General features: G+C 46.9%; 2 protein-coding genes across 2 annotated transcripts; both read right to left on the bottom strand.

The window, feature by feature from the left end:
* Window positions 1-26,051: 26,051 nt before the first annotated feature.
* Window positions 26,052-27,908, bottom strand: LOC147986830 (uncharacterized). The gene is made up of 2 exons (XM_087540165.1): window positions 26,670-27,908; window positions 26,052-26,588 (listed from the first exon to the last, which is right to left on the bottom strand). The coding sequence occupies exons 1-2, from the start codon at window positions 26,827-26,829 to the stop codon at window positions 26,059-26,061; spliced, it is 690 nt and encodes a 229-aa protein (XP_087396291.1). The 5' UTR covers window positions 26,830-27,908; the 3' UTR covers window positions 26,052-26,058.
* Window positions 27,909-39,486: 11,578 nt separating this feature from the next.
* LOC125534151 (uncharacterized) lies at window positions 39,487-40,632 on the bottom strand. The gene is made up of 2 exons (XM_048697440.2): window positions 40,176-40,632; window positions 39,487-39,798 (listed from the first exon to the last, which is right to left on the bottom strand). Exons 1-2 carry the CDS (start codon window positions 40,466-40,468, stop codon window positions 39,645-39,647), a joined length of 447 nt encoding a protein of 148 aa, XP_048553397.1. The 5' UTR covers window positions 40,469-40,632; the 3' UTR covers window positions 39,487-39,644.
* Window positions 40,633-72,089: the final 31,457 nt, after the last annotated feature.

The following is a 72,089-nucleotide window of genomic DNA, read 5'->3' on the forward strand; positions in this document are numbered from 1 at the left end:
CAACTATGAGCGCATTATTGCAAAGACATGGGCCGAAGCGGAGCGGTCGGGAAGTACAGTCAGTGATCAAAGGCTGAAAGAACGACGAGCAGCTGGGAAAAAAATTGCCCAGCTCGGCGAATAAGCGAAGCAATCGTGCCCCCCGCTCAAGGTGCCTAGCGACATCGTCGATCCGAGGATGGTGCCCGGTTATAGCAATCTTGACGATTACCTGCCCGACAATGTACATTATGATCCCATGGAGGTGCAGATACACAGATACGAGTACGGGAAGCCTCTCGTCAAAGATGAAAAATCTCTATCAACGATGATGCGAAGATTGCATGATTGGTACTTGAAAATCTGCAGAGAGTCTGGGGGGAGGAGTACTTTGTATGTGAGAGTTAAACCGGAGTATGACCTCGTTGGAATTGAACTGTTGCCTATTCCATTTGAGGAGTTCTATCAGTTTTTCAATCAATTGGCCCTCGATAAAACAACGGTCACCTGCTACTCTCTATAAGTACTACTACTTCTGTCATTAAGTCTCTCTATATAGCCCAGCTCTTTCATTTCATGTATTTATAATTATCCTCACTATATTAAGCAGATTGAAGATCGCCGAATTGAAGAAAAGACAAATCGGTGATATTGGGTTCGTTAACACATATCTCATAGATGCAACTGAGGTTGAAAAAAGGCCCGAAGATACCGAGGCCAACTTGCTACGATCATTCAAAAGAAATGAAAACAAAGATATAATACTCTTTCCTTACACAACTTCAAGTGAGTGTTACCTGTCTTGTGCATATTCGGTTTCCCTTATATATTAGTCCAGGTTATAGTGATGTAATTGATGAGTTATGCATGCCTGCGCAGGTACCACTATATTCTCCTAGAGATTAGGCTTGAGCAGGGAGTAGTAACTGTCTTGGACTCTAGACGAAAAGATCCCCAGGAGTATGCGGACATGACTGAAATCCTCCAGAAGTAAGTTAAATCGATCATTATCCACCATATCAGCAACTTTGTTCATTTCCTGATATCAAGTAATTGTTTTCTTTGTCCGACAGGGTTTGGAGAAAATTCACCAAAAAAGCTCCGGGACTGCCGAAGGAGCTGCAATTTAGACACCCGAAAGTAAGTACTATAGTAGCATGTTCCGCGCATCTCGTGATTCAAGCGCTAGTTTCATCAATACCATTTGGCATTCTTGCTTATCAGTTTGATTGACCTCTATTTCTTGTAAAGTGGTTGTGGCAGGAACAAGGGAATGATTTCTGTGGATACTACGTCTGCGAGTCCATCCACCACACGACCTGTGAGCGGGGCGGGTACTCTGCCGAACAATATGAAGTGCGTAAATAACAATATTCACAATTTTATTTTATTACCATCATTTGTGTTGAGTTTCCATTCATTCATATATATATATGTATTGACCACCTTCTTCAAATTAGATGTTTCGGATGCGGAATGAACTCCTAGCACCAGATCGCATGCGAGCAATTCAAGAGGAATTGGCGGCATTCTTTCTTGACCACATGATCGCTGAAGATGGAGAATACTATGTGGACCATGCGTCCATAATTTAGGAGATTATATTTGTAAGAGATAATTATTGTATATATGTAGCCGGTAGTGTCGGACGATAGATATACGAGAACTTGTTGTTCGACCAATCTCTCGGAGAAGGAGAGGTGGTCGATATCACTTCTCTCTGTATGCATATATGTTCATGACGATCTTCTGTTTCCTTCGTTTGCTTACTAGCTAGCTAGCGTGTCTAGTCCTCTCTATACGTATGTATAGTACGTAGCGTCGACCAAGCACAGACACTTCTCTCTATTAATTAGCTATCTAACACAATATATGAAATACCTAAATTAACCCCCCAAAACCCCCAACCCCCCCCTTTCAAAAAACAAAAACCCCAGCCACAGAAATGCTGACGCGTGGATGCCTATTGGTCCCGGTTGGTGCCACCAATCGGGACCAAAGGCCCTCCTGCCTGGGCTCAGCGCGCAGGCCACGTGGAGGCCCATCTGTCCCGGTTCTGGTTAGAACCGGGACTAAAGGGTCAGGGCATTAGTAACGACCCTTTAGTCCCGGTTCTGGAACCGGGACAAAAGGCCCTTACGAACCGGGACAAAAGGCCCGTTTTCTACTAGTGGCTGCTTGGTACGCGGCACATCGAAGCCTTGGTTTGTGGTGGGTCGATTCCAGAGGGCGCAGCGGTGGCGGGTCATCCGTGCTTTGTCGAGCTGTCGTTGTTGGCATTTCTTTCTTCTTCTTTGTTCTTTCTCTTTTCTTTTGGGCGTGTTGTGCTTCTCGCCTGAGCATTGCTATGTGATCGATGTTGGTTGCTTTGTAATACAAAGCGGGGGAAACCCTTTTTCGGTAATTCTAGCCACTTCATTTCATTTGCACCCTACATAGTATCTGGCTGTGTCTTTTACTTGTTACATGGAAAGTTAATAGTGCTCAAAGTCAATTTCCTCGAGAGACTAAAAGGTCTCTATGTTATGTGTGCTCTGCAGAATGATGAGGGGACAAACAAAGGGATAGGGAAACAGATTTTGCACTTGGCTGTAGCTCCAGTTGGAGAAAATGACAGTGCTGAGTTTACTTCAATTTGACTTGAGCAAAGAATCGGTGAAGTGTAGAAGGACATGCTTTCAGCAAAAGCTTTTTTGAAGTGTTATTAAAGACACATGTGAAGGGTTTCAGCTGCACTGCCACCATTATGCTGTAACTAAAATCTCACCCTGAAGATCATTCAGTGGTAATCAGCTGGAGGACCTGACCCTTCCATAAGTGTTCTTGATGAATAAGGTGGATGCATTATGATTTGTGAGCCAATCTCGTGCGAGTTCAGTTGATGATGTAGTCTGCTTTTCTAGATAATCTGTTTCAGTGTTTGTGGAACACTTTGCATCGTCGCGCTCATTGTGCCAGCCAGTTTGTGATATGGATGAAGTATGTTAAAGTTGTGTCGAATATTATTGTACAAGGTAGGTTACAGTTGGACTTGGTTTTGGACTGTGTGTAGACAGGGTAGGAGTTGTGTCCTAATAGAACACTTGTATCCTAGGCCTCTCATATATAGCGGGGCTAGACACACGGTGTAACCTATGTCAACATAATAGCACGGGCACGTGGGGGAGCGGCAGCGTGTGCCGGCGTCCGGGCGGCGGGGTGCGGTATTGTAACGGTGTCACTGAAAGGAGCGCCCGTAGTCAGGCCCCGGGGATGTAGCCATATCGGTGAACCTCGTTAACAAATCTCGGTGTCGTGCCTCGTATGATTGCTTGGTCCTCGGTAGATCGACGGTAGCCTTGGATTTATTTTAACAAGTGGTATTATGAGTAAGGTTCGAGAGGCTATGGATCGTTGATCTAGAGGTGATTAGCCGGGATGTTGCAGAAAAATCGTTTGATCTATGATGTGTCGAGATCGGAACAGCATGCATCATGTACGAGCTTGTAGCCGGGATTCGTGCACAACAGCAGTGCGCGTGGCAGCAGCTAGGGTACACGGCGGCAGGGATCGTTCTTCGATCGGGAATCGCGTGGAAGCCATAGGCTGGAGCCTGGAGGTGGAGGGGCCAGCGCGGATGATGGGCTGGCACGCCGCAAGTGCTGGCGGGCTGGCCCAGGCGGGGCTGGCTTGTGGGCTGCAAGACTTGGCAGGAGGCCGTGTACGAACCAGCGTTCTGTGCGCCAGCGTTGGAGGGCTCCCAGGTGGAGCAAGAGCTAGGCGTGAACCTCTACGTGAGCAGACTGCGTGCATGTTGGATTTGTTGGTAAAAAAAAAAGGAAATACTGTTCTGCTGCAGTCAAAGGGTGTCGCTTGGTGTTGTCTTGTCACCCAGGCGTGAACATTGATGGCCATGGATCAATTGGGTACGTGTGTGAAGGATGAAAAGAATAGTTCAGGAAACTTATGTGTGGTGGCTTGCTACAGGAAACAAGAAGGATTCGGGTTCTTTTGGAATTCTTTGCTTTGTACGTGGATCGTGAAGATGGTTGGAATGCAGCGGCAGTGTTGTTCGGCATGATGGTCGAATGGAAATCAAGATAGATGACGTGCGTATAAGGCTTGTGGAGCCTGGAGCGCGTCGTGAGGGATCATGCACACAGGTCGTCAAGCAAGACACGGAGTGTGGGCGGACACGACGCAGGGTGGAGCATGGTTGCAGTCGAATAATTTTGACTAGGTCGAACTGGACTGTTTGACAGATTGATGGAGATGTCGGTCAAAGCGGAAGACGGTGGTGATTTCAGCGACGACGACATAGGAGCATAATGCTGATGGTGGCCGACTTCTGGGGCGTGGAAACACGTGGTGCAGGCCTGAGGGCTTGTGCGGCTTCGACAGACTATGGAGCGGGGTTGATTCAAGACGGTGCACATGAGCTTGGAGTCGACAGGGCGCGGGAGGGTGGCACGTACAACCATCATGGAGTCATGTTGAAGGTGGAGTTGGAGTCTGATGGAGGACTACACTCTGTGCTGATGGAGGGGCTACGGCGTAAATGCATGGAGAGTCGAAGCCTATTTCAGCGGGATAGCGAGAGACACGTGGATCGGACTGGGTACCAGTGGTCTGATGGAGACGTGATACTCGGCATCGGTCGGTGATGATCGGTGGTTCTCTACAGTGGGGTTGAGGCAGTGTGGGCTAGCTACCCGGGAGACTCGACCAGGACAGCAGAGGCTCGACGCGATGATAGCGGCGAGGCGTGCAGTAAGCACGGGACACAGCGACAGGCCAAGGCACTGGTGGTTAGACATGTGGTCAGACAAATTATGCAGGGGTGCTGAAGCAGTGTTGACGAGTACCAGATTCGAGTTGGTGACTGGGTCTATCGGTGCCGGTTGATGGACAAGAGTTGACCATGGAGAATCTGAGAAAGTGGCGGGAAGTCTGGAATTGTCAAAACAGAGAGAGTACATGGCCGTATATTCTGTGGTGTTCAGTGCACTTGGCAAAGTGCGGATGACAAGACAGAAGGAGGCGGAGTGCTATAGCGGTGGGACATGTCAGAGACTATCCGAAAAAAAGGATGAGGCAACTGTGAATTTGACTCAGGGTGACACAGTGCGACGGTGAAATTCCTTCAAGTTTTAGATAGACGGTCAGGAAAGAGTGGTGACGTTGAGTTCGGGTAACTCTAATATGTGGCGTCCAATATGTGAGTTGTTCACTTTCACGCAGACAGTGATCAGTGTGTGATGGTATTGAACGGATTCTCCGGAAGTTGGAAGCACAAAGTAGAGTAATGAGGAACTTAATTTTGCTCGAGGGTTGACTGTGAAGAAGACGAAAAGGGACTACAGTTGCATGTGAAGTCACATGGAGTCTGGGAGTAGCAGCGGGGCTCATGGCGTATCTCAAGTCCAATGTACATGGAGGTTCGACGCATGGATGATCCAAGATGGTGGAGAATATTCGCCAAGGTGGAGTTTGTTAAAGTTGTGTCGAATATTATTGTACAAGGTAGGTTACAGTTGGACTTGGTTTTGGACTATGTGTAGACAGGGTAGGAGTTGTGTCCTAATAGGACACTTGTATCCTAGGCCTCTCATATATAGCGGGGCTAGACACACGATGTAACCTATGCCAACATAATAACACGGGCACGCGGAGGAGCCGGCGGTGTGTGCCGGCGTCCGGACGGCCGGGGTGCGGTATTGTAACGGTGTCACGGGGAGGAGCGCCCGTAATCAGGCCTCGGGGATGTAGCCATATCGGTGAACCTCGTTAACAAAAAATCTCGGTGTCGTGCCTCGTATGATTGCTTAGTCCTTGGTAGATCGACGGTAGCCTCGGATTTATTCTAACAAAGTAAGTGGGAGTAGGCTGATTTGGTTGAGGTCTGCTTGTTGCCATTCAAGGTTGGCTCATCCAATTAATAGTTACTCCATTGATCAGGTAATGTGACAAGGTTGATGCACTTGTGCCATCAGGATTCAGGACAGCTGGAAAGAGGTTCATTGCACACTGACGCACAGGCAGTGGGGCGGGGACGAGCAATAGTTGACATCTCATCACACCACGGGGCACAAGCACTGATGACGCTTTAACTGCTCGCTTCTCTCTATTTATTTCCCCTCCTGGACACACCCCTCTACTCCACAGCTCACCCGTCTGCTACCTGCTAGTCTCACTGCACCCAGCCCGCTCCGTTGCATCTCCACACTTTCCTCGCCACACACCTTTCTTCTAGCCACTCCTCCTGCAGTAGCAACCAGTTCAATCGCAGCACTCCAGTGGTACTGGTTCCTAGCTGCGGTTGTAGCGCGAGTCGCCGTCCAGGCTACCGTCGGCAAGCACGGCCGAGCCCGTGTCTTGTACTACACACGTATGCATATATATCTTTGTTCCCTCTACTTACTTAGCTGTCCTGTCACCTTCCAGCATATTTTTATCTGATTCTAGAATGCTCCGGCCTTGCTAATTCTTGATCGATCTTATGCAGCAGGCTAAGTGGCTGCTGACACATGCTGCACTACCCGTCAAGGGGTATGCCCGAGCAATAATTCACATCTCACCATGCAATGCAACGCAATGCAAGTGCAGTGCACTGCACTGTTTACCCTAGTCCTTGAGCTGTGATGCCTTTAAATTTCTCCCCCCTTGGTTCACAGAAGAGGCATTACGACGACTACGAGAGGCTTTGCTTCAGCTCAGACTAGGTAAACTAAACTTTCTACTACACTCGCACGAGTTTCTTTTTCCTTTTTTGATTATATAGGCAGGGGCTTATCCTTGAGATAAGCATACAAGTTGTTCAGATTACATCTTGAGAATCAAGTAAGGAAGATAGAGAGATAAGGCCTACGGTTACAAACAAGAGAATCCTAGGCTAATAAACTAACTCCCTGAACATGGCTCCCTAGCCTACACACACGCACTCACGCACGCACGCGATATATAAGCATGTATGTTTGATAGTAGTATGCAGACCTGATGTCTCAAACAACCCGAGGCACCAGAAGACCAGGCGGTTGTGGCGCAAAACTATCCACGTAGGTTTCTTCATGAATCAATTACACTATTGGTGTTAAAACTTGGCGTGAAAAATCACTTTAGTGCCAAAACTTACGGCATACATTGAATTGGTGCTATAACTTGGCTTTGTATACTGACACAGTGCTGACTAGGCACGCCATGTGCGTGGGACCCACTGTCAGCCATTGAATGGTAGAGATTGGGCTTGTGGCCTGTTATGGTGGCTGATGGATTTTGAACCCGTGATCTGCAACATGGATGCGCGTCTGGCTAACCAATGGACCGAGAACCGTTTTCCCTTCTAAACGGATATGCACTCTATATATTAGATAGACCTTAAGCGGGCTCGACACCCTACTGACCATTTTGCATTGTTATTTGTAATAAAAATTATAAATTATATTCAAATTATAATTGTGCATTATAAACAAAAGAAACTGCAGAATAAAAATGAACACTTTTATACTCCCTCCGTTCCAAAATATAACGTGTCCTCGGTTCCCGTGCTTCAACTTTGACCATAAATTTAACCAACGAGACCAACTGTGGCGGGAGCAAAAGTTATATCAGTGAACTCGTATTCAAAAGAAGTTTTCAATTATATAACTTTTGCTCACGCCGCAGTCGGTCTCGTTGGTTAAATTTATGATCAAAATTGAATCTCGGGAAACGCGGGTAGACTATATTTTGGAACGGCGGGAGTAACACATAATTATTTTATTAAAAGCATGAAAATTTTAAATATATATTATACATAGAAAAACCAAAATTATTTTGATATTTTTATTAAATATGAAAATTATTACGTGCATAATTTTATAATTTACAATTTAACTATATGGATAATTTTCTAAATAATACATGAATAATTTTATAATGTAATATTATCATGTATATATATATTATTTATAATATAAGAAATTTACACATATTTTATAAATTTCTGAAGAAAAAAATAACATTGTCGGGTGGGGTGGTGGCTACGCGCACCTGATGACTACATGTCACTGGTTTGAATCCTAGCCAACAATTTTTACATATTCGTAAGATATCAAAATTTGCATATAGTTTAGTTTTTGTTAAAAAATTAACACTGCAAAGTGGTTTAGGGTCTCCAGCTAACTTTTTTTTTTGACGGGGAGGCCTTCATGACTAGCTTTATTAAACTAAATAACAGATACATCGTCTGCCAAGGAATTGGCAATGAAACTTAGTGGTGCCTCGATCCACAGAGACGGATCGTTTGCACGGCCATATTCAGCTAGCGCATGAGCTATCGTATTTGACTCTCTATTACAATGCTCAAGAATAACCTTCCCTAAACCTCTTAGTAAATATCTGCATTCTTCCAAAACGGGTCCATCCACCATTGATTATCCATTCAGTTGTAGAGCGTTTACTACAATGAAGTTATCCATCCTCGCCATGATGTTATTGCAACCCATCGAAATAGCTAACTTCAAACCTTCCCGGAGTGCCGCTGCTTCAGCAGAGACTACGTCTGCAACGTGGTCAATACGTGAGGTAGAAGCTACTATGAAATTCCCTTTGTGGTCTCTTATAATGGCTCCACATGACCCCGAATGATCCTCCTCACAGAAAGATGCATCAACGTTCAAGAGCTGTTGCGACTCCAGAACTATTGGCCAAGAGTTTATCCTCGGTGTTGGCGCGGGAACAGCCATCGCACGGGTGAAATTCAGAGTAAGTGCATGAATGGATTGTCCTGTTCGCGCCGGAGGTTGAACTACCTCCCCTCTAACATGCATCCTTCTCTGCCACCAAATATACCAGCTTGCCATAGCGATAAGTTCAGGTAGGTCAAATTGATCCATATACGCCTTCTGATGCACCTGATCACACAATAGAAATTCCAGTACTGCTGCCCCCGATCGGTCCACCAGTAGAGCATTAGATATAGTATTCCAAATCCCCAAAGATGACCAAACTGCTTTTGGCTCGCTCACAACTAAAGATGGCGTGCTTAATATCCTCAGCAGCCAAACGACATATTGGGCACTGAGAGATGTGGCCTATGTGCCTGTTTGCTAGGACACTTAAACACAGAATTGCATTATGTAAGCATCTCCACAAGAAGATCTTGACTTTCCCAGGAACTTTCAAACTCCATAATTTCTTCCATAATGGGTGTGGAGCTGTCCCACCAAACAAGTTTGCTTCATTTGCCTTTCCTACATATGAAACCTCCCACTGTTTATAGTAAGCTGATCTGACTGAAAAAATTCCGCTCCTAGTCAGATGCCAAGCAACATAATCTTATGTTACTTGTTGGTGCAAGGGGATCTGTAGGATGCGTTCTGCATCGATATGCCAAAAAAAATTCACGGATCAGCTGCTCATCCCATTCACCTGTAATCGGGTCTATGAGTTCAATTACTTTTGTGAGCACTTGGTTACCCCGGACAGTGACCACCTTCCTTGAAAACTGTTGGGGATCCAACAGTCACTCTAGATATTAATTTTTGCACCATCGCCCACCCTCCAAATACATCCTTCTTTGAATGTTTGTATGCCCGCCCAAATGCTCCTCCAAACATATGAGGAGCCCTTCTTCAGTTCACAATTCAATATGTCGCTAGTGGGATAGTATCTCGCTCTTAATACCCTTGCACACAGGGACTCATTATGCTCAATCAGCCTCCAACACTGCTTGGCCAGCATGGCTAAGTTGAAACTTTGGACATCTCGAAACCCCATACCCCCTTTTCCTTCGGAATACACATTCTCCACCAAGCAAACCAATGCATCCTTTTATGGTCTTCCTCGTCACCCCACCAATACTGCGACATTGCATCAGTGATCCCCTTGCAAATTTTCTTCGGGAATTTAAATACACTCATCGCATATGTAGGGATGGCTTGGGCCACCGCTTTAATTAGTGTTTCTTTTCCACCATAGGATAAAGTTCTCTCCTTCCACCCATTTAACCATTTTCTGGATTCTTTCAATTAGATGTTTGAAACAAGTTACCTTGTCTACTCCAATCATCGATGGCAGCCCCAAATATTCGTCAGACAGCGCCTCAGTCATTATATTCAGTATTTGACACACATCGGCTTTTATTTCCACCTCTATATTGGGGCTGAAAAAGAACACTTGGCCTTGCTCACCATTTGGCCTGATGCTGCACAATAGTCATCTAGGATTCTTCTCAAGGTTTGGGCATTCCTACAGTCTGCTTTCATCAAGATGAGGGAGTCGTCGGCAAATAATAAATGTGAGATACAAGGGGAGTCACGGCACACCTGAACTCCTTGTAAATTCCCAAGGTTCGCCTCATGGCAAATAAGTGCAGATATACCTTCCGCACACAGCAGAAACAAGTAAGGAGAGAGGGGATCCCCTTGCCGAAGCCCCCTTGTTGGTGAGAATGGCAAGGTTTCATTTGAATTGAACCGTACCTTATACTGCACTGAAGTCACACATGCCATAACCAATTTTATCCATCTTGCATCAAAGCCAAGCTTCCCAAGGATTGCCTCCAAAAACACCCACTCCACTCTATCGTAAGCTTTGTGCATGTCCAGCTTCACCGCACATGTCCCTTGCTTCCTTGTTTTCCTCTTCTTCATTGTATGAAGGCACTCATAAGAAACAATAACGTTGTCGGTAATAATCCTTCCAGGCACGAACGCACTTTGAGTTTCACTAATGATATCTGGAAGTAGTAGTTTTAACCTTGCCGCTAGCATTTTTGATATTACTTTGTAAACAACGTTACAAAGACTTATGGGTCTGAACTGTGCAACCGTCTCCGGGTTCTCAACCTTCGGTATGAACACAATAGTGGTCATGTTCCACCCTTCAGGAATGATTCCCGTGTTTACTGCCTGCAGCACTTCTTTTACTAGTTCGTCGCCCAATATTGGCCAGAATTTCTTATAAAAAATTGTGTGTAGTCTATCTGGACCGGGTGCCTTCAAATCCCCAATACTGTACAATGCACGCTTAACCTCCTCGGCAGTGTACGGTGCCAATAAAGCTTGGTTCATATAATCTGTAACAGAGTGTTTCACTTTATTCAGAACATTTATATTAGGAAGAGCAACTTCAGATGAGAATAAATGCTGAAAGTATTCTGCTATCATAACCCTCATTGACTCATTATCCTCCACCCACACCCCACTATCATCCTTCAGTTTGCGGATATGGTTCCTCTTCTTCCAGGCAGTAGCAAAGTTGGTGAAGAAGTGTGTGTTACGATCCCCAAACTTAAGCCAGTTTGCCCTACTCCTCTGTACCCAGTAGATCTCCTCCTTTTCTAAATTTTCTTCAATTGCAATCAGCAAAGAACGTTGCCGATCCGCCGACTCGTCAGTGAGAGGGCCCGACCGCAAGCTTTCCAACTCCTCCTTAAGCTCTTTCAGGCGTCTATGGGGCGCCTTCAAGATTTCTCTGTCCCATACATGCATCTCTGCATGTACCGCAGCAGTACGTTCTGCCAACGTTGCATGTGGATTAGTTCTGGTCCATGCATCAGATACAAGCTGCTCAACATCATCCTCCTTCAACCATCTTGCTTCAAACTGCTTGACTTTTGCTCTGAAATGATCGCTCGCCAAGTCACCATCTGTGTCCAAAAGGACCGGTCTATGATCTGATTTAGTATGCCCTGTGTTGGTGATCTTTGCATTAGGGAAGAGACTTAGGAACTGTCCATTGCTTACAGCTCTACCCAGCCTCTCCCGTATTCTTCGTCGCCGCCAAGTGAATTGGTCGCCGGTGAAGCCCATATCCTCAAGTTCACTGTCAACCAAGGCGTCCCTGAATCTCTGCATCATATTTGTTGGTCGCGGTGCTCCACCTTCCTTCTCATGAGAATACAGAATCTCGTTAAAATCGCCTGCCACTACCCATGGCGCACGCGCTTGCTGATACAGGCTGCGGATGTACCCCCATGAAAGGTGCTTACCCTCCCACTTAGGTTCTCCATCGAAACCTGTAAACCTCCAAGATTCATCCGCTGAACCTCCTAGAACCACATCAATGAAATTCTTTGATTTGTCCTTCACTTGTATTTCCACTGGGTTCCGTCAGTAGAGGATCAGGCCTCCACACTAGTGCAGAACCGGGCAATAGCACCGGTTCGTAAGGCCCTTTAGTGCCGGTTCCATAACCGGCACTAAAGTGTGGTCACTAAAGGCCCCCCCTTTAGTACCGGTTCAGCACGAACCGGTGCTAAAGGGAAACCACGTGGCACGAGCCAGCTCCGGGGGCTGGGAGCCCTTTAGTACCGGTTGGTAACACCAACCGGTACTAAATGTTTGTGGGTTTTTGTTTTATTTTGTATTTTTCAATTAAATTTGTGTTATCAATTTAATTTAGGATTGTTTTACGTTATAATGAGTTGTAGTCGTCATCATCATCATTATCGCATATTAATAAATAAATAAACTCTAGCTAGCTAAAAATCATCGTAGTCGTCTAATTACCACTATTTAATCATCATAGTCATTACCGCTAGCTATCTAATCATCACCAACACTGGCTAGCTTAAAGAGGAAACATTCACTTTCTAACAGAAGCAAAGATATCATCGAGTTCAACATAATCATCACCAACATCGAAGTTCAGGACACGGACATGAGACACTAATTAAGAGCATGAACTAGTGCTGCTCCCTCTCAGGTAGAATAGCATAGAACATGTATAACTCTCCTGATTCATCATACTGGAGTATGCAGATGAATCTGTCTCCTAATCTTGGGTTGCGCTTCTCCTTGTTGCCCCCTAGTACTTCTCTGCGATCGTTAACAATTTTGCTCCAATCTTTCACTATTAAGCATTCTTCGCTTTTAGAAATCCTGAATGCACTCATGTGCAATGTAGGATATCTTGGCCGTAAGCTAACCATTGACATGTCACCTTTAGTCTCGATCCACTGAGGCACAACTGTCATCGGAAGTCCCTGTTGAAGAACATCGTATAGTAATTAATATACTAAGCAATGAAAGTTTAGCTTCAAAAATAATGTATGCAAAAGATGCACTAATTAAGGACAAATAGTTAAAATCTTACCATCTTTTGATTATAGATGTGACCGTAGTTCAATACGAGCACCATTGGTCGCACGTTTTGAGTACTAACATTTCTAAGTTCAAGAAAAAAATTTGTCTTGACAGTATTAAGATCCTCAAGCCATGAAACATAATGACTTATCTCCTCGCAGTTTAGTTGAGCCCCGGGGCAGTAGTAGGTCCTGTCTATCAAGCGCCGGACATGTTTGCTTGAACCGAAATAAGCTGACAATACAAATTAGTTGTCAACTATTTTTGAATAAACTATATCAAAGACATAAACATAATTGCCAAAGTGACTTACTATATCAACTTTGAATGTCTCATCCAGCTTGATGCTGAAGCGCCTACCATCAACAAGGAAATTTCTGTCGCATAGGCCGCGCTGGTCTTCACAGTGTTCGCACATAATGAAATCTTTTTCGTCGTCAGATGACATTTCCTATGTTCATATAGGTGAAACATTAAACACCTGTTACTATCTAACACTAATTAATATCTAGCCAAATATATATTCATCTAACATTTGACATTAATATATCTAACTATATTCATCTCTAACAATTGACATTATTATATATTTAACTTTTCTATCTAATTCATCTAACATTCGACATTAATCTAACATTTATATAAACTCAAAATATATAAAAAATTAAATAAACAGAAAAACTCATTAGCAAATAATATTTTATTAGATCATCAAATCTCAGATACCTAAATTTTCTTACTAAAAATAAACTAGTTATATTAATTATTGAACTAGTTCAAATCTCATATACCTAAATAAACTAGTTATATTAATTATTGAACTAGTTCAAATCTCATATACCTAAATAAACTAGTTCGGCAATTTTCTTACTAAAAATAAACTAGTTATATTAATTATTGAACTAGTTCAAATCTCATATACCTAAATAAACTAGTTCGATAATTTTCTTACTAAAAATAAACTAGTTATATTAATTATTCAACTAGTTCAAATCTCTAGTTCGACAATTTTCTATCTAGCTAATTCATCTAACATTCGACATTAATCAAACATTCGATCATCTAATTAACTTTTCTAAAAAACAGAAAATAAGTAAAAAAATGTGTGTGTATGTGTGTGTGTATGTGCGTGTGTATGTATATATGCATGTGTGTGTATGTGTGTGGCCCCGTACGCCGCCGCCCCGTACGTACGAGCAGGGGCGCCGGCGTACGGGGCGGGGGCGGCGGCGTACGTATGGGCGGGGGCGCCGCCATACGGGCCGGGTGCGACGACGACGGACGGCGGCGCGACGGGTATACGTGAGAGCGAGAGACGTACGAGACCGGGCGGGACGACGGCGGACGGCGGCGCGCGGCGTTCGGGGCGGCGGCGCGAGACGGCGACGACGACGACGACGGACGACGGGCGATGGGCGGCGAGGACGGGTTCGAGCGGCGCGCGAGAGGTTGGAGACGAAAGAAGTGGGGAGATCTAACTGAATTTTCGTAAGTGTTGTATATATAGGAGAGACCTTTAGTACTGGTTCGAGTCACCAACCGATACTAAAGGCTAACTTTGGCTAGGCCAAGAGGCGGGAAGAGCAGGCCTTTAGTACCGGTTGGTGGTTCCAACCGGTATTAAAGGGTGGTCTTTAGTACCGGTTGGAGCCACCAACCGGTACTAAAGGCCTCGCGCTGCCACCCCAAAGTTTAGTCCCACCTCGCCGGGCGAAGGGCAGCCGCACTGATTTATAAACCTAGCCGTGGCTACCTCTTCGAACTCCTCTATATAGCGGCTTCTGGGCCTAATCAATTAGGGCGCGCTGCCCTGTGAGCCTGCTGGCCCTTCTGGGCCTGCATTTGCACACCCTAGGTTTGGCAGGCCCACTGGGCAGTGCGCCAACAAATTTTTTATATAGTTTTTTCTTTTCTGCATTATTTATTTTCTTCTATTTATTTTTGAGTAGTTTTTTATATAGTTTTTTCTTTTCTGCATTATTTATTTTCTTTTATTTATTTTTGAGTAATTTTTTTGTATAGTTTTTTTATTTTCTGCATGTTAGAACATGTTGGAAATTGATGACATCGCTTTGAATGCTGCATACTGAACACAAAAAAAGTCCGGAGTTCAAATAAGTTTAAAAAATATTGAAGTGGCCGTGTAACAGATGAGTTCTCGTCCGAAACCCTGATACTCTGAAAGAGTTTGTCCAGTTTGTACACGAAGTGCGTCCAGTTTTTGCCGTCACCCTCTCTACTCTTTCGCGCATGCTATGCGGGTGATATGATGATACCATGCCAAGTTTCCACATTTTCAGGATTCATTTTGTAGTGATTTTCAATTTCACGGTCATTTAGCTCTCTAAACAATTAGGTAAATGACCGAAAAACAACAAATGATGTCAGAACATGTTGGAAATTGATGACGTCGCTTTGAATGGTGCATACTGAACACAAAAGAAGTCCGGAGTTCAAATAAGTTTAAAAAACATTGAAGTGGCTGTGTAACAGATGAGTTCTCGTCCGAAACCCTGATACTCTGAAAGAGTTTATCCAGTTTGTACACGAAGTGCATCCAGTTTTTGCCGTGACCCTCTCTACTCTTTCGCGCATGCTATGCGGGTGATATGATGATACCATGCCAAGTTTCAACATTTTCAGGATTCATTTTGTAGTGATTTTAAATTTCACGGTCATTTAGCTCTCTAAACAATTAGGTAAATGGCCGAAAAACAACAAATGATGTCAGAACATGTTGGAAATTGATGACGTCGCTTTGAATGCTGCATACTAAACACAAAAGAAGTCCGGAGTTCAAATAAGTTTAAAAAACATTGAAGTGGCCGTGTAACAGATGAGTTCTCGTCCGAAACCCTGATACTCCGAAAGAGTATGTCCAGTTTGTACACGAAGTGCGTCCAGTTTTTGCCGAGACCCTCTCTACTCTTTCGCGCATGCTATGCGGGTGATATGATGATACCATGCCAAGTTTCAACATTTTCAGGATTCATTTTGTAGTGATTTTAAATTTCACGGTCATTTAGCTCTCTAAAACAATTAGGTAAATGACCGAAAAAAACAAATGATGTCAGAACATGTTGGAAATTGATGACGTCACTTTGAATGCTGCATACTGAACATAAAAGAAGTCCGGAGTTCAAATAAGTTTAAAAAACATTGAAGTTGGCCGTGTAACAGATGAGTTCTCGTCCGAAACCCTGATACTCCGAAAGAGTTTGTCCAGTTTGTACACGAAGTGCGTTCAGTTTTTGCCATGACCCTCTCTACTCTTTCGCGCATGCTATGCGGGTGATATGATGATACCATGCCAAGTTTCAACATTTTCAGGATTCATTTTGTAGTGATTTTCAATTTCACGGTCATTTAGCTCTCTAAACAATTAGGTAAATGACCGAAAAACAACAAATGATGTCAGAACATGTTGAAAATTGATGACGTCGCTTTGAATGCTGCATACTGAACACAAAAGAAGTCCAGAGTTCAAATAAGTTATTAAAAATAAAAAAGAGGTGCAATGCTGGTTAATTTGCTTCAAGCCATTCGGAATAGTGTAGACTGCACTGCACATAGCTCAGTGCAATCTATGCTATTCCGCAAGGCTTGAAGCTAATCAACATGTAGGTGAGCATTGCAACTCTTCGTCATTGTCTGTGCACTCACGGCTTATAAACCGCTCATACTGCCTCTCTCTTGGCGAGGTGGGACTAAAAATCAGCTTACAAAGAAACTCTAGTACATGAACCGGTACTAAAGGTCTTCGTTGGGGCCCCAGACTGACCATAGCCTGACACAGCCTCATTAGTACCGGTTCGTGGCATGAACCGGTACTAAAGGTTACCCACGAACCGGTACTAATGATGCCCACCCGCCTAGCCGTTGGAACCGGCACTAATGGTCACATTAGTGCCGGCTCAAATTCAAACCGGCACTAATGTGCTTCACATTTGGCCCTTTTTCTACTAGTGCCACTAGCTCCCACACTCTCGAGAACCTCCATATTATCCATATTTATTTTCCTTCGAACCTTCTCTTCCTTAGCTGTGTTTAGGTGTGTTTCAGACAGAAAAAACACATCTGGCCCAAACTGCTTCTGGACATCCAGAAGCGATCTCACTGCCGCGGTACTGGCCAAACCGCGACAGTTCCAACATAGTATTTTCATTGATCCCGGCGAACACCCTCGAGGGGAGTCGCCGATGTGCTTGGTGTTGGATCCTCACCCACAATTATGGGCCTCATTCTCTTGTTGTCATGAATCTTTTGAGGGGTACTCAGCTTACTCTTATCAATTGGCTCCTCCTAACCACTCTCTAGCAAGCTCACTTTATCGCTAACAAATCCTGCTGGTGGCATCACCGAGGGCACCACTATTCCACTCCCCTGACTAGCCACCGAGCCATCTTGGTTCATCAGTCTCTTCCGTACCATTGGAACCATTGCACCAGGGTTACGCTCTGTCTCCTTCCCAATGATCATATCATTCTCCTCTTCTTGGCTCGGGGCACTTGGGTTTCCTCTACCCCGTCCAAAGCCTCCTCCTCTACCCGAGTTGTTGCGTCCCGGGGCTCCCCCTCTGCCTGTATTTGTTCTGCCCATGGGTGGATCAAAGTTCACAAGGAGCCACTCCCCCATTCACAAGATTCTGCACTGTGTATACCATCGCCACATTCAGTCACAACATGCCCAATCAACCCACAAAAATCACAGAAATCTGGTAGCTTCTTGTACTCCATCGGGTATTTTTTGCTCTCCTTCAGAGTAAACGGGACAAAACGCACTAGAGGCTATCAAGCTTAATGAACACCCGCGCTCTTAGGTATCTAGTTGGGTTGATGCATCCTTCATTGACGATCACCGTAAGCGGCGGCACACCCACTTTCCTCGCTATCTTTTCTGCAGTCTCTCTCTTTTTCATCAGTCCATCAGGGACATCAATGATTCGTGCCCAAACCGGAATTAGATCTAGCTTATACTCTTGCACATCTGTAATTCCATCATATTCCTCAAGCACCACCGCAGCTTTATGGAAGAGCCATGGCCCCCCGTTCATGATTCGATTCCAGTCGCCCAAACACATCACTTGGGCTAAAAAGAGATTCTCCCCTACCGGCTTGAACGTCACCCCCTGCGATCCTGTCCATGCGTTCCGCAGGGATTTATATAGTGAAACATAACTGTAGGGTTTTGGGTATGAACCCTAAATATTGCAATCCATCTCATCTCCTCAATCAGTTCTTCAATCTCCCCTGACGAGTCGAGCTCCTCCTCCTCTTCCCCATGCAGGCTTAGTCCCGCGAATCGATACCCCAAAATTCCATTAGCACCTCCTTCCTGTCTCCTTGCATAGCCCGATCCAGATCCGCCATCCGCCGGCGGGCCCCTGCGAACTCCGCCAGCCATGCAATCTCCTCCTCGAGGAAGCCAATCACTTGGAGTCACGTCCTAAATCGCCCCAGGGGGAGATCGACGTGAGATCGGTACTGAAATCATCACGATAGTTGGGAACCCTGACGTCGCCGCCAAGGGAAGTTGGGAACCCTAGGTGCCCTAGGGGATATCAGTATTCCTATTAGGAGGGTTTGACTTGACTCATTAGTGTGTTAGGGTCACCATGTCTCGAGTGGATCATATGTGATATCACTAAGGAAAGAAGTCACCTCGTTCTCGAGAGCTCTGGCTCATGCTCGTGTCATGGGTCCTCTTGGCTCTTGATGCGACGATGGTAGGTCCATGGGGATGATCATGGGATGCTCCGCATCATCTCCCCTCCCTTGGGCAAGATCCGACCTCAGATCGAAATCCTCATCACCATGGTACCGGGAGAGATCTTTGATGTTGAAGACGTCGCTCACGGAGTACTTGTCACGTGGGATGTCGATGTTGTATGCATTGTTGTTGTAGCGTGCAAGCACCTTGAAGGGTCCATCCGCTCGTGGTAGGAGCTTGGACTTGCGTTCATTGGGGAAGCGATCCTTGCGAAGGTGTAGCCACACGAGATCTCCAACATGGAACATCATGGGTTGCTTGTTGGCGTTAAGCTTGGTCGCGAGTCGTTGTACTTGGTGCTCGATGGTGTTCCTTGTATCTTCATGCATCTTCTTGAGGAAGTTGGCTCGGGCACTCGCGTCCAAGTTTGTGCGCTCTTGAAGCGGTAGAGGTAGAATGTCCAATGGGGACAATGGGTTGAAACCATAGACGACCTCGAAGGGGGACTTGCCGGTAGTCGAATGTCTTGCTCGGTTGTAGGCATACTCGGCGATGGGTAGGCACTCTTCCCACTCCTTGATGTTCTTCTTTATCAACACGCGTAGTAGGGTGGAGAGCGTACGGTTGGTGACCTCCATTTGGCCGTCGGTTTGTGGATGGTATGCCGAAGAGAACAAAAGCTTGATTCTGAGCTTGGCACATAAGGTCTTCCAAAAGTAACTCAAGAACTTGACGTCGCGGTCCGAGACAATCGTCTTTGGCACTCCATGAAGGCGCAAGATTTCCCTACAAAACAAATTTACAATATGTGAAGCATCATCTATCTTGTTGCAAGGAATGAAATGAGCCATTTTGGAGAAACGGTCCACAACAAAAAAAACCGAATCCTTGCCATTTCGAGTTCTAGGCAAACCAAGCACAAAGTCCATGCTAATATCTTCCCATGGTTGATATGGAATTGGAAGTGGCATATAGAGGCCATGAGATTGGGCTTTAGACTTAGCTTTGCGACATGTAGAACAACGGTTGGTGAAGCGATTGACGTCGCGATGCATCTTGGGCCAAAAGTAGTTCTTGGAGAGCGTAGAAAATGTCTTGTCGCATCCAAAGTGTTCCATGAGTCCGCCTCCATGAGATTCCTGCAAAAGCAACAAATGAAAAGAGGACTCAGGGATGCAAAGTTTGTTAGCTCTCATAAGATATCCATCTTTGATGTAGTATTGATCCCAAGAAGTATGCATCAAACACTTGGCATAAGGTATGGCGAATGTAGGATCATGTTCATACAAGTCTTTGATATGCTCAAAACCAATGACATTCAACTCAAGGTTATTGACAAGCATGCATATACGGGAAAGCGCATCTGCCACTTTCTTTACCCTTAATGTACTTGATGACATAGGGAAATGACTCAATAAATTCACTCCATTTAGCATGACACTTGTTCAACTTAGTTTGACCCTTAAGGTATTTAAGTGTTTCATGGTCGGTATGGATGATGAACTCATGTGGGCGAAGGTAATGTTCCCATTCATGCAAAACTCGCACTAAAGCATATAGCTCTTTGTCATAGATGGGGTAATTGAGTTGCGCTCCGGATAGTTTCTCACTAAAGTATGCAATGGGGCGCTTTTCTTGCGTTAACATGCCTCCTATGCCATTACCACTAGCATCGCAATGAATTTCGAAAGGTTTGTCAAAGTTGGGTAATGCAAGCACGGGAGCATGAGTAAGCAAATTCTTAAGCTCATTGAAAGCAATATCTTGAGATGTTCCCCAAACAAACGGTGCATTTTTCTTACTCAAAGCATGCAAAGGTGAAGCAATGGTGCTAAAATCCTTCACAAATCTACTGTAGAAACCGGCTAAACCAAGAAAACTACGCACTTGTTGCAAATTGGTTGGTTGGGGCCAAGTTTTAATAGCATTGATCTTAGATTCATCAACATGAACACCCTTAGAAGAAACTACGAAAACCAAGAAAACAAGCTTGTCAACGCCAAATAGGCATTTTTCCATATTAGCATAAAGTTGCTCTTTTCGAAGAGTTTGTAGCACGGTTCGAAGGTGGGTGACATGCTCTTTGAGAGATTTGCTAAACACAAGGATATCATCAAAGTAGACAACAACAAATTCACCAATGTAAGGGCGAAACACGTAATGCATAAGATGCATGAAAGTACCGGGTGCTTCCGATAAACCCATAGGCATGACTAACCACTCATAGAGACCAAACTTTGTTTTGAAAGCGGTTTTCCATTCATCACCCTCTTGTATGCAGATTTGATAGTAACCACTTTTAAGATCAATTTTGGAAAAGATAGTGGCACCTCTAAGTTCATCAAGCATATCATCAAGGCGTGGAATGGGGTACCTATATCTAACGGTGATAGCATTGATAGGTCTACAATCGGAGCACATGCGAAAGCTACCGTCATGTTTTGGTACAAGAATGACCGGTACGGCACAAGGACTCAAGCTTTCACGCACATGTCCATGGTCTATGAGATGCTTTACTTGCCTCTGTATTTCTTTGGTTTCTTCGGGGTTGACGCGGTATGGAGCTTTGTTGGGAAGCGGCGCTCCGGGGATGAGATCAATTCGGTGCTCAATGCCTCGTAGTGGAGGTAGACCCGGAGGTAGCTCATCGGGGAAAACATCTTGGAATTCCTGCAATAGAGAAGATAACACCAAAGGTAGATCGTGAGAGTTGTTAGTTTTTGTGACCTTGTCCTTGCACAATAGGACATAGTGTAGGACACTTGATGGGTTCACACACACTTCTCTCATCTCACGTTTGGTGGCAAAGAGAACTAAGTTTTTCTTGTCACTCATCGTGGAGGAACTCAATTTGGGCTTGTTGCGCTCACTCTCTTTTTGGTGGCTCACTCTCTCACCATTCTCTCCATGATGGGTGGTATGCTTGTCGGCGATCACTTGACTTGGCGACATTGGATGGAGGACGTACTCCTTGCCCTTCATCTTGAAGATGTAGTGGTTCGTTCGACCGTTGTGGACGACTCCTCTATCGAATTTCCATGGCCGTCCAAGGAGAAGATGACAAACGGTCATTGGAACAACGTCGCACTCCAAGATGTCTTCGTAGGCGCCGATCTTGAAGGAGACTTGTACTCGGTGCTCGACTTGGATGGTGCCGGAGTCACTAAGCCATTGCATTTTGTAAGGATGTGGATGCTTCGTCTTGGGCAATTGGAGCTTGGAGCAAAGTTCTTCACTTGCGGGATTGTGACAACTCCCTCCATCGATGATGACCTTGACGGATCGTCCATTGATGCCGGCCTTGGTGTGGAATATGGTGCATCTTTGGTCTTCTTCTTGGTGATGTTGGAGAGTCAAGACTTTTGAGACAACAAGTGCGGGACTTGAGTCTTCATCACAAAAGACTTTTTCTTCTTCATTGTTCACTTGGCGGTGCATGGCGACTTGCTCAAGTGCTTCCATTTCACCTTCACTCATGGAGTCATAAGTGCCATCGTCGTTGAAGACCATGGTCCGCTTGTTGGTGCACTCGTAGGACTTGTGGCCTCGGCCTCCGCAGGTGAAACACTTGAAGGAACTCGTCTTGACGGTCTCATCGGTTGGGGTTGTTGATGATGAAGCTCTCGGCTTGAAGTTGCCCGTAGTAGGGTTGCTTGTAGCTGGCGAAGCTTTCTTGGAAGTCGACTTGTCGAAGTTGGAAGTAGAAGGTCTTGTAGTCGGTGTTGGAGTCGTTGAAGCTTGGATATTGGAGAAGCCGTAGGACTTGTATGAGAACTTGGCGTACTTGAAATCATCTTGCACTTGGCGTTCCGCTTTGGTAGCTTGGTGCACTAGCTCGATGAGATTTGAGTATGGTTGGAAGTCGGCGATCTTCTTGATAGGATGATTGAGTCCATTCAAGAAACGTGCCATTGTTTGCTCATCATCTTCCGTGACATTGGCTCGTATCATGGCAATCTCCATCTCCTTGTAGTACTCTTCAACGCTCTTGGTTCCTTGCTTGAGTTGTTGGAGTTTCTTGAAGAGGTCGCGGTTGTAGTAGGTAGGCACGAAGCGTGCTCTCATGACATCCTTCATTTGTGCCCAACTAGTGATGGGTGGTTCACCTCTTGCCTCACAGCGCTCTATGATTTGTTCCCACCAAATGAGGACATAGTCTTGGAACTCAAGGGATGCCATCGCGATCTTCTTCTCTTCTTCATAATTGTGCAAACGTAAGATCTTGTCAACTTTCAATGCCCATGAAAGGTATTCTTCGGGATCGTTGCTTCCGTTGAACTTGGGCATGGTGAACTTGAGCTTGCCGTAGCGTTGCTCTTCATTGTGTTGGGGTCGGGGATGATGACGCCCATGTTGTAGATGATTGTTCAACTCGTGGTGCTCTTGTCGCGGAGGGTTGTCATCCTCGTGTTGCTCTTCTCGCGGAGTATTCCCATTGTTTTCATGCTCTTGATGAACTTGATGGTCTTGGCGAGCTTGTGGAGGAGCGCGTCGAGCTCGAGGAGGAATTAGACGATGCATGCGAGCTTGAAGTCATCGTTCGTGAATTTCTTCGTGAAGTGCTTCCTCTTCTTCACGGGCTTGACGGCCTCGGTCGGCAACGGCTCGACTCGCATCGCGTAGAGCTTGTTGCGCCTCAAGTGCTTGAGCGTCACGGAGTTGTTGTTCTTGACGTTGAGCCTTGGCATCTTGTGCATTTTGGTGTAGATGCGCACGTTCTTCCTCTTCATGTTGGCGTTGTTGTTGTCGTTCTCGAGCTAGCGCAAAGGCTTCTTCGGCTTGACGTCGTCGGTGCTCTTGAGAGTCTGTGTCCCGACGTGGATTGAGGTTTGCTTGACGGTCGGTGTGCGCGGCTCGACGAAGAGTGTTCGATGTCGGTGTACTTGAGCCGGAGAGGGTAAAGTCGAAATGGCGACTTGAACGGCTCCTTCTTGAAGTGGAAGAAGAGCGGTTGAGCAACAAAACACGAATCTCGTCCATCCTTGCATCATTCTCTTGCTTGTGATTGTCGAGCTTGTGTTCAAAGTAGTCCCTTGTACGTTGCTCGGAAAGTCGTAAGTCGGCAGCAAGGTTGTCGATGCGTTCACTCATAGCTTGTTGCTCTTGATGCAAAGCACGTTGTGCACCAAAGAGGTGACTCTTGGTGACAAAGGAGTTCATGTCGTCGTCTTGCTCCATGAAGAGTGGGTTGGTAGAAGTACTTGGCCTATCCATCATTCCAAGACAAATGTGAGTGGTAGAAAGAGAAGAACGAGTACCAAATGTACCTTGACCGAAGTTGAAAGTGGATCGAGGATCACTCCAATGTAGGACAAGGAAATAGCACAATTGGTACGAGTTCTTGTCGGTTTCTCACACCTACACAAGTAAAAGCTTATGGTGGAGCTCGGTTAGGATGGTGGCATAAAATTTGATGCAATTGTAAGTGAGACTCAATAATGTTGGAAAAGATTCACGAGTTTGCAAATGCAACAAGTAGACCAATAGCAAGGTATGGTACACGGAAACACACACGCAAATAGATAAGATGGGGTTATGCAACCAAGGATGAGCCAAAATGTGGAATTCACCAAGATGCTCTTGTTGCACAACACTAGAGAGATGCTAGCACGATTGCACAATAGGCGGATATGAACTTGTGCACAACCTACTAAGCAAAAATGCAACGACTTCTATCCCAAGTATGCTATATGTATGATGTTCCTATGCATTGATCCAAGATGATCGAGTATGACAATCTTAATGTTGTATGATGCTATGGTTCTTGCTCTTTGCTTGTCTTTCCTCTTTTTCTTAAAAGCTTGTTTGGCTCTTTGATGTTTGAGCTCTTTTCTCATGCAATGCTTCACGAAGCAAGATAGCAATTGTGTATGTGACAACAACTTTGTGACACAAGTGATGATACCAAGAGATGCAACATGATGATGGTGTGTATGCTATGGGAAGTATGAACACTAATGTGCACAAGTCACATTGCCGGCAATACTCAATGGCTAGTCTCGATGGGTAAGCAACGCAAAGGAGTAAGGCTATGATGGCTATCAATGTAATGGCAAGAGTGATATGTCCAATACCAAGATGAGGTTACCGGTCTTGCTTCCGGTATGGTGTCAAAATGGTGGCACGAATACCAAGTCGTTGTCGAGGTGGTCGTTGTTGATGACGCGTCCGTGGAGAAAATGAGCAGCGGTGATGTCGATGTTGAACCGTACCTAGATAGATGAAAAACAAAAGGATACGGAAACCACAACTCAAATTATCAAAGCAAAATTTGGCAAAATTGTCGGGGTTGGTAGCGGGAAAGGCTAGGGTGGTGCTATGCGGAAGTGGTGGAGGTATGCGGAAGTGTATGTGGGCACCGGAACGAAATTTGGCGAGAGTTAGTCGGGAAACGTATGGTGGATCACTACTAGGAAAAGGCCTACTAATGGCGCACCGGTTTTGCCTACTAATGGCGCACCACCGGTGTGCCATTAGTATTACGCCACTAGAATTTTTTACTAATGGCGCACCACTGGTGCGCCATTAGTATCTGGTATGCTAATGGCGCACCAGGCAGTGCGCCATTAGTTTTGCCCACGGTGCGCCACTAGTGTCTGCTATACTAATGGCGCACCACATGGTAGTGCGCCATTAGTAACAATTTTTTTTAATTTTTTTTCTTAATCTCAGGTCACTATTTCACCTATGAGATATCCAACACATATATATACAACAAGCATCCATATAACAATCATAGCCAACACACAAGTTCCATCATATATACATACATAGCCAACACACAAGTTCCATCATATATACATACATAGCCAACACATAGTTCCATCGTTACATATTACAAAAGTTTCACATTGTTCATCCAACACCGTTATCCATCAATTCACAAAAGTTTCACATTGATACAAAATAAAAACACAAATGGAAAAGAAGCACTCCATCCATGCAAGCTTCCGTGAATTAAATCAAATCTGCAAAATGATAAACAAGAAGTTAGAAGAAGAAAAAGAAGAAGACTAGAAGAATACTAGAAGAAGAAGAACACTAGAAGAAGAATAAGAAGAATTTTTGAAAAGAAGAAGAATAAGAAGAAGACTATAAGCTTATTTTGTAAACTTGATCATTTTGTGCTAACATAAGTTATTTTGGAGCTAACCTATAGGAAACTAAGCATATAAGCTCTAAGTTAGCATATTAGAGCCAACTTAGGTAAAATGAAGCTAACCTATAGGAAACTAAGCATATTAGAGATAACATAGGTAACTAAGTATATATATATATATATATATCATTTTGGAGATCTGACATACCTGACAAAGTTCAGTTCTCATGCATTGTTCTTCTCCTTCTCCTTCCTCAGCCTGATGCACCAAGAGCGGCGAGGCGGTGGAGGCAGTGGGATGTAGTCTTCTACCTCAATTGGCATGGTCATGTCGCCTAGCTGTGGGATCGCCGGCGCCACCACTGGTGCGTGGTCATTGTCAGGCACCACCACCATCGCGAGGCCACCTTCAGGCACGACCATCGCTAGGTCATCCTCAGCCACCTCCATCTCTTGCCCATGGTCAGCCACCACCATCTCTTGCCCATGGTCAGCCACCACCATCTCTTGCCCTTGGTCAGCCACCACCAGCGCTAGGTCATCCTCAGCCTGATGCCCATCGTCATCCTGCAGCTCCTCATCCCCACTCTGCTCCTCTTCTCCCGCACTCCAGTCCGGATCATCCTTCTTGTTGTCTATGCTGCTGCCAGAATCGCTGCTGCTTTCGCTACAGCCAGAATCGCTGCTGCTTTCGCTACAGCCATAGTCGCTGCTGCTTTGGCTGTAGCCAGTGTCGCTGCTGCTGCTCCCATTACCTGTACAAATGCAACAATGACCGTTAACAATCAATGTGAGACAAAGCCAAATGTAGAGGAATAAGAAGACGCAGAACGTACCGGCATCATCATCGTCAGCGTAGCGCATGTGACACATAGTCGCGTTGAACACCTTCACGATGAGCATGGTGGCGTTGTCGTCGTACCTGAAGAGAAGGAAGTACCCCAGCCGCAGGTCGTAGGCACGGTAGAACTTCTCCCACCCACGAGACAAGTACATGTGGCCCTCCTTGATCACCAACTCCACATCCCACTGCCTGCGAAACCCGCTGCCGGCCTATCGCAGCTTCACATTATTTGGCGGATCTTCACCCATCAGCATGTTCATAAAACTGCCAGGCAGCCTCTGCAGTTTGGGACAATGAGTGATGTAGCAAACAACAGATATCATAATGAGATAGGTGAAGGGGAGATCTCTCGTTTTATATACCTGCGTCATGGATGATACTGAAGTCCCAAGTATGATAGTGAAGAACTCGGAAGCATCCAACTCGTACTGCGGTGTCGCAGAGCGGCGGTGGCTGCTTCCCGCCATCTCTGATAAGCAGCAGAAGAGACCAATTAGTACCCTTACAACAGATCATAAAACATGCATGATAACATGCATTAGTCGCAAGTACCCCATATGTCCTATTTTTAGCAAAGTCATGCTAAAATTCACGGAAAATTTAAGCATGACCTTTGCTGAAAATAGGACATATGGAGTACCCGAATTTGCCGGAATGGAAGTTAATCGACATTCCGGCAAACTCAAGGGCCTCTCGGGGTACCTGCAAAATCATTATCCCCGCGTAATGAAGTCGCGAATGGGTCATTTCAGAAGATCACAAGTAGCATCTTCACAAGTACAACATCATCACAAATACAGCAGCAGGGATATTTTTATGATACAAGAAGAAAGCAACCACAACTACAGTAAAAACAAGCAACTACACACAGGAGTTGTAAAATATCCCTGCTATTCTTTTTTACATAAACATGTAATTAGTCAAGACAACTTCTCTCATATTTTTAAACTTCCATTTATTTTAATCTACGGTAGAGACATGACATCATCACCCTCCAGAAAAAACCAACAAATATGGCATCAGAAACATATGTGCCACCTGTCAAAAAATATAGAAAAGAAAGCACATAGTTATAAAGATTAGTATTCGAGACTTTGTAGCGAGCTCTGGTTTCTCTTAATGGCAATTTGGGTGAACCTTTCCATGCAAAAAAAAATTAGACTGTTATACAGATTTTGGACCCCATCATATGCTAAGCAGGTGTGATGGTTCAGGCTTAATATGAAGCAAGCAGTAGAAGAGGTGCAAACAAACATTTTTTTAAACAAATTGTGGTGGGATATTTCAAGACATTGCGGTTCGAGTGCTTCAGAATGGCTGTGAGATGAGAACTACAGACAATCAGATCCTCTTGACTATAGTACAACATAAACTGAAGGATAAAAAGGGTGTTTGGATTCAGTTAACTGAATATGCTACTCTAGTTCCTGGAGTTGGTTACTTAATTCTGTTTATTCCCATTGGTCTGGCTGACCTTTGGGTAATAGCTACTTATACTTTTTATTACAGGTTACTGCTGTTATATATACTTACAACAGCACTGCTAATGATACTAGCCCAAGTGCTTGTGGGTGTGGTGTCCTATTTGCAGAAAAGTACCATGTGTAAGTGGAGTGCAGTGTTCTGCAGAAGCAGATGTTCAGTTGGGTGCTACCCTGTCTATTTCTTCTATGCTATCCTTATACTCTACTTAAGAATAGATGCTACTTGTCTTGGCTATATTCTGCTTTCTTGTCTATTTTTGTGGCTCCAAGAACTCCTACAAATCCTTTGATGCATGACACAACCTTTCCGTGTTAATTTTTCTGTAACTGTACCTAACTGTACCTAACAGAAAAATTTACTTGAGAATCAACAACAATTTACAATCTATGGCCATGGTCTCCACTCCCAAACCCTAACCCTATCTACAAGCCATTTTCTGTAACTGTACCTAACTGTCACCTGCGTGGTGGTGCCCTGCACAGCGGTCGTTGAGCTCGCGCGGTGTGGTGAGCTCGCCGGAGATGGACGGGCCCTGCACAGCGGTCGAGACTCAGAGCAGAGGTTGAGGGCAAGAGGAAGAAGAAGAAGAAGGAAGTGGAGGGGAGGGGCTCACCTGCAGTCGAGGGAGTACACGGCGCCGGCCTGGCTGAGCTGAGGTAGGGCAGAGCAGCGCGCGAACGGCGGCGTCGCGTGGCTTGGCTGAGCTGGCGGTCGTCGTCTCCTCCTCCTCGTCGTCCTCCTCCTGGTCCTCCTCCTCCGGCTCGGGGCGCGGGGGAGGCGGCGCGGGGGAGCTACAGTGGTGGGGGCGTGGGGGCGTGGGGGCGGCGGCGCGGGGGAGCTGCAGTGGGGGGGCGCAGGGGCGTGGGGGCGGCGGCGCGGGGGAGCTACAGTGGTGGGGGGCGCGGGGGCGGGGGTCGGGGCGGCGGCGGCAGGGGACGGAGGGGGCGTGCAGGCGTGGCGGCGGCGTACGGTTGGGGCGGAGGGGGCAAATTAGGTCGAATGGGGAGGAAGGGAGGGAGGGGAATAGGTGGAGTGGGGGGAAGCTTACTAATGGCGCACCCAGCAGCGGTGCGCCATTAGAATGTTTTTTTATTACAGTTCGAGCCCTCAGGTTATATTCCACCTAACCCAATCTACATCAGAACCCACCCACTAGCCCGACTGGTCAGCACGCAGCACACACTGGAGGTCCTGGGTTCGATTCCTAGGCTCCCCAATTTTTATTTTTATGCATTTAAAATGCGGTTTGATATTTATTTGTGTTTAAATATGTTCAAACTTGCTTAAATCATAACAGTAATATTTTTTTTATAAAAACAGTATTATTTTTTTAAAAAATATGTTCAAATTTGTTATTTGAAAATATTTATGAATATGAAAAAGGTGTAGTGGAGGGTGCGGTGGGTCATCGGCGATGGTGGAGTGGGGGAGGGTGCGGGCCGGGGGTCGGCGGCGGCGGCCGGTGGAGCGGGGGAGGGTGCGGTTGATCGTCGGCGGCGGTGGAGCGGGGAGGGTGCGGTTGATCGTCGGAGGCGAGGGGGACGTCGATGTCCTATGAACATGGTTTTCGAAGACCCGGGATCTCTATCTAGCTGGCGATACGTTGTGTCATCCATGCACCTTACGCATCCAGAAAATCCGTGGACTACCTGCCCCGCGAGATAACCGTAACCGAGATAGTCGTGTAGTAGTGCATTTAAAATGCTGTTTGATATTTATTTGTGTTTAAATATGTTCAAACTTGTTTAAATCATAAGAGTAATATTTTTTTATAAAAACAGTAATAATTTTTTTAAAAATATGTTCAAATTTGTTATTTGAAAAAATTTATGAATATGAAAAAGGTGGAGTGGAGGGTGCGATGGGTCATCGGCGACGGTGGAGTGGGGGAGGGTGCGGGCCGGGGGTCGGCGGCGGCGGCCGGTGGAGCGGGGGAGGGTGCGGTTGATCGTCGGCGGCGGTGGAGCGGGGAGGGTGCGGTTGATCGTCGGCGGCGACGGGGACGTCGATGTCCCATGAACACGGTTTTCGAAGACCCGGGATCTCTATCTAGCTGGCGATACGTTGTGTCATCCATGCACCTTACGCATCCAGAAAATCCGTGGACTACCTGCCCCGCGAGATAACCGTAATCGAGATAGTCGTGTAGTAGTGCATTTAAAATGCTGTTTGATATTTATTTGTGTTTAAATATATTCAAACTTGTTTAAATCATAAGAGTAATATTTTTTTTTATAAAAATAGTAATAATTTTTTTAATAAATATGTTCAAATTTGTTATTTGAAAATATTTATGAATATGAAAAAGGTGGAGTGGAGGGTGCGGTGGGTCATCGGCGACGGTGGAGTGGAGGAGGGTGCAGGCCGGGGGTCGGCGGCGGCAGCCGGTGGAGCGGGGGAGGGTGCGGCTGATCGTCGGCGGCGGTGGAGCGGGGGAGGGTGCGGTTGATCGTCGGCGGCGAGGGGGACGTCGATGTCCCATGAACACGGTTTTCGAAGACCCGGGATCTCTATCTAGCTGGCGATACGTTGTGTCATCCATGCACCTTACGCATCCAGAAAATCCGTGGACTACCTGCCCCGCGAGATAACCGTAACCGAGATAGTCGTGTAGTAGTGAAATATATATATATATATATATATATATATATATATATATATATATACTAATGGCACACCGCGTAGTAGTGCGCCATTAGTTGTTTTGCAAAAAAAAGAATAAAAAAAATTCAGTACTGGCGCACTCCTTGTCCGGTGCGCCATTACTAGTTAGAACTAGTAATGGCGCACTTCGGTCGGATGCGCCATTAGTATGTATGTAAAAATAAAAAAAAATTATCACCAGTGGCGCACCTTTTGTCTGGTGCGCCATTAGTGTCTTCCACACTAATGGCGCATCACCAACTGGTGCGCCATTAGTATATAGTAGTGGCGCACTACTTCCCTGGTGCGCCATTAGTGTCAATCCTATCTATAGCCCTTTTCCTAGTAGTGGATGCGTTGTTTTGCTGCCAGGGGCCAGAGGTCCGAGGGTGATGGCCGGATGTCCGGGCTGGTCGGGCCGGATGTCCGGGCGCTGGATCCGTGGACGAATTCGAAGAACACCGCGTGGAGAGGTCAAATCCGGGGCAAAATTCGGAAGATTTTGTGGATGGAATTTGGGGAAAAGGTGGGGGAATGCTAGATATACCTGCAACACACAAAATCCGCGGATCAAATCCAACAAAACTTCATCACACCAACAAATCACAAAAAATAATTTGGGGCTATTTTTGTGGGGCAATTTTTGGATTAGGACGAAAAACAACAAAATCAAGCTAGAAAACAAAAGGAGGGGGCTCCGAAATCGTGATCAACGTGGCTCATTATACCAAGATGATGTAGGGTAGAACCCTTGTGGCCCGATCTTTCACGAAAGGAGCGGATCCCTATGAAGAACGCGATGAACACGAGGGGAAACATGAGGGAAACACGAGGGGAACACAAGAGAAATCACTCAACCAACAAGAATAGATCACACATGCGCTAGATCCAATAACACAAAGAGATACACGATGATCCAAGGTCAACAAAGGACGATACGAAGTAACCGGTTCTTCTCCTAGAAGGAGATCTTGATGGGGCCACCCAAGAGGGGGTCTTGAATCCAAGGTGGATCTTCTCCGAAGAGGGGCCGCGGTCTCTCTCGTGGAGTAGATCCGATATGGATGAGCGAAGCTCTATCTCTCAAATGAGCTATCACAACGCTGAACCTAGAAAGAGGAAGGGGATGAAGTATATATAGTCTAGGGGGCGAGAGGGTACATGGGCTTCAGTCCTTCACTGTTCACAGACAGGCGAGGCCGGATGTCCGGGCGTCGGGCTGGATGTCCGGGGCTTCAGGAGTGGCCGGATGTCTGGGCTGGGGGGCCGGATGTCCGGGCTGGCGGTGAAAACTTCTGTGGTCTCTGGATAGACGAGGCCGAATTTCCATGGAAAGGCGCCGGATTTCCGGGGCTTCGGGGGAGGCCGGATGTCCGGGGCGCGGGGCCAGATGTTCGGGCCCTGTAGCTTTTCTGGCTGGGCTGCGGCTGCTGTGGTGGCATCTCCAGGGGCCGGATGTACGGGGTCTTGGCCGGATGTCCGGGGCCTGGAAGGAGAACTTGCCCGTTTCCGTTGGTTCTCTTCATCTGTGGACTTGGCGACTTGTCCGTCTTCACGTGCATCTTCGGGAGGCTCCTCTTGACACCTGATCATGCATAGCATATCGGACTTAGGTAGTAACCATGTCTCGAGTGGATCATATGTGATATCACTAAGGAAAGAAGTCACCTCGTTCTCGAGAGCTCTGGCTCGTGCTCGTGTCATGGGTCCTCTTGGCTCTTGATGCGACAATGGTAGGTCCATGGGGATGATCATGGGATGCTCCGCATCATGATGCCCCCAAGGAGGAAGAAGACGTGGAGACGCCTTCATTGCCCGATCCCTGCGGATCTGAGGATTCCCTCCGGAGCCAAGGCTGCGGGGAGAAACACCACACCAAAACGACGCTTCCAAGAAAGACTGCGGCGCCCGCGTGCGTAGCCATCGCTGGATCCGGCAGAGGCCGAAGAAGTATTTTCTCCCGGAGATGCTCAACCACTGCAAGCCGGAACCAGCCGGCCACCAACCACCACCAAACCAGCACCGCAGAGCACCAAGGGGAAGCTCCCACCATAGAGGGCAAAGCATCGGCACAAGTAAAGAAATCTTGAATAACTCCTTTTCCAATAATATTACCACTACCGATTCGAAATCTTTTTGTATGGTAGGTAAGGGGTTCTTCAGCAGGAGCATCAAATTTTTTCATGATATTGTCATCGCCCATATCGACGATAACTTCCCCAATTTCAGACATAACGACAAGCAAGCGAACTAACACACTAGCAACCAAAAAGCAAGCGGGCAAAAAGAGGCAAATAGAGAGGGAGGATAGAGAGAGAGAGAGGGAGAAGGAGAGGGCGAATAAAACGGCAAGGGTGAAGTGGGGGAGAGCAAAACGAGAGGCAAATGGCAAATAATGTAATGCGAGAGATAGGGATTGTGATGGGTACTTGGTATGTTGACTTTTTGCGTAGACTCCTCGGCAACGGCGCCAGAAATCCTTCTTGCTACCTCTTGAGCTTGCGTTGGATTTCCCCGAAGAGGAAGGGATGATGCAGCAGAGTAGCGTAAGTATTTCCCTCAGTTTTTGAGAACCAAGGTATCAATCCAGTAGGAGGCCACGCTCAAGTCTCTCGTACCTGCACAAAACGATAGCTACTCGCAACCAACGCGATTAGCGGTTGTCAATCCCTTCACGGTCACTTACGAGAGTGAGATCTGATAGATATAATATTTTTGGTATTTTTGGTATAGAGATGCAAAGTGAAAAGTAAAAGGCAAAGTAAAAAAGCAAAGCAAGATTAAAGTGATGGAGATTGATATGATGAGAATAGACCCGGGGGCCATAGGTTTCACTAGTGGCTTCTCTCAAGAGCATAAGTATTCTACGGTGGGTGAACAAATTACCGTTGAGCAATTGACAGAATTGAGCATAGTTATGAGAATATCTAGGCATGATCATGTATATAGGCATCACGTCCGTGACAAGTAGGCCGAAACGATTCTGCATCTACTACTATTACTCCACTCATCGACCGCTATCCAGCATGCATCTAGAGTATTAAGTTAAAAACAGAGTAACGCTTTCAGCAAGATGACATGATGTAGAGAGATAAATTCATGCAATATGAAATAAACCCCATCTTGTTATCCTCGATGGCAACGATGCAATACGTGCCTTGCTGCCCCTTCTGTCACTGCGAAAGGACACCGCCAGATCGAACCCAAAGCTAAGCACTTTGCCCATGGCAAGAACTACCAATATAGTTGGCCAAACCAAATGGATAATTCGAAGAGACTTGCAAATATAACCAATCATACATAAAAGAATTCAGAGAAGATTCAAATATTATTCATAGATAGACTTGATCATAAACCCATAATTCATCGGTCTCAACAAACACACCGCAAAAGGAAGATTACATCGAATAGATCTCCATGAGAGAGGGGGAGAACTTTGTATTGAGATCCAAAAAGAGAGAAGAAGCCATCTAGCTACTAACTATGGACCCGAAGGTCTGAGGTAAACTACTCACACTTCATTGGAGGGGCTATGAGGATGTAGAAGCCCTCCGTGATGACGACCCTCTCCGGTGGAGCTTCGGAACAGGCCCCAAGATGGGATCTCGTGGATACAGAAAGTTGCGGCGGTGGAATTAGGTTTTTGGCTCCTGTTCTGATCGTTTGGGGGTACGTAGGTATATATGGGAGGAAGGAGTACGTCGGTGGAGCACCGAGGGGCCCACGAGGCAGGGGGCGCGCCCTAGGGGGGTGGGGGCGCCCCCACCCTCGTGACCGCCTCTTTGACTCCTTGGAGTAGGATCCAAATCTCCTGGATCACGTTCGGTGATAAAATCACGTTCCCGAAGGTTTTATTCCGTTTCGACTCCGTTTGATATTCTGTTTCTCCGAAATACTGAAATAGGCAAAAAAACAGCAATTCTGGGCTGGGCCTTGATTAATAGGTTAGTCCCAAAAATAATATAAAAGTGGAAAATAAAGCCCAATATAGTCCAAAATAGTAGATAATATAGCATGGAGCAATAAAAAATTATAGATACGTTGGAGACGTATCACAACCCATCATCTAATAACTACTTCACAATGCATTATCTTAGGCCCAAATATGGTGAAGTGTCATGTAGTCGACGTTCACATGACACCACTAAGGGAATAACAACATGCATACTATCAAAATATCGAACACATATCAAGTTCACATGATTACTTGTGACATGATTTCTCCTGTGACCTCAAGAACAAAAGTAACTACTCACAAGTGATGAACATGCTCAAGAGAGGGGTATTAAATAGCATAATGGATCTGAAAATATAATCTTCCACCAAACAAACCATATAGTAATCAACTACAAGATGTAATCAACACTAGTAGTCACCAACAAGCACCAATCTATAGTTCCGGTACACAGATTGAACACAAGAGATGAACTAGGGTTTGAGAGGAGATGGTGCTGTTGAAGATGTTGATGGAGATTGCCCTCCCCAAGATGGGAGATTTGTTGGTGATGATGATGACGATGATTTCCCCCTCCGGGGGAAGTTCCTCCAGCGGAATCGCTCCGCCGAAGGGCAGAAGTGCTCCTGCCCAAGTTCCGCCTCGAGACGGCGGCACTTCGTCTTGAAAGTCCTCTCCTTATTTTTTCTAGGTCAAAATGACTTATATACCAGAAGATGGGCACCAGAGGTGGGCCGGGCTGAGCACAACCCACCAGGGCGCACCTGGGGGGGGGGGGGCAGGCACGCCCTGGTGTCTTGTGCTCACCAGGTGGCTCCCCTCCGGTGGTTATTTGCTCCAGTATTTCTTATTTATTCCATAAAAAATCTCCGTGAAGTTTCAGCCCATTTGGAGTTGTGCAGAATAGGTGGCCTGGCGTAGCTTTTCCAGGTCCAAATTTTCCAGCTGCCAAATTCTCCCTCTTTCTGTGTATCTTGCAGATTATGAGAGAAAAGGCATTAGAATTACTCAAAAAGCATTATTATGCATAAAAACATTATAATAACAGTAGGTAAACATGATGCAAAATTGACGTATCATGGATCAAAGTGAGGAGGAGGAGGAGGGATTGGGGATTTCGGCGCATGAGCACCTGACCAGCTCTAGGGCTCGGGGGAGTAAGTATTGAGAAACCGAGGGTGCTCGATGGCAAAGATGGCCCCTCCCCTGCTTTCCTTTTTTCCTATATATATATTACAAAAATGATAATGAGCGGGCATTCCTGAAACGGTTTATGACGCGGACATCCAATCAATCAATCCCTTTAGAGCATCTCCAACATCAACTCTATTTTTGAGCACATAGGGCATGAGATGGCAAAAGGTGCCCTCTAACATCTACCCAATCCTAAGAATTGTGCAAAAAAAATGTTGGGTAGCTAAAAAAGGCTCCTCGTGAGGCAAATTCGGGGCACTTGGGGCGGGGGAATGGGACGGTCAATCCCTATACTATTCACTAAAAATGGGACCCACTAGCCCCATACCCACGATGCACCAGGGCGCTCCATTTCCTAGGAGTTTAGTAACTCTAGGGATGAAAGTTTTAATATGCCCTCTTATTTCCTCTCCCGACTCTAAGAGGCTAGGACAAACCTTCCCCTTCGGACTTCATCGACGAGCTAGTGGACTCACCTTCCCTCTGCTTGCCGCTCCGACGACTGGTAGTGGGGAGAGGAATCTTGATGTCTCCGCTCTGGTTAGTAGTTTAGGTTAGGATCTTTTTAATCCTCGCGTTGAGTTTTTCTTCCTGGCTCTGATTCTTCCCGATTTCGTTCGTCTAGACATAGTCGATGAAGCATACCGTTTATTGTCTACATGAAAAAAGAACAACTCACATATTGAAAGCCACATATAATACTTACCCGAACTCAACATCTCGGCTCCTTCTTAACTTATGTATGAAACTTGAAGAAATTTCACCGTTGCCCTATGTCATCCTTAGTCAAATTCGCACTTGTCTCATCTTTTCCCCGGATAGTCTCTGGCATGTCGCACCGCTATAACACTCTGCCTGCTTCTATACTTGTCATCAACACTTTGCCATGTGCAGTGAACACCACAGAATATACGACCATGTACTCTCTCAACTTTTGACAATTTTAGACTTTTTACCACTTTCTCAGATTCTCCCTGGTCAACCCCCGTCCATTAACCGACACCGATAGACCCCGTCACAAACTTGAATCGGGTACTCGTCAACACTGCTTCAGCAACCTCTGCACACCTTGTCTGATCACATGTCTGACCAACAGTGCATTGGCCTGTCGTTTTCTCCCATGCTTACCGCACGCCCCATTGCTATCATCTCGTCGAGCCTCTACTGTACTGGTCGAGTCTACAGGGTCGCAGACCCAAACCACTGCAACCAGCCATCGACGACCGATGCTGAGTATCAAGTCTCCTTCAGACCATTGGGCCCTAGTCCGAACCACATGTCTCTTGCTTTCCCAGTGAAATAGGCCTCGACTCTCCAAGCTCTTACGTTGTAGCCCCTCCATCAGTATAAAGTGAATTCGTCCATCAGACTCCAGCTTCACTTTCAACATGACTCCATGTAGCTGCACCATGCTACCCCGCACCCCCTCGACTTCAATCTCCCATGTGTACACTGCATTGAATCAACCATGCGCCATAGTCTTGTCGAAGCCACATAAGCCCTCGGTCACCATCAACATCACGCTCCTATGTCGTCGTTGCTGAAATCACTATCGTCTTCTGCTTGACCAACATCCATGTCGATCCATCAGAATGTCCAGTCTGACCCAGGCGAAATTATCCAATTGCAATCATGCTCCACTCCGCGTCGTGTACGCCCCACACATCTCCGTGCCTTCCTTAACGGTCTGTGTATGCATGATCATGTCACGATGCGCTCAAGACTCCTCCGAACCTTGTACGCACATCGCCATCCCATCACGCACACCACAGACCCTCACGCTACCATCTTCATACACACCATGTACAAAGAAATAAAGCCAAACCCCATCATATAAGCCTTCCCGTGTGCAGTTCACCGTGAAGATAACTCCACCACCACGTGCTAGGTTGTAGGTCAATTAGCTTTTTCTACCTTTTCCTTCGATGGATAGCACCGGTCCTTTGCGAGGCTTTTTTTCACAACAAATTCCGCTTGGTGTCTTCTCACGTAGTTTTTTTAGAACAATCACACTCCACTTTATTCAGTGTTCATAGGGATCATTACAATATCATAGGGACCTTCTAGCCATAAGTGGCGTCCCACCCGAAAAGAAAGTGAAAAATTTGCAAGATAATGGGCTTCAAAATTGCAATTTCTACTTTCGTGGAACTGGTCCTCTCATGTAGCTACTTCCGCTACTACCTGCCACGCATGCATAGAGCTCCTATGGGGCGCGTTAAGCGCCACGGAAGCGTCCAGGTGCCCACGGGCCATCGCTTGTCGGCCGGCCGATGTATGCCGAGCGCTTGATCGCATTTAACATGCCATGCCAACCCTTGACTTATGGAAAAAATATCACAAAAAAGGAAAAAGATTGTGAATTAAAAAATGTTCATGGATTTTGGGAAAAAGTTCACAAATTTGAAAAAAATCATCAAATTTGCAAAAAAATCAATTTGGAAAAAGGTTCATCGAATTTGCAAAAAAAAAAGATTTGTAAAAGTTCATTGAATTTGAATTTTTTTTTTTTGCTTTTTAAAAAAGTTAACCAATTTTTCGAAAAAGAAATTCATCGATTTGAAGAAAAAGTTTACAATTAAAAAAAGTTCATCGAACCAGAAAAAGGAAAAAGAAAATTAAACATAAATATTATTAATTTACAGTGCTTAGTAAGTTCATAGATATGCGTGTTCTATGCCTAGTATGCACTCCCGTATTTACATATTAGTATGAGATTAATATTGTTAGTGACATCATCAAATTGTATTTCTGAATTAAATTAATCAGAAAATTATTAATTTACCCAAGCACTTCGTATAGCTATTGCAAAAGATTTTTATACCGGACCTTGTAAACCAACCTGGTAGTGTGGGCTATCCATGGCAGAGACCGTTAGTCGGAACCACCTCATGAATGGCATCACAAAGACTCAAGAGCATGATGAAGGTGTTGCATTGTCAAAAAAAAGAAAAGAAGAAGGATGAAGGTGTTGATACTCCAGTTAGGCATTTGTGCTCCAAGAGAGCTTCACGGACAGAAATGCAAGTGTAGATGGCAGGAGTGATGCTGAAGCGAGAAAAACGTGTTTGCAGGGCCTTCATCCTCAGCGTCGGTGAGCAGCAAACCTCCGCTGAGTAGCAAATATGGGAAAGTTCTGATCTGATAGTGTCTCTGTTTACTCCTGATTTACTTACATATATATCTTTGTTGTTACGTTCATATTTGGGCATTGCAAGAGGCAGCATTTTGTCATCAGTAAGGGAGTTGCACACCTAGCTAGCATAGCAGGAAACAACATTCCTACGGCCAAAAAATATATATGCGGTTCCGTAGCCGTATGATTAGAGCATCATCGACCGTGCTCAACAACAGCAGCAACAAAAAATAGTGAAGCGAGCATTGGAAATAATGGGTAGGGAGGAAAGATGATGATCATGCCGGCCAGCATGAATATGTGTTGAAAGAGCTTAGGTAGCGGGCAAAGGCCATACGAGTAGATTATAGTCAAACAAGAAACATAGGCTTACAAGCCGATGTAAGATGGATAGACTGTCCAAAAGATAAAACTAGTAGCTAAGCTATATGTATGATGACTAATACAATCCTCATGACAAGCTAGTCTCTTCGTCCCATAATATAATAACATTAATATAAAAGCGTTTTTGATACTAGTGCAGTGTCAACTAATATGCCGTGGAAGAGGTGGATTCAACTAGTAACTTTGTCCCACCAGTCGGCAACAGACTTTTTTGGTGGAGCAAACACGAGCAAGCCGATGCCAACTCCAGTCAAAAGGCCAGACGTACATGCCCCCAGATACTTGTAGTAAGTATTGCGTCTTTCATGGCGTCGACAGAAACGCCTGCAAAACAATACAATACAAAAAAAATATACGGATGAGATGGAATATATAACATGGAATATATAACATTGATGAATTGGATTTGTAGCTTAACGAAAGAGACCAAATAGATAGTACTAAGACTAAGCTGCAAAAACGTCCTAGAAGAGTCGTAGTTAGGATTATGGAAACAATACAAGTACTTCCTCCGTCCTAAAATTCTGAAATTCTTATCTTAGATTTATTTAGATACGGATGTATCTAATAAATTTTGTCTTAGATTTGTCTAAATACATATATATCAAGTCATGTTTTAGTATTAGATACATCTGTATTTAGACGAATCTAAGACAAGAATTTTGGGACATATAACGAACAATATGAGACAAGATAGTTACCAGATTGGGTCTTGGGGTCTAGGGTTGATTTGCGAGGAGAGGCGCTGCATGAGAAGCATGTACTTGCGACTCATCCTGCGCGGAACATCGTAGGTGGTAACCAGGCCATGCACCTTGTCGAACAGCTCCTCTTTGGCCTTGTCGATCTGCACCACACGGGCCGCGGCGTCCCTTATCTCCTCCGGGCTGCAGGGCTTGGTGTGGGCCAGCCGCACCCTTGCCGCCGCCACGGGCGCTCGCCGGAGCAGAGCGCCGACGCCGAGGCCGACGCCGAATCTCATCGCCGCCGCCATCGACTTCTTCACTTGATGCCTGATAGATCCTCTCGATCGATTCTACTCCAGTATATATCAGATCAGAGGGAGGCGCCTTCGTTTCCGTCTCCAACACGAAAGCAAGAGGGGATCTCAATCTGGAGATCGATTAGGGGAGCTCTTTTTCCTTTTCCTTTTTTTAGTCTACACGAACACGAAGCTCTTTTTCCCTTGCTCGCTCGCCCCAGGTATATACTCCAGCACAAGGCCCAGCCCACGTACACGGTCCACTTTGGCCGTTTTCAGTCCTCCCCTCAAAAAAAAAAGGTGATTCGAGCTCGGGGATGAACCCGTGGGAGGTGGAGGAGAAGCCAAAAGAGTTAAGGGATCTCGGAAGAGGATCTCGACGACATGGTGGTTGACGATGAGGAGGCGATCACGAAAAGGACGACACGGTGGATGGCCATAGCTCGAGTTCATACGAAAAAAAACCTGTTGCCAGTTTTGGTTCTTTAAGAACATATGAGGGTAGCCTAGGACCTGGACAAGGAGGTGAAGATTCAGCGGACAACTTGTACGCGTTGCAGTTCTCTTGCCTTTGGGATTGGAAGAGAGTGATGCCTTGGACTTTCCGGGGCAATGCTGTCATGTTATGAGTGTGTTCCGGACTTGCGTGCTGTGTGTGGATATCTCCGTCATGTTTTCAAAGAAAATGTGATGATGGAGTACACCCTCCTTCAGCGCTTCTGTTCAAAGAATGCCGGGCGTCTTGGTTTAAGGGGGTTGGTCATCGTCCAAGAGGTGGCAGAGAAGGAGGACGTGGACGTGGACTTGGAAGAAGATCTGGTTGGGCACATGGCCCTACACAAGAGGCTAGTTGCGCTGCCTTGATGACCCACAAGTATGGGGAATCAATTGTAGTCCTTTCGATAAGTAAGAGTGTCGAACCCAAACGAGGAGCAGAAGGACTTGATAAACGTTTTCAACAAGGCTTTTTTCTGTAAGTGCTACAAAATATTAGTAACAAATAGTTTGGTAGCAAGATAATTCATAGCAGGTAATAACACGTAACCAAAGTAACAAGGTGCAGCAAGGTGGACTAATCATTTTATCGCAAAGGACAAGCCAAAAGTACTTCTTATAGTAAGCAAAGCATTCTTAAAGACACATGGGAATTTCATCTAGTCACATTCATCATGATTCATCGACTCCCATTCACTACTTTGATAAATAGTTATGTGGGTGGATCGGTGCTAGGGTGATTGATGAAACTAGTGGAAAACATGGCTATGGTCCCAGTTCCAGAGGGCCTTTTGTCCCGGTTCTGAAACTGGGACAAAACAAACGGGACTAATACCCAAAACCTTTCGTCCCGGTTGGCTCCGGGACCAAAGGAGCTCCACGTGGCCACTATGGGGTGCCCAGGCAGGAGGACCTTTAGTCCCGGTTGGTAACACCAACCGGGACCAAAAGGTAGCCACACGTCAGCAGCTCGCAGGCGCTAGCTTTTTTTTGAAGGGGGGGGGGGTTAGGAGTTTTGGAGGGTTTAGGGGTTTCATATTGTATTAGCGAGCTAACAGAGAGAAGTGACCTCTCTTTCTCCATGCTTGGTCGGCGCTAGCTACTACATATAGAGAGAACTCGACACTAGCTAGTAAGCAAATGAAGGAAACCATTAATTACACAAGATCATCATGAACATATATAGAGAGAAGTGACCTCTCTTTCTCCGTGCTTGGTCGAACAACAAGTTTTCATATATCTATCCGACGCTACTACATATATACAATATAACATCCCTGACATCATCAAGCGCCAAACTCGCATTGAATTTCCGTATGGTATTCTCCCTTTTCATGTATGACGTGGTCAAGAAAGAATCCCGCCAATTCCTCTTGAATTGCTCGTATGTGATCATGTGGTAGGAATTCATCCCACATCTGCCAGATCTAATTTAAAGAAGGGGGTCAATACATATATATGAATGAAACTCAACACAATTGATGGTAATAAAATAAAATTGTGAATATTGTTTACATACTTCAAATTGTTTGTCAAAGAAGCCCTGCTCAGAGGTCGAGTGGCGAATGAACTCGCAAACATAGTATCCACATAAAATATATCTGCCTACCTGCCACAAGCACTTTACAAGAATATGGTTCAATCAAATTGATAATCAAGCATGATAATGGTATTGATGAAACTAGAATTAGTGAGAGATGCGCGGAACTATCTAGTACTACTTACTTTTGGGTGTGTAAATCACAGCTCGTTCTTCAGACTCGGAACCATTCCGGTGAACTGTTTCCAAACCCTGCCAGGCAAAGAAAATGATTACTTGATATCAGGAACTGAACGAAAGTTGCCGATATGGTCCCGGTATTGATTGAACTTATTTCTAGAGCATTGCAGTCATGTCTGCATAATCCTTGGGATCTTTATGTCCCGAGTCTAAGACAGTTACTACTCCCCCGTCAAGCTTAATGGATAGCAGAATAAAGTGGAACCTGTGCACACATAACTCATCAATTACAGTACTTAACCTCGAGTAAGCGAAACCTAATATGCACAAGACAGTAACACTCACTTGAAGTTGTAAGGAAAGAGTATTTCCCTTTTATTTTGATGTCGAAGGAACGCTTTTAGTAAGTTTTCCTCGGTATCTTTAACTATGTTTTGTCCTTTGGACTAATGAACCCAATGTCATAGATTTTTTCTTTTTTGCATTTGACGATCATCAATCAACATAATATAGTGAGGATAATTATATATACATGCAATGAACAAGTTGAGCTAGAGACCTAATTACAGAAGTAATACTTACAGACAGTAGCAAGTCATGAGTTGTTTGTCGAGGGCCTCTTGATTGAATAACTGAAATAAATCCACAAATTCAACATGCATCAAGTCGACTCCAATAAGGTCGTGCTCATCTTTAATTCTCACCATCAAACTATCAGACCCATTCTTCCTGTAGCTTTCCAAGTGCCACTCATGCAATCTTCGCATCATCGTTGTTAAATGGGGATGATCAGGTTTGATGAGAGGCTTCCCTTGCTCATATCTAAAGATCTCTACTACCTCACCCATTTCAAACTGTACATCATCGCCCACGTAATCACCAAGAGTGGTACCGGGCAGTAGCCCCAGATGATTAGCGATGTCGCTACACCTTGAGCAGGGGGCACGATTGCTTCTCATGTTCGCCGAGCTAGGGAATTGTTTTCCCACTTCTTCGTCTTGAAGCACTGACAATACTTCCCACCCGCCGCGCTTCATCATATGTCTTTTCAATACAGCGATCATAGTTGGATTGTTGCGGAGGCGGTGGTGGTTGCTTAAGGGCATCCAGAGTGCGCTTCACTTTCACTGGATCTATTGTTTCCTTCGGAGGTGGCGTTTCTGTCAAAATGGGCCTGCACTTTGGCTTCCACGATGTCATCGGTTTCCTTGTTAGTCCTCTCATATGGTAAATTTGGAGGAACCCTGAGGCTTGGACCAAATTTTAATTTCTTACCGCCTTTTGTACTGCTAGCCGCCTGAGCAGCGGCGGCTCTCTTCCGCTGTTGCTGAGGCGGCAGAGTCCGCTGGCGCGCCGGAGGAGGCAGAGGAAGAGGCGGAATCTGCTGACGTGCTGGAGGAGGCGGAGTCCGCTGACACGCCAGAGACAGCTGAGGCGGAAGAGGACTCTGCTGAGGGGCCTCATCCGGCTGAGTCTGCTGAGGGGCCTTATCCGGCTGGGCTGGACTGTGAGGAGACTGTTGAGGGGCCTCATTCGGCTGAGTCTGCTGAGGCAATGACCAATTTGGAAGCTTGATGTTCTCCTTTCTCCATAGACATGCACTCCTTAAGGCATTTTCCAGAAGATTATCCCCTTCACCTATAGGGTAGTCAAGCTCCATCCCCTCAAATCCCTCCATTATTTCATCCATCGTGACAATAGCATAGCCATGTGGAATCGGACGGCAATGGAAAGTTTCCTCAGCCCGAGGAGGTAAAACAGAGCCGACCGCCGCCTTCAAGGTCAGGTTTTGGCATTTCGCCATTAGCACTCAATGTTCAGCCTCCGTGATACTATCCACGGGGTAGCGAGGAGCCGTGAAATCAGGCTGAACGAGCTCCGTGGAAGCCACGCTGCTTCTCTGTTGAGATGGTGGGGTAGCTTCTGGGGCAGTGTCAAATGAAGGATCTTCGTGCCGCTGAGATGGTTGGCCGGTAGCTCGCTGGCTCTCAAGTTCCTCTAGTTTCGCTAATCTTGCACTGAGCTTCTGCATTTTGCTTGCTTCCCCTTTATTCTTTCTCTCTCGGCTTCTATAACCAGCGCTATCGGGAAACCCATGCACCCATGGAATGGGGCCTGATGTGCCTCGTGTTCGTCCAGGGTGTTCAGGATTCCCGAGGGCCTCTGTCAGCTCGTCCTTCTCTCTGTTGGGAATGAACGTCCCTTCCTGCGCTGCCTTGATTGCTGCCTCAAGCTTCTGGATGGGTATTGCAAGTTGCTCGTTCGTCCAAACACACTTCACTATTTCTGGGTCCAAAGTTCCCCCAACCCCGAAGAACCAAGTCCTTGCCCGATCTGGCCAGTGCAATGTCGCTACTTGGACCGCTTTAGCAAGCAGGTCTTGCTCAGCTTTGTCCCACAACGACCGGGCTTTGCTGTAGCCACCTGACCCCATGATATGGTGATAGTTCTTCTTTGTAGCATTTTGCTTAGTTGTCAGTGACCTTTGTTGGGGAACGTAGTATTTCAAAAAAATCCTACGATCACACAAGATCTATCTAGGAGAAGCATAGCAATGAGCGGGGAGAGTGTGTCTACGTACCCTCGTAGACCGAAAGTGGAAGCGTTAAGTAACACGGTTGATGTATTCGAACGTCTTCATGATCCAACCGATCAAGTACCGAACGCATGGCACCCCCGCGATCTGCACACGTACAACTCGGTGACGTCCCTCGAACTCTTGATCTAGCTGAGGCCGAGGGAGAGTTTCGTCATCACGACGGCGTGATGATGGTGATGATGAAGTTACTGGCACAGGGCTTCGCCTAAGCACTGCTACGATATGACCGAGGTGTGTTTCTGTGGAGGTAGGCACTGCACACGGCTAGGAGAAACTTTGGTGTGCCCCCTCCCACGTATATAAACGGGGGAGGGAGGAGGAGGCCGGCCAGGGGGAGGAGGCGCGCCATGGGGGGGCAATCCTACTCCAAGTAGGATTCGCCCCCCTTTCCTATTCCAACAAGGAGAAGGGGGAAGGAGAGGGAGGAGAGAAGGAAAGGGGGGCCGGCCCCCTAGTCTAATTTGGTTTGGGCTAGGGGGGCGCGTGCCACACCTTGGCCTGCCTCCTCTCTTCCACCAATAGGCCCATGAGGCCCAATAACCACCCCCCCCCGGGGGGGGGGGGGTCTGGTAACCCCCCAGTACTCCGGAAAATACCCGATACACCTCGGAACTATTCCGGTGTCCGAATATAGTCTTCCAATATATCAATCTTTATGTCTCGACCATTTCGAGACTCCTCATCATGTCCATGATCTCATCCGGGACTATGAACTACCTTCGGTACATCAAAACATATAAACTCATAATACCGATCATCATCGAACGTTAAGCGTGCGGACCCTACAGGTTCGAGAACTATGTAGACATGACCGAGACTCATCTCCGGTCAATAACCAATAGTGGAACCTGGATGCTCATATTGGCTCCCACATATTCTATGAAGATCTTTATCGTTCAAACAGCATAACAACATACGTTGTTCCCTTTGTCATCGGTATGTTACTTGCCCGAGATTCGATCGTCGGTATCACTATACCTAGTTCAATCTCATTACCGGCTAGTCTCTTTACTCGTTCCGTAATGCATCATCCTGCAACTAACTCATTAGTCACATTGCTTGCAAGGCTTATAGTGCTGTGCATTACCGAGAGGGCCCAGAGATACCTCTCCAACAATCGGAGTGACAAATCCTAATCTCGATCTATGCCAACTCAACAAACACCATCGGAGACACCTGTAGAGCATCTTTATAATCACCCAGTTACGTTGTGACATTTGATAGCACACTAAGTGTTGGGTATATAACTATTGGGTATGACCCGCCTAGGAGGGGCAGGGTTATACCAACGGCGGGTTATCAAGACAAAGCCCATGAAGATGTTGAAGATGGCGGTTCATGAAGCAAACTTGCTAAGGACCCAAAGCCCAAAGGCGACTTAAGGCCCATAGGTGTAAACCGCCGTATATGTATGACTTGGATTGTAAGGCAAGTATAATTAGTCACCGAGCCGGACATGTTGATTATGAGTCGGCCGGGACTCTGTGAGTCGCCGGGCGTCAACCCGTGTATATAAAGGGACGACCCGGCGGCGTCTTAGGACAGGAGAGAACAGATCGAAAGCTAGGTCAAGCGTATTCGCTCCCTAGTAATCGAGACATAAGCAATACCACCTCAAACTGGATTAGGCCTTTACCTTCACCGCAAGGGGCCGAACCAGTATAAACTCCTTGCGTCCTTTGTCTTGTTTAACCCCTTTAAGCTAACCTAGTTGTGATGGCTCGACGACTAAGTCCTTCTGCTAGGACATCCGCTGTGACAATTCCACGACAGTTGGAGCCCACCGTGGGGCCAGCGCACTGTGGTTTCGAGTTCTTAGAGGGAAGCTTCAAAGGAATCAAGGGATACGCTGTGGGCCGGATGACCAAGAGTCGTTGCGGCAAGCTCTACATCGACGATGCAGGCTGGGGCCTCGAGGCCGGCTCAATCGAGTACGGGTACCGGGTCCCCTACAGCGGAATCCACGTCTTCATCGGCAAGATCGGCGAACCGGGCCCTCAGCCGGACATCTGCACCGACATCGTCGAGACGGCTCAACATGCACGACCCGCCCGAGTTCAACCGGCCGTGAAGCGTTCCTTCGTCGGTTTCATCCATGGGGCGGAAATTGAAAATGGTTCTGTGTCTGGCGGTGAGACGACCATCTACTCTGATGGTGAGTCGTCCACGGGCGAGACCACTTCTTTATATCAACTGTAGGACGGCCGGCTTGGGGGCTATTCCGATGGTGACAGCATTCCCGACCCCTATAAGCCGCTGAACAGGGTTGCGATCTTCATGGCCGGTACACAACCGGTGCTTGGTTCAACAACCGTCGTGGCTATGACCTCCAGTTCAATGGCTGCAACTGCGGCTGGTGCTAGCGGTTCTGCACGCCCGCCGACTCAAGTTCTCACCAAATTGTTGGAGGCTCTCGCAACTCTGATGGAGGTAGAAGTAACCACGGACAACCAGGAACAACACAAGGTAGATGTGTGCTACCTCTTGAGCACTGCGTTGGTTTTCCCCGAAGAGGAAGGGATGATGCAGCAAAGTAGCGTAAGTATTTCCCTCGGTTTTTGAGAACTAAGGTATCAATCCAGTAGGAGGCTACGCGCGAGTCCCTCGTACCTGCACAAAACAAATAAATCCTCGCAACCAACGCGAATAGGGGTTGTCAATCCCTACACGGCCACTTACGAGAGTGAGATCTGATAGATATGATAAGATAATATTTTTGGTATTTTTGTGATAAAGATGCAATGTAAAATAAAGGCAAAGTAAAAAAGCAAAGGAAATAACTAAGTAGTAGGAGATTAATATGATAAAGATAGACCCGGGGGCCATAGGTTTCACTAGTGGCTTATCTCGAGAGCATAAGTATTCTACGGTGGGTGAACAAATTACTGTTGAGCAATTGACAGAATTGAGCATAGTTATGAGAATATCTAGGTATGATCATGTATATAGGCATCACGTCCGAGACAAGTAGACCGACTCCTGCCTGCATCTACTACTATTACTCCACTCATCGACCGCTATCCAGCATCCATCTAGAGTATTAAGTTAAAAACAGAGTAATGCCTTAAGCAAGATGACATGATGTAGAGGGATAGACTCATGCAATATGATGAAAACCCCATCTTGTTATCCTCGATGGCAACAATACAATACGTGCCTTGCTGCCCCTACTGTCACTGGGAAAGGACACCGTAAGATTTAACCCAAAGCTAAGCACTTCTCCCATTGCAAGAAAGATCAATCTAGTAGGCCAAACCAAACTGATAATTCGAAGAGACATGCAAAGATAACCAATCATACATAAAAGAATTCAGAGAAGATTCAAATATTATTCATAGATAGACTTGATCATAAACCCACAATTCATCGGTCTCAACAAACACACCGCAAAAGAAGATTACATCGAATAGTTCTCCACAAGAGAGGGGGAGAACATTGTGTTGAGATCCAAAAAGAGAGAAGAAGCCATCTAGCTAATACCTATGGACCCGTAGGTCTGAGGTAAACTACTCACACTTCATCGGAGAGGCTATGGTGTTGATGTAGAAGCCCTCCGTGATCGATGCCCCCTCCGGCGGAGCTCCAGAACAGGCCCCAAGATGGCATCTCATGGATACAGAAAGTTACGGTGGTGGAATTAGGTTTTTGGCTCCGTATCTGATCGTTTGGGGGTACGTAGGTATATATAGGAGGAAGGAGTACATCGGTGGAGCAACAGGGGGCCCACGAGGGTGGAGGGCGCGCCTGGGGGGGGGGGGGTAGGCACGCCCCCTACCTCGTGGCCTCCTCTTTTGTGTCTTGACGTAGGGTCCAAGTCTCCCGGGTCTTGTTTGTTGAGAAAATCACGTTCCCGAAGGTTTCATTCCATTTGGACTCCGTTTGATATTCCTTTTCTTCGGAACCCTAAAACAGGCAAAAAACAGCAATTCTAGGCTGGGCCTCCGGTTAATAGGTTAGTCCCAAAAATAATATAAAAGTGGATAATAAAGCCCAATAATGTCCAAAACAGTAGATTATATAGCATGGAGCAATCAAAAATTATAGATACGTTGGAGACATATCAAGCATCCCCAAGCTTAATTCCTGCTCGTCCTCGAGTAGGTAAATGATAAAAACAGAATTTTTGATGCGGAGTGCTACTTGGCATAATTTTAATGTAATTCTTCTTAATTGTGGTATGAATATTCAGATCTGAAAGATTCAAGACAAAAGTTTAATATTGACATAAAAATAATAATACTTCAAGCATACTAATAAAGCAATTATGTCTTCTCAAAATAACATGGCCAAAGAAAGTTATCCCTAAAAAATCATATAGTCTGGCTATGCTCCATCTTCACCACACAAAATATTTAAATCATGCACAACCCCGATGACAAGCCAAGAATTTTTTTCATACTTTTGACATTCTCAAAACTTTTTCAATTTTCACGCAATACATGAGCGTGAGCCATGGACATAGCACTGTAGGTGGAATAGAACGGTGGTTGTGGAGAAGATAAAAAGGGAGAAGATAATCTCACATCAACTAGGCGTATCAACGGGCTAGGGAGATGCCCATCAATAGATATCAATGTGAGTGAGGGAGTCCTGGATTAGGGGGCTCCGGACAGCCGAACTATATCCTTTGGCCGGACTGTTGGACTATGAAGATACAGGATTGAAGACTTCGTCTCGTGTCCTGATGGGACTTTCCTTGGCGTGGAAGGTAAGATTGGCAATACGGATATGTAGATCTCCTCCCTTGTAACCGACTCTGTGTAACCCTATCCCCCTCCGGTGTCTATATAAACTGGAGGGTTTAGTCCATAGGACAACAGAAAATCATACCATAGGCTAGCTTCTAGGGTTTAGCCTCTCTGATCTCGTGGTAGATCTACTCTTGTAATACTCATATCATCAAGAACAATCAAGCAGGACGTAGGTTTTTACCTCTAACAAGAGGGCCCGTACCTGGGTAAAACATCGTGTCCCCTGCCTCCTGTTACCATCCGCCTTAGACGCACAGTTCGGGACCCCCTACCCGAGATCCGCCGGTTTTGACACCGACATTGGTGCTTTTATTGAGAGTTCCACTGTGTCATCACCATAAGGCTCAATGGCTCCTTCGATTATCGCTAGCGATGCGGTCCAGGGTGAGGCTTTCCTCCCCGAATAGATCTTCATATTCGACGACTTTGCACTGCGGGCCAATTCGCTTGGCCATCTGGAGCAGATTGAGAGCTATGCCCCTGACCATCAGGTCAGATTTGGAAACTGGAACTACACGGCCGACATCCGTGGAGACTTGATCTTCCACGGATTCGAGCCCATGACGGACGCATCGTACAGTCTTGACGAGCATGATGTAACTTTGCCGTCGGACAGTATTCGGGAGATCGCATCCGCAGCTACTCCGTCCATCAATCCGGAGCAAGTCGTGCCATCCGAGAGTGGAGGGATGGACCCCGCCATGAAGGCCGCACTCTCAGTGGCGATAGAGCCGGATACTGACTTTACCCCTTACGAGATCCGTGTCGCCAAACCACTGGATTCATCCACGGCCACGGACTCCGAGCCGCTCATATCCGTTCCCGTCAAGTCCGACTGGGCGCCGATCATGGAGTTCACCTCCCCGGACATCTTTCAGCACTCACCCTTCGGGGATATGCTAAATTCATTAAGGTCTCTCTCCTTGTCAGGAGAACCTTGGCCGAACTATGTCCAGCTAGAATGGGATGGGGGCGATGAGGAAATCCGCTGCCCAACCACCACCCACTTAGTAGCCACTGTCGACGACTTAACCGACATGCTCGACATCGGCTCCGAAGACTTCGACGGTATGGACGACGAAGCCGGAGACGAACAGGATCCACCACCCTCAGGGCACTGGACTGCCACCTCCTCATATGATATATACATGGTGGACACCCCCAAAGAAGCCAATGGGGACGAGAAAGCGGAGGATGACCCCTCCAAAAAGCAACCCAAGCGCCAACGTCAGAGGCGCCGCTCTAAGTCCCGCCACAGCAAGAGCAGTGATACCGGCACAGGAGATAATAACACTCCGGATAGCGCCGAAGACAACAACAATCCCCTCCAGCACGGCGCAGAGCTAGAGGATGAACAAGCTAGCCCCCCAGAGCGGGCAGCAGATGGAGAACCGGAGGAGGACAATTACATGCATCTCTCCAAAGATGAGGCGAGCCTCAGCGACGATGAGTTTATCGTGCCTGAGGACCCCGTCGAGCAAGAGGGCTTCAAGCGTCGGCTTATGGCCACGGCAAGTAGCCTGAAAAAGAAACAACAACAGCTTCAATCTGATCAAGACTTGCTAGCAGACAGATGGACCGAAGTCCTTGCGGCCCAGGAGCAGAAATTCGAGTGCCCGTCCAAGAGTTACCCCAAACGCAGGTTGCTACCCCACCTCGAGGAGGAAGCATTAAAGCCTCATTCACCAGTGTATGATGCGGCTGACCGGCCACTACGTGGCCGAGCTAGAGAGGTGTTTCAGCCTAAAGTTCAGTCCGCACCCCGTCGCCACTCAGTCAAAGATACTAAGGCCTGGGGCAACACAGAGGATCTGCGAGACATCTTGGACAGCAAGGCAAAAATCGCAAGGTCAATATACGGGACACGAACACGTGCCCCCACACGGGACGATGACCGTCGCACAGGATACACCATGAGTAAATCCGGCCGGGCCGAATACAGCAGACAAGATTCATACGAACTACGTCGGGATATAGCCTGGCACAGAGGCGCCGCACACCCCCTATGCTTCACTGATGAAGTTATGAATCATGAATTCCCGGAGGGTTTCAAACCCGTAAACATCGAATCATACGACGACACAATAGATCCTGCTATATGGATTGAGGACTTCCTCCTTCACATCCACATGGCTCGCGGTGACGATCTACATGCCATCAAGTACCTCCCACTAAAACTCAAAGGACCAGCTCGGCATTGGCTGAATAGCTTGCCAGCAGATTCCGTCGGCAGTTGGGAGGATTTGGAAGATGCATTTCTTGACAACTTCCAGGGCACTTATGTGCGGCCACCGGATGCTGATGACTTGAGCCACATAACCCAGTAGCCAGGGGAATCGACCAGACAATTCTGGACACGTTTCCTGACTAAGAAAAATGAAATCGTAGACTGTCCGGATGTAGAAGCCCTAGCGGCATTTAGGCATAACATCCACGACGAGTGGTTCGCCCGCCCCCTCGGCCAGGATAAGCAGAAATCTATGGCAGCCCTCACAACACTCATGACCCGCTTTTGTGCGAGCGAGGACAGCTGGTTGACTCGTAGCAACAACACATCGGATACCAAAGACGTTAATGGTAGGCAGTGTCGTAATAGACCAAAGCGCCGCAATAACGGCGATAACTCCGAAGATACGACAGTCAACGCCGGATTCAAAGGCTCTAGATCCGGTCAGCGGAAAAAGCCATTCAAAAGAAATACTCCGACTCCGTCCAGTCTGGATCGCATACTGGATCGCTTGTGTCAAATCCACAACACCCCTGACAAGCCAGCCAATCACACCAACCGAGAGTGCTGGGTGTTCAAGTAGGCCGGCAAGTTAAATGCCGAAAACAAGGACACGGGGTTGCATAGCGATGATGATGAGGAGCCACAGCCGCCGAACCCAGGAGGGCAGAAGGGGTTTCCCCCACAAGTGAAGACAGTAAACATGATATACGCAACCCACATTTCCAAGAGGGAGTGGAAGCGTGCACTATGGGACGTCTACGCGATGGAGCCCGTCGCCCCGAAGTTCAACCCATGGTCTGCTTGTCCGATCACCTTCGATCGCGGGGACCACCCCACTAGAATCTGTCATGGCGGATCCGCCGCACTAGTCCTAGACCCATCATTGACGGATTTCACCTCACTCGAGTCCTTATGGACGGCAACAACAGCCTGAACCTGCTTTATCAGGATACAGTGCGAAAAATGGGTTTCGATCCCTCAAGGATCAAACCCAGCAAAACCACCTTTAAAGGCGTCATCCCAGGTGTAGAGGCCCATTGCACAGGCTCAATCACACTGGAAGTGGTCTTCGGATCACCGGATAACTTCTGAAGTGAAGAGTTAATCTTCGACATCGTCCCGTTTCGCAGTGGCTATCATGCACTGCTCGGACGGACAACATTTGCAAAATTCAATGAAGTGCCGCATTACGCATACCTCAAGCTCAAGATGCCAGGACCTCGCAGGGTCATAACAATAAATGGAAACACAGAACACTCGCTCCGTATGGAAGAGCACACTGCGGCCCTTGCAGCAGAGGCACAGAGCAGCCTGTTCAGACAGACCACTCATTCGGTGTTACATCCCTCGGACACCTTCAAGCGCGTCCGAAATAATCTGCAACAGGATCGCCTGGCGCGATCTACGCTCACCTAGCAATTCGTCCCCTATCCCAGTCCCAGTGCAACAATGAAATTCGTGCCGCACGTACATAACTATGCATTGAAAATACCATGGACATAGGCGGGGGCACAATTAGGACACGCCCCTCATTGTGTCTTAACCACACCAGGGGCTGTATACCTTTGATATTCCCTTTCTCTTTCAGGGCCTAACTCTTCGGAAGGCCTTTCCGGCAGTACGACTACCGGACACAGTTCGGAAGCAACAACCAAGGCAGCAAGAAGCCAAAATGAACACGGGAACCGCCAGGTGGTCTCTAGTAATACTTGATATACCCGCTTTTCACTCTTTATGCGTAGCTTGCCTTGGATGGGACATTTCGAATTGTCCTACTTTCAGCTTATTGCACTACTTGTACCAGTATGCTTCGACGTATTATTCAAATAACAATGCATATTATTAATCTGTCATTGCATTATTTAAGTTTTTCTCTTTCTCTTATATGTCCATTTACGACATTCCGCACCTGCACGCTTGGGTACGGTTAGTACGCTAGGGGCTCTCGTTTACCCCATAATACGGCACAATAAGTCCGAACACTTTCGACAGTGCGGCACCCGGAATTTATAGCATTATATGCATCAGCTCCGAATCATGTCTGGGGTCAAATGTTGGGTTGCCCGGCTCGCATGCTTTGGCACCTTATATTCCGCTATATCGGCTAAGGTAGCGGTGGGAGAACTACTGTGATTATGTCCCGGTTCTTCCGGATGAGCACCTCAGTAGAGAAAGCCAAAAATGACTGTCATGATAAGGCGAGATACTGGTCGCTATTCGAGAGGTTTCAAGTCCTTAAAGACTTCTTCCGCTTCGGGCGAGGAGTCGGCCTTATCCGGCTTAGGCGTGTATAGCGCCCCAAATTCGGCCCTCCGAATACCAGGGGCTTCGCCAAAATTTAAAATCATAGACTTCTATGGCTAAGTGAGAGTGATAAAGCATTATAGTCTGATTGCCTGGTTTGTTGTGCTGAACACCTCCCTTGGAGGCCCAAAATTGGGGTAAAGAGTGTTCAGGTTTATCCCGAACACCCCGGTACTAGTTACATGGGGGCAGAAGCCGATGACTGGCCAACTCTCAGATTTTATAAACGGCCGCACAAAAGGTAATATTTTAAATTAAGAAAGCATCGCATGGCGCAAATGAACTCTTTTCATATTACAGGATCACATGAGCATGTTCATTCAAAAATTACATCCTTGGCACACTCATCTGCCACTAGGCGGGATCCCTCCAGGAGACCCTCATAATAATTCTCGGAGCGGCGATGCTCCTTGCCCTCTGGCGGCCCCTCCTTCACAAGCTTCACGGCGTCCAGCTTCGCCCAGTGCACCTTCACCCGGGCAAAAGCCCTGCGTGCACCTTCGATGCAGACGGACCGCTTGATGACCTCAAGCCGTGGGCAGGCTTCCGCCAGCCATTGCACCAGACCGAAGTAGCTGCCGGACAGGGGCTCGCGAGGCCACATCCGGACTATAAGGCCCCTCATGGTTTGTTCGGCCGCCTTGTGAAGCTCGACCAACTGTTTCAGCTGGTCGCTCAAGGGCACGGGGTGTTCGGTCCCAATATACTGAGACCAGAACAACTTCTCCGTTGAGCTCCCCTCCTCAGCCCGGTAAAACTCCACGACATCCAGTACACTACGGGGAAGATCTGCAAACGCTCCTGGAGAGCTCCGAACTTAGGTAAGAAAAAGGAAAGTCTCCTTCACATGCTTGCTTTGCATATTGAATGCCTTACCCGCTGCTATCTTCTTTTGCTGCAGCAATCTCCTGGAGGGCCTTGTGGGCTTCGACCTTGGCGCTCCAGACGCTTTCAAGCGCCTGCGTGAGCTCGGACTCCCGCGTCTTGGAGTCAAGCTCCAACGACTCGTGCTTTTTGGCGAGAGCCTCGAGCTCTTGCTGCACCTCGCCCACTCGGGCTTCTTGTTTCTCCCACTCAATACGTTCTTTGGCCGCTTTGTCTTCGGCCGCGGACAACGCCTTCCTTAGGGTCTCCACCTCGGTCGTGTCCCCTGAAAAATCCATGATGATCCTATTACTTTACACCCGAACTTCTTTTTAACTACTTAGACAGGGGTATTTCTTACCTTTTCTCTCTCCGAGCCGCCTCTTGGTAAGGCCGAGCTCGTCCTCGGACCGCTTCAGGTCCTGCTTCAGCGCAGCGACCTCCGCAGTACGTGCGGCAGCGGCCAGTAGTGAAGCCTGCACATACACATAGACATACTCTAATTAGACTCATGAGTTATCATTTGGTCCTCCATTCGGCTTTTCTTCCCGAATGCCAAACAGAGCATCAGGGGCTACTATCTATGCGGTATATTTTCTTATACTTTGATTGCTCACCTCAAAGCCTGTTAGGAGGCTGGCGCAGGCTTCGATTAGTCCGATTTTGGCGGACTGAACCTTCTCGACCACCGCACTCATGATAGTGCGGTGCTCTTCTTCGATGGAAGCGCTGCGAAGCGCTTCCAGCAGGTTGTCCGGTGCCTCTGGTTGGACAGAGGACACCGGCACGGATGGTTGGCCCCCCTTGACGGGGGACCGCCTCCCGGGAACCATCGAGGGTTCCGGCGCAGTGTCCGGCTGGGGCCCAAACTCGAAGCCCGTAGGAGCCTCGCTCCCTTGGTACCCGGGGTCCAGGAAGTCGCCACGAGGCGCCCCCAGGACCACCTCCCCTTGGCTTGGTGCCTGTTTAGACAACACCTCGGCGTTGTCCGTAAGGTGAGGGGTGGAAGTGGTCGGAACAGAACCGCTGTTCATATCCGACGAGTCCAAAGAGCCGCTCGACGAGGGTACGTCTAGATGAGCTCGGGACGGACTACATAATCATGTTCGGCATGAGGAAAGGCAGTACAATAAAACATATCATGAAGTACTATGGTGTTCGGACTTACGACTTTGCCAGGGGCTTGTCCCTGGGAAGCCACTCGTTGCCGTTGTCGGCGGCCATCGTGCCACAGTACAGAACGAGGGTCCCTTCTTGGACCCTTCAGCCTCCCCGGATGGGTCGGCCTTCCTTTTCTTGTCTCCCCCGGCTAGGAGGGGGGGAGAACTTTTCTCCTCCTCCCCCTTTCTGTGGGAGGAGTGCGCGTCGGAGTCATCGTCCGATGACTCCGATACAACCTTGCGCCGGAGACCCTTTCGGGTCCCCACCGCCTTCTTCTTGGTCTTTTCCGGCACCTCGTAGGGTGCCGGAGTCAGCATCTTCGTCAGAAGAGCGTCTGCAGGATCTTCGGGCAGCGGGGCTGGGCTATCAAGCTGCTCCGCCATCTCTATCCAGTCCTGTTAATGACACGGAAGTTCAGATCCTGCACACAACTAAACCGGGGCAAATAAATACCCTGAGAAATATAAGAAGCTTACCAGATTGGCACGCGCTTTGCGCTGAGTCCGTGGTCCTCGTTGAGGGGGGGGGAGGGATCTCGGCGCTCTTGAACAACACCCTCCAGACGTCCTCGTGCGTCGTGTCATAGAGCTCTCGCAATGTCTGGTGTTTGGCCGAGTCGAACTCCCACAAACCAAATGCCCGCCACTGACATGGAAGGATCCGGCGGAAGAGCATAACCTGGACCACATTGACGAGCTTGATTTTCTTGCTCGTCATGTTCTGGATGCAGGTCTGGAGTCCGGTCAACTCTACCGGAGAGCCCCAGGATAGGCCCTTCTTTTTCCAGGAGGTAAGCCGCGTGGGGATTCCGGGGGCCGCCACCCAATTGGAGTCGCGCGGCTCGGTGATGTAGAACCACCCCGATTGCCACCCCTTTATGGTATCCACATAGGTGCCCTCGAGCCAGGTGACATTAGGCATCTTGCCCACCATGGCTTCTCCGCACTCTGCTTGCTGGCCGCTCACCACCTTCGGTTTGACATTGAAGGTTTTCAGCCATAGGCCAAAGTGGGGCCTGATGCAGAGGAAGGCCTCGCACATGACGATAAACGCCGAGATGTTGAGGATGAAGTTGGGGGCCAGATCATGGAAATCCAGCCCATAGTAGAACATGAGCCCGCGGACAAACGAGTGGAGAGGAAATCCTAGTCTGCGGACGAAATGGGTAAGAAAAACTACCCTCTCATGGGGTTCGGGCGTTGGGACGATCTGCCCCGCATCGGGCAGCCGGTGCGCGATATCCGTTGCCAGATATCCGGCTTCCTGTAATTTTTTGACGTTCTCCTCCGTGACGGAGGAAACCATCCACTTGCCTCCTGCTCCTGACATGCTTGGAGTGGTTTGAGAAGAAGAATGCGAGTTTGGGCGCTGGAGCTCGAGTGTGCGGGAATGGGTAAGCGAGGAAGAAGAAGGCGTGGGTGAAAAAAGTAAATCCTTATCCCTTTATAAGCGCGGAAGAGGCGATGTGTCTCCCCACTTGCCTGGCAAAACCGCTTATTCCCCAGGCGCTGTAATTGATGGCGCGGTTGGGTTACCCACGTCCGTATTGATGAGAGTCCCGTGATAAGGGGAACACGATCTCTGCTTTGACAAGACATATCGAGAAAACCGCCTCGCGATGTGTGCGGAGCTGGTTGAGAAAAGCGGTTCGAATAGTAACCGGGCCATGAAGTGATGTCATACTATCAAAACCTGTCAGCAGATTGGATTTATTGAAGTATTATTCTCTCTACGGTGGTATGCGGAACTTATTTTACAGGGTCGGACACTATCCTTGCATTCAAACTCTTCCGTGGTGTATCCGGAGGAGGAACCCGCCTTGCAATGCCGAAGACAACACTGCGCGCCAGACTCATCATCATTGAAGCCTGGTTCAGGGGCTATTGAGGGAGTCCTGGATTAGGGGGTCTCCGGACAGCTGGACTATATCCTCTGGCCGGACTGTTGGACTATGAAGATACAAGATTGAAGACTTCGTATTGTGTCCGGATGGGACTTTCCTTGGCGTGGAAGGCAAGCTTGGCAATACGGATATGTAGATCTCCTCCCTTGTAACCGACTCTGTGTAACCCTAGCCCCCTCCCGTGTCTATATAAACCGGAGGGTTTAGTCCGTAGGACAACAGACAATCATACCATAGGCTAGCTTCTAGGGTTTAGCCTCTCTGATCTCGTGGTAGATCTACTCTTGTAATACTCATATCATCAAGAACAATCGAGCAGGACGTAGGGTTTTACCTCTATCAAGAGGGCCCAAACCTGGGTAAAACATCGTGTCCCCTGCCTCCTATTACCATCCACCTTAGATGCACAGTTCGGGACCCCCTACCCAAGATCCGCCGGTTTTGACACCGACAGTGAGTGAGTAGGGATTGCCATGCAACGGATGCACTAGAGCTATATGTATATGAAAGCTCAAAAAGAAACTAAGTGGGTGTGCTTCCAACTTGCTTGCTCATGAAGACCTAGGGCGATTTGAGGAAGCCCATCATTGGAATATACAAGCCAAGTTCTATAATGAAAAATTCCCACTAGTATATGAAAGTGATAACACGAGAGACTCTCTACTATGAAGATCATGGTGCTACTTTGAAGCACAAGTGTGGTAAAAGGATAGTAGCATTGTCCCTTCTCTCTTTTTCTCTCATTTTTTATTTTTTATTTGGGCCTTTCCTCTTCTTTTATGGCCTCTTTTCTTTATCTTTTTTTATTTTTTGTCCGGAGTCTCATCTCGACTTGTGGGGGAATCATAGTCTCCATCATCCTTTCCTCATTGGGACAATGCTCTAATAATGATGATCATCACACTTTTATTTTTCTTACAACTCAACAATTACATCTCGATACTTAGAACAAAATATGACTCTATATGAATGCCTCCGGCGGTGTACCGGGATATGCAATGACTCATGAGTGACATGTATGAACGAATTATGAATGGTGGCTTTGCCACAAATACTATGTCAACTACATGATCATGCTAAGCAATATGACAATGATGGAGTGTGTTATAATAAACGGAATGGTGGAAAGTTGCATGGCAATATATCTCGGAATGGCTATGGAAATGCCATAATAGGTAGGTATGTTGGCTGTTTTTAGGAAGGTATATGGTGGGTGTATGATACCGGCGAAAGGTGCGCGGTATTAGAGAGGCTAGCAAAGGTGGAAGGGTGAGAAAAGTGCGTATAATCCATGGACTCAACATTAGTCATAAAGAACTCATATACTTATTGCAAAAATCTACAAGTTATCAAAGCAAAGTATTACGCGCTTGCTCCTATGGGGATAGATTGGTAGGAAAAGACCATCGCTCGTCCCGACCGCCACTCATAAGGAAGACAATCAAAAAATAAATCATGCTCCGACTTCATCACATAACGGTTCACCATACGTGCATGCTACGGGAATCACGAACTTTAACACAAGTATTCTTCAAATTCACAACCACTCAACTAGCACAACTTTAATATCACCATCTTTATATCTCCAAACAATTATCAAGCATCAAACTTCTCATAGTATTCAACACACTCATAAGAAAGTTTTATTATTAATCTTGTATACCAAGCATATTAGGATTTTAAGAAAATTACCATGCTATTTAAGACTCTCAAAATAATCTAAGTGAAGCATGAGAGATCAATAGTTTCTATAAAACAAATCCACCACCGTGCTCTAAAAGATATAAGTGAAGTACTAGAGCAAAACTATATAACTCAAAAGATATAAGCGAAGCACATAGAGTATTCTAACAAATTCCAAATCATGTATGGCTCTCTCAGAAGGTGTGTACAACAAGGATGATTGTGGTAAACTAAAAAGTAAAGACTCAAATCATACAAGATGCTCCAAGCAAAACACATATCATGTGGCGAATAAAAATATAGCTCCAAGTAAAGTTACCGATAGAAGTAGATGAAAGAGGGGATGCCTTCCGGGGCATCCCCAAGCTTTGGCTTTTAGGTGTCCTTATATTATCTTGGGGGTGTCATGGTCATCCCCAAGCTTAGGCTCTTGCCACTCCTTGTTCCATAATCCATCAAATCTTTACCCAAAACTTGAAAACTTCACAACACAAAACTCAAAGTAGAAAATCTCGTGAGCTCCGTTAGCGAAAGAAAATAAAAGACCAACAAGGTACTGTAATGAACTCATTCTTTATTTATATTGGTGTTATACCTACTGTATTCCAACTTCTATAGGGTTTATAAACTATTTTACTAGCCATAGATTCATCAAAATAAGCAAACAACACACGAAAAACAGAATCTGTCAAAAACAGAACAGTCTGTAGTAATCTGTAGCTAGCGCAAGATCTGGAATCCCAAAAATTCTAAAATAAATTTCTGGACGTGAGGAATTTATCTATTAATCATCTGCAAAACGAATTAACTAAATAGAACTTTCCAAATAAAAATGACAGTAGTTTTCGTGAGCGCTATAGTTTCTGTTTTTTTACAGAAAGTGTAACAAGACTTTCCCCAAGTCTTCCCAACGGTTCTACTTGGCACAAACACTAATTAAACACAAAAAACACAACCAAAACATAGGCTAGATAAATTATTTATTACTAAACAGGAGCAAAAAGCAAGGAATAAAAATAAAATTGGGTTGCCTCCCAACAAGCGCTATCGTTTAACGCCCCTAGCTAGGCATAACAAGCAAGGATAGATCTAGGTATTGCCATCTTTGGTAGGCAATCCATAAGTGGATCTCATAATAGATTCATAAGGTAATTTAATTTTCTTTCTAGGAAAGTTTTCCATGCCTTTCCTTAATGGAAATTGGAATCTAATATTTCCTTCCTTCATATCAATAATTGCACCAATCGTTCTAAGGAAAGGTCTACCAAGAATAATAGGACATGAAGGATTGCAATCTATGTCAAGAACAATAAAATCTAAGGGCACATAATTCCTATTTTCAACAATAAGAATATCATTAATTCTTCCCATAGGTTTCTTAATAGTGGAATCCGCAAGGTGCAAGTTTAACGAGCAATCATCAAAATCATGGAAACCTAACAAATCACACAAAGTCTTTGGAATCGTGGAAACACTAGCACCCAAATCACATAAAGCATAGTATTCATGATCTTTAATTTTAATTTTAATAGTTGGTTCCCACTCATCATAAAGCTTCCTAGGGATAGAAACTTCCAATTCAAGTTTTTCTTCATAAGATTGCATCAAGGCATCAACGATATGTTTAGTAAACGCTTTATTTTGACAGTAAGCATGAGGAGAATTTAGCACGGATTGTAACAAGGAAATACAATCAATCAAAGAGCAATTTTCATAGTTAAATTCCTTGAAATCCATAATACTGGGTTTAGCAACATCTAGGGTTTTACTTTCTTCGATCCCACTTTTATCAATTTTAGCATCAAGATCAAAAAATTCCGAATTCTTGGAACGCCTTCTAGGTAAAGGTGGATCATATTCAGTCCCATCATTATCAAGATTCATATTGAAAAACAAATAAGTAATAGGGGACACATCAATAACGTTTAGATCTTCATCTTTATTTTCATAGGAACTAGAAGAACACGCTCTTATAAAGGCATCTTTCTTAGCACGCATCCTAGCGGTCCTTTCTTTGCACTCATCAATGGAAATTCTCATGGCTTTGAGAGACTCATTGATATCATGCTTAGGTGGAATAGATCTAAGTTTCAAAGAATCAACATCAAGAGTAATTCTATCAACGTTCCTAGCCAAATCATCAATCTTAAGCAATTTTTCTTCAATCAAAGCATTGAAATTCTTTTGCGAAGTAATAAATTCTTTAATATTAGATTCAAAATAAGAGGGCATCTTATTATAATTTCCATAAGAATTGTTGTAGGAATTACCATAATTATTAGAGGGATTACTAGGATAAGGCTTAGGGTTGAAATTTCCTCTATACGCGTTGTTACCAAAATTGTTCCTACCAACAAAATTCACATCCATAGATTCATTATTATTCTCAATCAAAGTAGACAAGGGCATATCATTAGGATTAGAAGAAACACTCTTATTAGCAAATAATTTCATAAGTTCATCCATCTTTCCACTCAAAATATTAATTTCTTCCATCGCATGCACCTTTTTATTAGTAGATCTTTCAGTATGCCATTGAGAATAATTAACCATAATGTTATCTAGGAGTTTAGTAGCTTCTCCTAAAGTGATTTCCATAAAAGTGCCTCCCGCGGCCGAATCTAAAAGATTTCTAGAAGCAAAATTCAATCCGGCATAAATTTTTTGTATAATCATCCACAAATTTAAACCATGAGTAGGGCAATTATGTATCATTAATTTCATTCTCTCCCAAGCTTGTGCAACATGTTCATGATCAAGTTGCTTAAAATTCATAATATCGTTTCTAAGAGAGATGATCTTAGCGGGAGGAAAATACTTAGAGATAAAAGCATCTTTGCTCTTATTCCATGAATCAATACTATTTTTAGGCAAAGACGAAAACCAAGCTTTAGCATGATCTCTAAGCGAAAAAGGAAATAGCTTCAATTTAACAATATCATTATCCACATCTTTCTTCTTTTGCATGTCACACAAATCAACGAAGCTATTTAGATGGGTAGCGGCATCTTCACTAGGAAGGCCGGAGAATGCATCTTTCATAACAAGATTCAGCAAAGCAGCATTAATTTCACAAGATTCAGCATCGGTAAGAGGAGCAATCGGAGTGCTAATAAAATCATTGTTGTTGGTGTTGGTGAAGTCACACAATTTAGTATTATCTTGAGCCATCGCGACAAGCAAGCAAACTAACACACAAGCAAATAGAAAGCAAGCAAACAAAAGGAGGCAAATAGAGGGAAGATAGGGAGAGAGAGGGCAAATAAAACGGCAAGGGTGAAGTGGGGGGAGAGGAAAACGAGAGGCAAATGGCGAATAATGTAATGTGGGAGATAAGGGTATGTGATGGGTACTTGGTATGTTGACTTTTGCGTCGACCTCCCCAGCAACGGCGCCAGAAATCCTTCTTGCTACCTCTTGAGCACTGCGTTGGTTTTCCCTGAAGAGGAAGGGATGATGCAGCAAAGTAGCGTAAGTATTTCCCTCAGTTTTTGAGAACCAATGTATCAATCCAGTAGGAGGCTACGCGTGAGTCCCTCGTACCTGCACAAAACAAATAAATCCTCGCAACCAACACGAATAGGGGTTGTCAATCCCTACACGGCCACTTACGAGAGTGAGATCTGATAGATATGATAAGATAATATTTTTGGTATTTTTGTGATAAAGATGCAAAGTAAAATAAAGGCAAAGTAAAAAGCAAAGGAAATAACTAAGTAGTAGGAGATTAATATGATAAAGATAGACCCGGGGGCCATAGGTTTCACTAGTGGCTTCTCTCGAGAGCATAAGTATTCTACGGTGGGTGAACACATTACTGTTGAGCAATTGACAGAATTGAGCATAGTTATGAGAATATCTAGGTATGATCATGTATATAGGCATCACGTCCGAGACAAGTAGACCAACTCCTGCCTGTATCTACTACTATTACTCCACTCATCGACCGCTATCCAGCATCCATCTAGAGTATTAAGTTAAAACAGAGTAACACCTTAAGCAAGATGACATGATGTAGAGGGATAGACTCATGCAATATGATGAAAACTCCATCTTGTTATCCTCGATGGCAACAATACGATACGTGCCTTGCTGCCCCTACTGTCACCGGGAAAGGACACCACAAGATTAAACCCAAAGCTAAGCACTTCTCCCATTGCAAGAAAGATCAATCTAGTAGGCCAAACCGAACTGATAATTCGAAGAGACTTGCAAAGATAACCAATCATACATAAAATAATTCAGAGAAGATTCAAATATTATTCATAGATAGACTTGATCATAAACCCACAATTCATCGGTCTCAACAAACACACCGCAAAAAGAAGATTACATCGAATAGTTCTCCACAAGAGAGGGGGAGAACATTGTATTGAGATCCAAAAAGAGAGAAGAAGCCATCTAGCTAATAACTATGGACCTGTAGGTTTGAGGTAAAGTACTCACACTTCATCGGAGAGGCTATGGTGTTGATGTAGAAGCCCTCCGTGATCGATGCCCCCTCCGGCGGAGCTCCGGAACAGGCCCCAAGATGGGATCTCGTGGATACAGAAAGTTGCGGCGGTGGAATTAGGTTTTTGGCTTCGTATCTGATCGTTTGGGGGTACGTAGGTATATATAGGAGGAAGTAGTATGTCAGTGGAGCAACATGGGGCCCACGAGGGTGGAGGGCGCCTAGGGGGGGGGGGGGGGTAGGCGCGCCCCCTACCTCGTGGCCTCCTGAGGGAGTCCTGGATTAGGGGGTGTTCAGGTAGCCGGACTATACCTTCAGCCGGACTCCTGGACTATGAAGATACAAGATTGAAGACCTCTTCCCGTGTCCGGATGGGACTTTCCTTGGCGTGGAAGGCAAGCTTGACGATGTGGATATTCAAGATCTCCTACCATTGTAACCGACTCTGTGTAACCCTAACCCTATCTGGTGTCTATATAAACCGGAGGGTTGTAGTCCGTAGGCAATCAACTCCATATACAACAATCATACCATAGGCTAGCTTCTAGGGTTTAGCCTCCTTGATCTCGTGGTACATCTACTCTTGTACTACCCATATCATCAATATTAATCAAGCAGGACGTAGGGTTTTACCTCCATCAAGAGGGCCCGAACCTGGGTAAAACATCGTGTTCCCTGCCTCCTGTTACCATCCGGCCTAGACGCACAGTTCGGGACCCCCTACCCGAGATCTGCCAGTTTTGACACCGACATTGGTGCTTTCATTGAGAGTTCCTCTGTGTCGTCGCTTTTAGGCCCGATGGCTCCTTCGATCATCAACAACGATGCACTCCAGGGTGAGACTTTTCTCCCCGGACAGATCTTCGTCTTAGGCAGCTTCGCACTGCGGGCCAATTCGCTTGGCCACCTTGAGCAGATCGAAAGCTACGCCCCTGGCCATCAGGTCAGGTTTGGAAGCCTAAACTACACGGCTGACATCCGCGGGGACTTAATCTTCAACGGATTCGAGCCACAGCCGAGCGCACCGCACTGTCTCGATGGGCATGATATAGCTCTGCCGCCGAACAGCGCTTTGGAGGCCGCACCCGCACCGGTTCCGACCATTGATTCGGAGCCTTCCGCGCCAATCGAGGATGAGCGGTTGGACGTCACCTCAGGGGCTGCGATCCCAAAAGCGATTGAGCCGAACGCTAGCCCCGCACTCTGCTCAACCCGTGACTCCAAGGATCCGGACTCCACCCCGGTCTCCGAACCCCCCGTGCCCCTGCCAATCGAATCCGATTGGGCGCCGATAATGGAGTTCACCGCCGCATACATCTTTCAGCATTTGCCTTTTGGTGACATCCTGAATTCTCTTAAGTCTCTCTCTCTATCAGGAGAGCCCTGGCCGGACTACGGTCAGTGAGGGTGGGATACGGACGATGAGGAAATTCAAAGCCACCCACCACCCACTTTGTAGCCACTGTCGACGATTTAACCGACATGCTTGACTTCGGCTCCGAAGACATCGACGGCATGGACGACGATATAGGAGATGAACATGAACTAGCACCTGTAGGGCGCTGGAAGGCCACCTCGTCATATGACATATATATGGTGGATACTCCAAAAGATGGAGATGGCGATGGAACAGTGGGGGATGACGCCCCCAAGAAACAGCCAAAGCGCCGGCGTCAGCGGCAACGCTCTAAATCCCGCCAAAGCAAAAACGGTGATTCCGGCACGGGAGATAATACTACCCCGGATAGCGCCGAAGAACACCCACCTCAGCAAGATTCGGCACAGGAAGATGGAGAAGCCAGCCCTCATGAGAGAGCGGCAGACCGAGAGGTCGAGGATGATAACTATACGCCTCCCTCCGAAGACGAGGCAAGCCTCGATGACGACGAGTTCGTCATACCATCAGACCCCGCCGAACAAGAGCGTTTTAAATGCAGGCTTTTAGCCACGGTAAGAAGCCTCAAGAAAAAGCAGCAACAGCTTAAAGCTGCCCAAAATTTGCTAGCTGACAGATGGACTGAAGTCCTTGCGGCCGAAGAGTATGAACTCGAACGCCCCTCCAAGAGTTACCCGAAACGCAGGGCGCTAACCCGATCAGAGGAGGAAGCACCTACATCACCAGCGCATGGCATGGCAGACCGGCCACCTCATGGCCGCGACAGAGAGGCCTCTCGTCCCTCCACCCAAGCCATGCCCCGACGCCGCTCAACTAAGGCACGGGAAAGTGCGCCAGACCTGGGAGACATACTGGAGGATAAGGCAAGACAAACAAGATCGATCTACGGATCGCGCAGGCGCCCTACGGCATGTGACAATGATCTTCACTCCGGATACAACAAATCCGGCCGGGCCGAACACAACAGACATAGCTCTTCCGAGCTGCGTCGTGATATAGCCCAGTACAGAGGCGCCGCACACCCGCTATGCTTGACGAATGAAGTAATGGATCATAAAATCCCAAAGGGTTTCAAACCCGTAAACATTGAATCATACGATGGCACAACAGATCCTGCGGTATGGATCGAGGATTATCTCCTTCACATCCACATGGCACGCGGCGATGATCTACACGCCATCAAATACCTCCCACTGAAACTTAAAGGACTGGCCCGGCATTGGCTTAACAACTTGCCAGCAGACTCAATCGGTTCTTGGGAGGACCTGGAAGCCGCATTCCTCGACAACTTCTAGGGCACTTACGTCCGACCGCCGGATGCCGACGACTTAAGCCACATAATTCAGCAGCCAGAGGAATCGGCCAAACAATTCTGGACATGGTTCCTAACAAAGAAAAACCAGATAGTCCACTGTCCGAACGCAGAGGCCCTAGTAGCCTTCAAGCATAGCATCCGCGACGAGTGGCTTGCCCGGCACCTGGGACAGGAAAAGCCGAAATCCATGGCAGCCCTCACGACACTCATGACCTGCTTTTGCGCGGGAGAAGACAGCTGGCTAGCTTGCAGTAACAACTTATCAAAGAACCCTGGTAATTCGGATACCAAGGACAAAAATGGCAGGACACGTCGGAATAAGCAAAAACGCTGCGTTAACATGGACAGCAATGAAGACACGGCAGTCAATGCCGGATTCAAAGGCTATAAATCCGGTCAGCGGAAAAAGCCATTCAAAAAGAATACTCAGGGCCCGTCTAGTTTGGACCGAATACTCGATCGCTTGTGCCAGATACATGGCACCCCCGAAAGGCCAGCCAATCACACTAACAGGGGTTGTTGGGTGTTCAAGCAGGCAGGCAAGTTAAGGGCCAAAAACAGAGACAAGGGGCTGCACAGCGACGACGAGGAGCCCATGCCGCCGAACAACAATGGACAGAAGGGCTTTCCCCCACAAGTACCGACGGTGAACATGATATACGCAACCCACATTCCCAAGCGGGAGCGGAAGCGTGCGCTACGGGACATATACGCGATGGAGCCAGTTGCCCCAAAGTTCAACCCATGGTCCTCCTGCCCGATCACTTTTGATCAAAGGGACCATCCCACTAGCATCCGTCATGGCGGCTTCGCCGCATTGGTTCTCGACCCAATCATCGACGGATTTCATCTCACAAGAGTCCTCATGGACGGCGGCAGTAGCCTGAACCTGCTTTATTAGGATATAGTGCGGAAAATGGGCATAGATCCCTCAAGGATTAAGTCCACAAGAACGACCTTTAAAGGCGTTATACCAGGTGTAGAAGCCAACTGTACAGGCTCAGTAACACTTGACGTGGTCTTCGGATCCTCGGACAATTTCCGAAGCGAAGAGTTAATCTTCGATATAGTCCCGTTTCGCAGTGGCTATCACGCCCTGCTCGGACGAACTGCGTTCGCAAAGTTCAATGCGGTGCCGCACTACGCATATCTCAAGCTCAAGATGCCAGGCCCTCGAGGAGTAATTACGGTCAACGGAAACACCGAACGCTCTCTCCGTACGGAGGAGCATACGGCGGCTCTCGCAGCAGAGGTACAAAGTAGCCTTCTCAGACAATTCTCCAGTCTGGCCATTAAAAAGACAGACACTGCCAAGCGCGCCCGAAGTAACCCACAGCAGGACCGCCTGGCACACTCTGAGCAAGCGTAGCAATGCGGCCCCAACCCCAGCTTTCACGACATAGCGAAACCAGTACCTCGCGTACATAACTACGCCCTTGAAATACCATGGGCACAGGGGAAGGGGCACAATAACGGCATGCCCGAAACACGGCTTAAAACGTACTAGGGGCTGCCGGATTCTTTTCTTAATTTTTTCTTACTTTCAGGACTCCATACTTCGGACGACCTGTTCGGCAATTCAACTGCCGCACAAACGATGCAAGCTCCAGGGAGGCAGACAAGCCATGCCGCATTATGGAACTCCCAGGTGGTCTCTGTTACGAGCGGTATACCTGTTTTAAATACAATTCCGCAGCCTGCCCCTGGTCAGGACATACTAAATAGTCCAATATCTTTTGCTTACCGCACTATTTGTATCGTTTGGCTTTGATAAATAGCCTCTCTATAAACAATGCATAACCTTTGTCTATTTTCTGCATTACTCTCTTTTATATATGTTCATTAATGACATGTGGCACCCGTACACGGTGGTACGGCAAATACGCCAGGGGCTTCAGTACCCTTCAATATGGCGTGAGAAGTCCGTACACTTTCACAAGTGCGGCACCCCGAACTTATAGCACTATATGCATCGGCTCCGAATCATGATTTGGGTCGATAGTTGGGTTTGCTCGGCTCCTATGTTTTGGTGCCTTACATTCCGCTATATCGGCTAAGGTAGCACTAGGAGAACCACTGCGACTGTGCCCCGGTTGAGCTGGGTTAAGCACCTCAGTGGAGAAAGCTAAAACTAACTGTCATGATGAGGCGAGAGACCGGTCGCTGTTCGAGAGGTTTTTCGAGTCCCTAAAGACTTATGCTGGTTCAAGCGAGGAGCCGAATTTGTCCGGCCAAGGCGTGAATAGCGCCCCAAACTCGGTCTTTCGAACTAGGGGCTTCGCTAAAATTTAAAATTATAAAGTTCTATGGATAAGTGAGAGTGTTCAAGCATTATAGTCCGATTGCCTGGTTCGTTGTGCTGAGCACCTCCCTCGAAGGACCCAACTATGGGAAAAAGAGCGCTCAGGTTTATCCCGAACACCCCAGCACTAGTGGCATGGGGGCAGAAGCCGATGACTGGCCATCTCTCAATTTTTGATAAACGACCGCACAGAAAATAATATTTTAAATTCAACAAGCATTGCTTAGCGCCTATGAACAAGTTTTCAGCGCACAGGATAAACACGAGCGAGTTCATTCAAAAATTACATCCTTGGTACATTCATCCGCCACAAGGCGGGCACCCGCAAGAACATCCTTATAGTAGTTCTCGGGCTTGCGATGCTCCTTCCCCGGCGGTGGCCCGTCCCTCACAAGCTTCTCACCATCCAACTTACCCCAGTGCACCTTTGCACGGGCAAGGGCCCTACGGGCTCCTTCGATGCAGACGGACCGCTTGATGACCTCGAGCCTTGGACAGACCTCCACCAGCCGTCGCACCAGCCCGAAGTAGCTCCTAGGCAGGGCCTCTCCGGGCCACAGCCGAACTATGAAGCCCTTCATGGCCTGTTCGGCTGCCTTGTGGAGCTCGACCAGCTGTTTCAGCTGGTCGCTCAGGGGCACAGGGTGTCCGGCCTCAGCATACTGAGACCAGAACACCTTCTCCATCGAGCTGCCCTCTTCGGCTCGGTAAAATGCGGCGGCGTCAGATACGCTGCGGGGAAGATCTGCGAATGCCCCTAGAGAGCTCCGGATTCGGGTAAGTAACAAGTAGCTTACTTTTATATTTCTGCTTTGCATAAAGAATGCCTTACCCGCTGCTATCTTCTTCATCTCCTCCAACTTTTGGAGGGCCATTTGGGCTTCGGCCTTGGCAGACTTGGCAGTCTCAAGGGCCGCCGCGAGCTCGGACGCTTGGGTCTTTGACTCAAGCTCCAAACTCTCATGTTTTTTCATGAGAGCCTGAAGCTCTTGCTGCACCTCGCCGGCCTGAGCCCAAGTTTCTCTCGCTCGGTGCGCTCCGCGGCCGTTTTCCTTTCGGCCTCGGACAGCGCCTGCTTGAGGGTCGCCACCTCAGACGTGGCCCCTACAATAAGCAGTACAATCCTGTTATTTTTTGCAATCACGCCTCTCTATAGGCACTTTTTCTCTAAGGTATTTCTTACCTTCTTTTTCCTCGAGCTGCCGCTTGGCTAGGCCGAGCTCTTGCTCGGTCCGCTCGAGGTCCTGCTTCAGGACACCCACCTCCGCCGTCAGTGCGACAGTGGATAGCAGCGAAGCCTGCATACGCATATTGACTCTTTATTGTTAGACTCCTGCGAAATATAATAGATCCTCTATTCGGCTTTTCTTTTCGAATGCCAAACAGAGCATCAGGGGCTACTGTCTATGCGGTAATATTTTTACATATTTTTACTTACCTCGAAGCCTGTTAGAAGGCTAGCGCAAGCTTCAGTCAGTCCGCTCTTGGCGGACTGAACCTTCTGGATCACCGTACTCATAATAGTACAGTGCTCCTCGTCGATGGAGGCGCCTTCAAGAACCTCCAGCAGATTGTCCGGCGCCTCCGGTTGGACGGAGGCTGCCGGCTTAGAAGGCTTGCTCCTCTTGGAAGGAGTTTGCCTGCCGCGGTCCGGAATTGTTGAAGATTCCGGCACGGTGTTCGGCTCAAAGCCGGACTTGGAGCCCTGGGGGGTCTTGTCCCCTTTACTCTTGGAGTCCGGGAGGTTGCCTTGCGGCTCCTCCAGGACCACCTCCTCCTGCCCCGGAGCTTGTCGCGACGCCACTTCGGCGTCGTCCGCAGTGCGGGGGGAGACAACGGGCGGAACGGAGTTCACGTCCGATGAATCCAGGGAGCCGCTCGACGACTCGTTGAGTTCAGCCCGGGGCTGGCTGCATAATTATGATCGACATTAGGGAAAGCTACGCGACAAAGGAACATCATGAGTTACTCTGATATCCGAACTTACAATTTCGCCGGACGCTTGGCCCTTTCTAGCCACTCCTCTTCGTCCTCTTCGGCGTCGGGGGAGTAGTCCGGCGGAGGGGTCTTCCTCTTCCTAGACCCCTCGGCCTCCCCCGTTGGGGCGGCCTTCCTCTTCTTTCCTCCCCCGCTGGAGGGGGAGAGGTTTCTTCTTCCTCCTCCTCGTTTTCACGGGAGGAGGGCGTCTCGGACTCGTCGGATGATGAGTCCGACACCACCACATTGCGGGTACTCTTTCGAGTCCCCGTGGCCTTCTTCTTCTTGGCCTTCTTCTCCGGCACCACATAAGGCACCGGAACCAGCAGCTTCACTAGGAGAGTAGGGGCTGGGTCTTCGGGCAAGGGAGCCGGACAGTTAATCGATCCGGACTGCGCCTGTCAAGCCTATCAAAGGTGAGGGAGTTTAGATCCCACATAGAGTCATACTATCAAGAAACTTAACATCCTGTAAAAGGTG

Source organism: Triticum urartu, chromosome 2A (genome assembly GCF_056163025.1).
Source record: "Triticum urartu cultivar PI428250 chromosome 2A, HENAU_Tu73, whole genome shotgun sequence".
NCBI classification, from domain to species: Eukaryota; Viridiplantae; Streptophyta; class Magnoliopsida; order Poales; family Poaceae; genus Triticum; species Triticum urartu.

Bases quoted from the DNA above. Each gene is read 5' to 3' on its own strand.
- LOC147986830 (XM_087540165.1), bottom strand. From the start codon at position 26,829: ATGTACTTGTCTCGTGGGTGGGAGAAGTTCTACCGTGCCTACGACCTG. The intron at 26,589-26,669 runs GTACGTTCTGCG...GCATTTGTACAG, and splicing joins CGCTGACGATGATGATGCCG to GTAATGGGAGCAGCAGCAGC.
- LOC125534151 (XM_048697440.2), bottom strand. From the start codon at position 40,468: ATGGCGGCGGCGATGAGATTCGGCGTCGGCCTCGGCGTCGGCGCTCTG. The intron at 39,799-40,175 runs GTAACTATCTTG...ATTGTTTTGCAG, and splicing joins AGACCCCAAGACCCAATCTG to GCGTTTCTGTCGACGCCATG.